Source organism: Nomascus leucogenys, chromosome 8 (genome assembly GCF_006542625.1).
Source record: "Nomascus leucogenys isolate Asia chromosome 8, Asia_NLE_v1, whole genome shotgun sequence".
Taxonomy (NCBI): Eukaryota; Metazoa; Chordata; class Mammalia; order Primates; family Hylobatidae; genus Nomascus; species Nomascus leucogenys.
The window spans coordinates 4,271,927-4,344,015 of record NC_044388.1 but is presented as its reverse complement, the minus strand read 5'-3'; the positions used below and the strand labels follow the sequence as shown (position 1 = coordinate 4,344,015).

Here is a 72,089-nt window from a genome sequence, read left to right as displayed (position 1 = left end):
TCAAAACCACAATGAGTTACCATCTCATACCAGTCAGAACGCTATTAATAAAAAGCTATTAATACAAGTAAAAATATCAAATGTCATCAAGGCTGCAGAGAAAAGGGAATGCTTATACAGTGTTGGTGGGAATGTAAATTAGTTCAGCCCCTGTTTGGAGATTTCTCAAAGAACTAAAGACAGAACTATCATCTGACCCAGCAATCCTATTACTAGGCATATATCCAAAAGAAAATAAATTGTTCTGCCAAAAAGACACATGCACTTGTATGTTCATCCCAGCACTATTCACAATAGCAAAGACATGGAATGAACCTAGGTGCCCAGCAATGGTGCACTGGATAAAGAAAATGTGGTATATATACATCATAGAATACTATGCAGCCATAAAAAGAAGGAAATAATATCTTTTGCAGCAACATGGATGCAGCTGGAGGCCATTACCCTAAGCAAATTTACTCAGGAACTGGAAACTAAAAGCCACATTTTCTTATTTATAAGTGAGAGCTAAACATTGGGTAATCATGGACATAAAAGTGGCAAAAATAGACACTGGGGACTATTAGAGTGGGGAGGAAGGGAGACGGGCAAGGGTTAATAGACTATTGGGTACTATGCTCACTACCTGGGTGACAGGATCAATCATACCCCAAACCTCAGCATCAGGCAATATTTCCAGGTACCAAATCTGCACATGTACCCCCTGAATCTAAAATAGAAGTCAAAATTATAAAAATAAAAGAAAAAAGAAATATTATTCCCTCCACTTTGGTCCCCTGAACCTTCTGAGAATAAGAAAATTAGTTTCTTTGTGGAGGAACGGCATGGTTCCTCAGTTCCTTCCCATTTTGGTAGTTAATTGTGATTCCCCACTACTATAAAGGATTCTGGAAGGCTGCCACCTTATGTAGACTTACAGAAAAAGTGGCAGATGGGGTCTGACTGGCTGGCCCAGGACTCATGTTCACAAGCGGACTGAGCAGCCCTTGTGCTTTGTGATCATTCTGGCCATCAACCTCCATGGCCCCATGTCTGCGTCACTTGCCCATGGTCCTTCCATCCAAATGGCCAAACCCACTTGATGTTGACATGATATACAGTTTGCAAAATGTTTCCCATAGTATTTTGTTTGCACCCCATCCTTGTAAGGGATTATTAACTGTGCCATTTACAGCTGGAAAAAAATCAATAATCTTTGAAATCTGACATTGAAGAAACCCTAGAAGTTAGCCCAATTCAATCCCTTATTTTCTCACGTGATGACATTGAGACCCTGAAAAGTTAAGTGGCTTGTTCAAAATCAGTGACAGTAATGACAACAAGGGTGTCTTGATCAGATGTGGTACTGAGCACTCAGAGTATGTCATCTTATTTTGTTCTCACAACCATTTTACAAAGTAGGACATGTTGAAAACAAGATGAGGAAACTGAGAGGGCTGAGTCAAGGCCAGGTTTTCTGATGCATGTTCAGTGCAGCTTCATTCCTCACAGCTACGCCAGAGTGGCCCCTCTCCACTCTTGACGTCAGGGCCGTCCTAGGGCAGGACATGGCTGTCAGCTGGGAAGAGTGAAATGGGCAAGGACTGCGTCAAGGCTGGAAGGGATCATGGCAAGGGCACAGGCAGCAGAAAAGCTGGTGAGTCACCAGAAAGTCTGGCTAAGGATGAGACTGAGATCAGTTCAACAAAACAGCCAAAACGATCACAGCAGCATCTCTCTCTGACCACCCAGATTACTTTTAGCAGCAGTACAGTATGAGCAAGGCTGAGCTCCAGGGAGAGCCAGGGAACAAACCAGAAATTTTCATCAGGATTTCTTTTTCAAACGAACTCCTCAGACCCTAAATCCAGTCCTGTAAACTGGTGAAGAAAAGGTCCAAGAGAAAAATTGCTGATTATATGAATTTTCACCAGCAGTAAATCAGTGGTTTTCTACTAGGATAACTGTGCCCCCAGGGGACATTTGACGATGTCTAGAGACAATTTTGGTTGGAGGGTTGGGAGAGTGCTACTGGTAAACAATTGAGAAAGGCCAGGCATGTGGCTAAATATCCTTCAATGCATGGGACAGCCCCTTTCAACAAAGAATTATCCAACCCAAAATGTTCATAGTGTTGAGGCTGAGAAACCTTGGTGCAAATGAAGTTGAGCTGCATATAAACATAACTCTAGTTGTACAATAAACACCCCAGCTTTCAGAGAAATAGTCAACTAGGTCAAAGGGCACTGGAGTGGGGATTGCAAGGCCTGATTTCCAGTTCTAACTTGATGACACATTTGGAACTTTGGGTGTCTTTTTCTTCCTAGTACTAGAGCAGCCATGTGATGGGGCCAGAGCCTTCCTGGGGTTGGCTAGTGGCATACAGGAAACAACAGAGCTACTCTACCCTTGCAAAACATTCTTATGTTATGATTAACCCAAGAATCTCAGTGTTGATGGACCACCTTTGTTTTAGTAGGGCCTCAGCACTTTTTTCCTCCAATTAAAAAGGTAATCCATATCATTACAGAAACTTAAGAAAATACAGAATAACACAAACAGAAGAAAAAGAGTATCTTATAATCCCATCTCTTAGAAAGGAGTCTTATTCTGAAGGTCTCCAGATACTGACCTTCATTTTCACTATTTTGAAGAGGAAAGAGAGAAGAGTCACTGTCCTCCTTTTGTTGTTGTTTTTGTTTTCTTTTTCACTTCTTTATAGTACAAGGGAGCTTTACCAATTAGTCAAAAGTGGAGTTCAAAGAGTTTTAACTGTAGCTACTTGTGTTTGTACTAATGTTTTAACTTTTTTAAAAAGTTAAAGTTGCTGATTGTGGTAAAATACAAATAACACAAAACTTACCACCTTAACCATTTTTGACCGTACAGCTCAGTAGTGTTGTGAGTCAATCTCCAGAACCTTTTCATCTTCCAAAACAAATACTCTGAACTCATTAAACAATAACTCCTCAATTTCCTCCTCCTCTAGCCCCTGGCAGACACCATTCTACTTCCTGTTTTATGAACTTGACTACTCCAGATTCCTCATATAAGAGAAATTATACAGCCTTTGTCTTTTTGTGACTATTTCACTTAGTATAATGTCTTCAAGGTTGATCTATGTTGTAGCACATGTCTGAATTTGCTTGCTTTTTAATGCTGAACAGTATTCCATTGTGTATCCCATTTTGTTGATCCATTTATCTATTGATGGGCATGTGGGTTGCTTCCACATTTGGCTATTAGGAATAATGCTGCTGTAAACACGGGTGTACGAATTTCCCTTAGAAACTCTGTGTTGTGTCTTAACTTTTTGGTTCCTCCTTTGTTTTTGTTATAAAAATGGGGGAAAAAGGAACACCTACCTTGCAACCCCCCAGATAGAGTGCTGGATAAACAGTGAAGAGCCAACGTTTCCACAGGAGGGAAGATTAGATAGGGAGAGCTGGTTCACATTGAAAATGCTGCATGGGACTAATGAGACATAGGGGGTCAGAGAAAGACTGAGGCCTGCAGCTGCTCTTCCATGAGTACCCATCCTCATCCCCCCGTCAAGTCCCGTGACCTGGCCCTCCCATCATTGTGGCTTTCCTTCTTGTCTGTGGTTTGGTTGTCTGGATTCTCTGTAAAACTCTTCTTCCCTTCCATTGCCTGAAAAATGCCTATCGCATTTCAAGACCCCCTTGAGTGAGAGTCCTGTCTGTAGAGCACCTATATAAAAACTCAGGCATATTTTGTTTCACACTGTGTGAAGTAAAGCAATTCCTGAGTAACATAAAAGCAGATTATCTTGGTGTTTAATAATTCCTCTACTGTAAATGACGAAGCTTTGGAAAATAATTCTTTCAGAATGATAGAGCTATAAACTTCTCCTTCGGGAGGCGAAGTCCAATCCTGGTGGTCCCAAAGAGACGTATCTTCCTTTAAGTTACCCTACATTCTTGCGAAACTCAATTCGCTCTTAGAAAACAAGGGGATGGTCCTCTGGAAGACACCAAGGCCAGGCCCAGGAGGAGCTGCCAACTCAAACAGTTCAAGGGGATTGGAAGGCTCCATGTTTTTAGTTACTTTCAGTTCTAACTCATGACAAAGCAAAAGCACTGAGACCGAAGAGGCTGACAAATCCATTTCTCAGAAAGAAACATTCAATAGGGATTTACAGAAGTGATGTCTTGGGCAGCCACGAGATGGTGGATCCCTGCACCCACCCTCCAGAAAGTATTCTTTACATAGCAAGCTTTTAGGGTAAAGCATGTGCTGCTGCTTGTCACGCCTTCAGATTTTCTTGTGGAGACTTATGACCACTTCTTTATGAAGGGTAATTTATACTACAGGCATTGTTTAAAGACCTTGCTGCAGAACACCCTGGCCTATGGGGGTCAAACATCAGTTATCATGGTGCTATTGCTTCAAGACGGCCTCACTCTTACCATGCAACAGCTGTTTTCCTACATATACAAATGTGTACATGAAGAGAGGAGGAAGCAAAAACACTTAAAATATGAGAAAAATAAGAACAAGTAAAGCCTGATGGATTATGAGCTAGTACTGTCAGGTAAATCTTGGAGAGAACGGAATTATTAGGTGGCTCTATTAAAGGATTTCTTACATATTTATAATTATTTATAATATAGACTTTGTAAACATGCTGAAACTATTAGTGAAAGATAAAGAGTTTCCTGTTGTTTAAAATGATGCATTGACCTATTAGGAAAAATTCATCACCTGAATGCGGCTTACAGCATTGCCATCAGGAAGAGTTCATGCTGTGAGAAAAATAAAATTATGGAAAACGTGACCTTTTAGAATCCCTCTGGAATTAAAGGATGTGAAAAGGATTTAGCTATATCACTAATATGGCTGTGGTTGTTTCCACTCACTACAACTACCTTCCTGCATGTAAATAAATGGTAACATAATAAAGCCTTTGTGATAGTTTATTAAAATATTGCCTCTCAACTGAATATGTCCTTAGATCCTTCTTCCACAGCTTTTACATGGAAGCAGTGAACTGCTTGTGTTTTCATATAGCACAGAAACATTATTTTCCTTCTGTAATTGCTCCTGTAGAAGGGTAAGACTAGCATCTTTGCAAAAGGGTGACATTTACAAATTGTTTTTGTCTTCAGAGTAAGCCACTGTTTAGATTTAAGAAAAATAAAGTCCCACTAGTTTTCCTTGGGTATGACTGAGGGATTTCCCATCATAGAAGAGGAAAAATTTTTTTGTCTCTGCCCTCTTAGTTTCATTGCCTGGGGCCCTGCACATTAGACGGACAAAAGACAAATTAACCAGAGAAAGGCATATAATCTTTATGTTAATTTTTTTTTCTTTTTCTTTTTTTTTTTTTTTGAGATGGAGTCTTGCTTTGTTGCCCAGGCTGTAGGGCAGTGGCACGATCTCAGCTCACTGCAAGCTCCGCCTCCCAGGTTCACGCCATTCTCCTGCCTCAGCCTCCTTTGTAGCTAGGACTACAGGTGCCTGCCACCAGGCACCCGGCTAATTTTTTTTGTATTTTTAGTAGAGATGAGTTTTCACCATCTTAGCCAGGATGGTCTCGATCTCCTGGCCTCAGCCTCCCAAAGTGCTGGGATTACAGGTGTAAGCCACCACGCCCAGTCTATTTTATGTTAATTTTATGTGATATCTTCCCAGAAAAGAAGCAAAGACCCAAAGAAGCAGACAGCCTGAAAGTTTATATACCATTTTTAAAAAAGAATGATATATTGTGGCAATGTCACAAGACAAAAGGGTTTTGGGCTTCCAGGCGTGGTAAACTGGGTTGGTAAACAGATGGGGGACACAAGTGGGAGAAAAGGGCTACTTAGTAAGTTTGTTTGTGCAGGTTCATCGCAGTGCCAACTTTTTGTCTCTTTCACGGCTATAAAACTTCCCTGGGAGACAGCATTTATTGCAGCCCTTATTTCTCAGGAGTTTCTGCTTGCAGTTAGATAAAGGAAGCTCCAAGAAGCTACTTTTCTACATTTGTTGACTCTCAAATGTCTTCAGCTCAAAATAATTCTTATGCCAAAGTAATATATTTTGGGGTGGCATATTACGATCCCCTTCACTGTCTTATGTAGATCTATAGTTGAATAGAATTTGTTTCCATTATATCCATGATGTATAAGAGGTCCCTGTTCAGATGGAGTTAAATGTTTCAAGTTATGTGTATTGCTCTGCTTGGGACATCAGGCCCTGGAGAGTGCTGTACAATTGGCAATGGATCTAATGGCTGAGATTAACAACTGTGTCCAGGCCAGACAGTCTAGTCTGGTTGCCCCAGAGGGTTTGCAGATGTGTGGAGACATTTTGAGTTGTCAAAACTGGGCACAGGAGGATGCTGCCCCATCTAGTGGGCAGGGCCCGGGGTGTTGCTATCCGACAATGCACAGGACAGCCTCCACCACATATAGTTAACCAGATTGTATTAATTTGTTAAGGCTGCCATAACAATGTACCACAGAATGGGTGGTTTAAGTAACACAAATTTATTGTCTCAGAGTTCTAAAGGCTAGCAGTCCAAAAACAAGGTTCCCTCTGCAGGCTCTGTTTTAGGGAAGGCTTTGTTCTAGACCTTTCTTCTAGGCTTGTAGGTGGCTGTTTTCTCCCTGCGTCTCTTCACATCGTCTTCCCTCTATGTTTATTTCTCTGTCCAAATTTCCCCTTTTTATGAGGACACCAATCATTTTTGAGTGGGGCCCACCCTGGTGATCTCATTTTAACCCAGTTACCTCTATAAAGACCTTATCAAACCATATTCAAACCATACCACAACCTAAAATATCAATAGTGCCAAGGTGGAGATGCTCTGGTTTAAATGGTTGCTTGGCTTCTATGCCTTCTTGCCTTCTTTCTGTCTTTAATTTACTTTAATCTTTGGACAGTATTTGCCTAGAAAAATGATGGGAGTTTTTATTTATCTTCAGGACTTAATCACCAGGGCTGGCATTTAGGGGTGGATACCTAGAAACATTACAATGATAAGGTAAAAATTTAGCTTTCATTCCCCATCCAGCACCAAATAGATCATCCCTTTATTTTCCTGTCTATTTCCCTTTGTTTCTGGTTTCCTATACATGCTTCCCTACTTAGACTGGCTTTGTTTTAAGCCCACTTGTGAGATATGCTCATGGGATGTAGCCATCCATGTCCTATATACAAAGAATACTAGTAGAGGAAGTCTTTTGTTCTTTCCTTTCTTTTTTTTTCTTTTTTTTTTTTTTTGACACAGAGTCTTGCTCTGTCGCCCAGGCTGGAGTGTAATGGCACGATCTGGGCTCACTGCAACATCTGCCTCCCGGGTTCAAGCGATTCCTGTGCCTCAGTCTCCAGAGTAGCAGGGATTACAGGTGTGTGCCACCACACCTGGCTAATTTTTGTATTTTTAGTAGAGACGGGGTTTCGCCATGTTGGCCAGGCTGGTCTTGAACTCCTGACCTCAGGGCATCCACCTGCCTCAGCCTCCCAAAGTGCTGGGATTACAGGTGTGAGCCACTGCGCCTGGCCTGAGGAAGTCTTTTTAAATCATTTTAAGTTATGGTGAACTGAAATGCCTTAATGATATAGAGTAATATAAAAATATGGACTCCCAGCTTAGTTAGATGCGGGTTTCCATCCCACTCTGTCATGATTGCTTTTAACCTTGGGAAAGCTAACTTACCCCTCTCTAAATCTCCAATCATTTTCTTACTGGTAAAAGGAGAGATAGTAAGGTTATTTGCACTACAGACAGAGATGAAGAGAGGATTATGAAATAGTGCATGTAGTGAGATTAGCTTAATGCCTGGTCCAAAGAATGTAGACACCAAACATTAGCTGTTGGCATTATTACTAACAGAGAGATGAAAATGACCCCTTGTAATCATTCCTTGACCTCAGCGACATTGATGTTACATCTACAGTGCACTAAGCACTGGGAATGCAAACATGGTAAGATCCTTGAAGTCTAGTGAAGAAGGAAAGCAAGGAGAGAGTAACAGCTGTGTGTGAAGTGCTGTAACAGAACTATGCACAACGCTCTACAGGAACAGGAAGGAAGGATTTCTAGAAAAGGCCTTTCGGAAAATGTCCAGGAAATATTTATAGAAACCTGGAGTCATCACATTGATTTACCTAAATGTGACTCAGGTTGTACATCAGCAGCTTTTTCAGATTCTATTATGACAAAATTATGCCCCCTTCATCACTGCAAGAACCAGTACAGGGTTTTCAAATATTAAATGAAAAATGCAAAAGGGAAGAGAGAAAACAGAATGTAAAATGTTAATACACAATTTGTTTCTGTGGAAATAGAAATGAGAAAAGAGGTGAAGCAATGATAAATTATGCCTGAATATTCATGGATAAAGTAAACGACATTTTAAAAAATGTGTTTATTTTGGCAATGAAGAATAGTCAGGAAATCTCATTTATGTTACAAATACAGTAGGAGTGAAAAATATAGGAACAGTTATGGCCAATAATGTTATTTTTAGAAGGAAAATAGAAATGAAAGAAATTGCTGAAATATAATGCCTATGAATAGAGTTTGTCTGCTTTTTTGACAAAGTGGAGTTTGTCCTGTTGCTTAGGACAGTGACACCACGTAGGTTCCAAAGAAACTGTTGAATACAGTGGCTGCCCATCAGCCAAAAGATAATAAATAATAAGCTAAGATGAATAGAAATAAGTCACCTTTGAAGATCTTTACATAAAAAAGGAGTTTGAAATGTCACATTAGAAGGACCAGGTATCAGAATGGAGTCTGATCTTCAGGGGCTCATTTGAGATACTAAAAAATTAGTTCAACCACCATGTGTTGAGGTCCCGCTACTGCTGGGGCTGGTCTGGGGCCATAAAGCAGCGCTGCCCTGCTTGAGTGAGGTGGAGCAGAACAAGGAAACAGGTGTGATCTTTGCCATTGTGAAAGAAAAATAAAATCTCAGGACCCCAAACTCACTATGCCGAATGGAAAAGTTAAGCTTAGAAACTGAGTCTCACACACACACACACAACTGCCTTTCCTTTTGGTTCCTAAAGAGGTATCTCCCCAGGTGGCCCCCAGCACCCTGTGAATGTATATTAACAGCTTATCTTCATGGGCGCAGGACAAGGGAAGACTAGAAATCATCCCCCTGCCCACGCCTAGAGGAATGCATCTTTGACTTCTGCCTCTCCTTCATGTTTACTTATCTTCTGTAAAAGGCAGATTCACTGAGCACCAGATGAATACATCATTGACTGTTCTTCTACCCCCTTCTTTTCATGTGCAAAAGAATGTAATCACTTGTCTCATTTATCTACCCTCCCTTTTTTTTTATCTTCCCTCCCTTCCCTCCTGCTCCTTTAAATATTGAAGCACTCAAAATTCGCTTTGGAAAAAGTGCACAGATTTTACTGTGGCTTGTGTCTCTATTTCCTGAGCACATCCTCATCCTTGGCAAAATAAACCTCTAAATAGATTGAGACCTGTCCCACTCATCAGAGAGGGAAGCATAGGGGCACTGGACCCACAAGGAAGGGGTCAGAAACAAACTCCTGGAAAAACAACACATTTTTTAAAAAGTCCTTCCCACATTCATCCGTTTATTAAACAGTCATCCTTCACTCACGTATAATGTGCCAGGCACCAGGTTTGGGTCTGGAAAGAGAAAGATAAGGCATAGCCGCTGCCCAAGAGCCTGAAGGTTTGGTTGAAAACATATAAACCACAAATGCACAGACTGTTAGAGATATGCTAGAAGCATGCCTCAGATGGGAGAGGACCCTGGAGTGAGAAGTTTTATTGTAGGAAAACACCAGATCCCCAGTGAGACAGTCTCCAGGCAACTTGAATTCACCAGCAACAGGGCCCAGGCAGCGAGAAGAGAGAAACAATTGGTTTTGCCTCCTCTTCTAGTGCCACTGGGTAGCCTGGCATCTTCACTATAAACCCCACTCACCAGGAGAAGCAGGGCAGCTTACCCAAGCACAAGCAACTGATAAGACCAGTTTACCAAAAAACAATTTGTCATCAATTCATCAAATTTAACATGTTATTAAAAAAAAACTTTGCTTATCTTATTTATAAACATATAGTGACTTGTCTCCAATGGAACGGTTTTAGTAGTTTAGGAGAATTTCTACAGTTTTCATTGACAAGATTTTATTTTGTCTTTGTAGCAGCATTTAAAGAAGTCTTTAAGTGTTTTCAAAACGTATGCAAAATTCAAAAATCATCCCATAACCAAAAAATTAGTGTTTGTTTCCTATAAGAAATTTTCAGTTTATACTGATTTCTTTCATGTCTTTTTGGTTTTGCCAACATTTTAGCATACCTGTTATTATTCTGCCAATTTCTCAAATTGGGGCACTATATTCTAGGAATTTCCTTTATCAATCTAAGTTTTCTAACAATTTAATAATTCATATTTACTTGTGATGTGGTTGATCCTGTAGCTTCCAGTTTATCAGTTTACCAGTCTTTTCAGTATTTTTAGGATTTTTTTAAGCCATTAAAACAAAACTCTTTTATGACAGTTTTGGATTTACACTTGGTGAATATCAAAATTGAGGCACTGGTCATGAAAATAATTATAATATAATCTTCTGGGCACCCTCACTTCCTTTTTGCTTCCTTGTCTCAAATTCGTTCTTGTGAGGAATTTTAAATGTCCATAATTCCTTACAGAATAGTTTGGAGATATAATTAATTTTTTCAGGTGCTTTTGAGTTCAAATTTTAAACTTTAATTTAAAAACAATCTCATTTGCTGTTGCTTACCTGAAAATATCCAGTTGAAATTTCATCCTTTTATCTTAAGCCTTTACTATTTTAATCTGATTTGACTTAGTACAATTTAATTTAAAGTTTTAATTGCTAGAAGCTTAAAATTAAGACTGATAAACCATTTAAGAAATTTGTAAAATGATACTAAGGATTGAAAAATAGGAAAATGACATTTGAATCATTAAATGAAACAAGTTGAATATTATTTAATAAAAATTTAAAGTTAGAGAAATTGATCATTAAGAAACTGAAATGCAGGCTGGGCACAGTGGCTCACGCTGGTAATCCCAGCATTTTGGGAGAACAAAGTGGGCAGATCTCCTGAGGTCGGGAGTTTGAGACCAGCCTGACCAACATGGAGAAACCCTGTCTCTACTAAAAACACAAAATTAGCCAGGTGTGGTGGCACATGCCTGTAATCCCAGCTATTCAGGAGGCTGAAGCAGGAGAATCACTTGAACTGGGGGGTGGAGATTGTGCCACTGCACTCCAGTCTGGGCAACAACAGTGAAACTCTGTCTCAAAAAAAAAAAAAAAAGAAACGAAAAGAAAAAAAAAGAAACTGAAATGCAGTTAATTGATCTCAAATCATCTGTATGTTTTGGAGATGCCATTTTGTTCTTAATCTATAGTCAGCTCTTTCTCTTGCTCTTCTGCTAGTGATTAAAGGGTATGTTGTTTTTAGAAATAATTTTGTAAAATTCAATTAAATCCTTATATTCTATTAAAAAAATTCAGAAGGGAGTGGAGCCAAGATGGCCGAATAGGAACAGCTCCAGTCTACAGCTCCCAGCATGAGTGATGCAGAAGACAGGTGATTCCTGCATTTCCATCTGAGGTACTGGGTTCATCTCACTAGGAAGTGCCAAACAGTGGGTGCAGGACAGTCGGTGCAGCGCACCCTGCGCGAGCCGAAGCAGGGCAAGGCATTACCTCACTCGGGAAGCGCAAGGGGTCAGGGAGTTCCCTCTCCGAGTCAAAGAAAGGGGTGACAGACGGCACCTGGAAAATCGGGTCACTCCAACCCTAATACTGCGCTTTTCCAACGGGTTTGGAAAACGGCACAGCAGGAGATTGTGTCCCGCACCTGGCTCAGAGGGTCCTACGCCCACGGAGTCGCGCTGATTGCTAGCACAGCAGTCTGAGATCAAACTGCAAGGCAGCAGCGAACCTGGGGGAGGGGCACCTGCCATTGCCCAGGCTTGCTTAGGTAAACAAAGCAGCCAGGAAGCTCGAACTGGGTGGAGCCCACCACAGCTCAAGGAGGCCTGCCTGCCTCTGTAGGCTCCACCTCTGGGGGCAGGGCACAGACAAACAAAAAGTCAGCAGTAACCTCTGCGGACTTAAATGTCTCTGTCTGACAGCTTTGAAGAGAGTAGTGGTTCTCCCAGCATGCAGCTGGAGATCTGAGAACAGGCAGACTGCCTTCTAAAGTGGGTCCCTGACCCCCGAGCAGCCTAACTGGGAGGTACCCCCCAGTAGGGACAGACAGACACCTCACTCAGCCAGGTACTCCTCTGAGACAAAACTTCCAGAGGAATGATCAGACAGCTGAATTTGTGGTTCACGAAAACCTGCTGTTCTGCAGCCACTGCTGCTGACACCCAGCCAAACAAGGTCTGGAGTGGACCTCTAGCAAACTCCAACAGACCTGCAGCTGAGGGTCCTATCTGTTAGAAAGAAAACTAACAAACAGAAAGGACACCCACACCAAAAACCCATCTGTACATCACCATCATCAAAGACCAAAAGTGGAAAAAACTACAAAGATGGGGAGAAAACAGAGCACAGAAACTGGAAACTCTAAAAAGCAGAGCACCTCTCCTCCTCCAAAGGAACGCAGTTCCTCACCAGCAAGGGAACAAAGCTGGATGGAGAATGACTTTGACGAGTTGAGAGAAGAAGGCTTCAGACGATCAAACTACTCCAAGCTACAGGAGGAAATTCAAATGAATGGCAAAGAAGTTAAAAACTTTGAAAAAAAATTAGACGAATGTTTAACTAAAATAACCAATGCAGAGAAGTGCTTAAAGGAGCTGATGGAGATGAAAGCCAAGTTTTGAGAACTACATGAAGACTGCAGAAGCCTCAGTAGCCGATGCGATCAACTGGAAGAAAGGGTATCAGTGATGGAAGATGAAATTAATGAAATGAAGCGAGAAGGGAAGTTTGGAGAAAAAAGAATGAAAAGAAATGAACAAAGCCTCCAAGAAATATGGGGCTATGTGAAAACAGCAAACCTACGTCTGATTGGTGTACCTGAAAGTGATGGGGAGAATGGAACCAACTTGGAAAACACACTGCAAGATATTATCCAGGAGAACTTCCCCAGTCTAGCAAGGCAGACCAACATTCAGATTCAGGAAATACAGAGAACGCCACAAAGATACTCCTCGAGAAGAGCAACTCCAAGACACATAATTGCCAGATTCACCAAAGTTGAAATGAAGGAAAAAATGTTAAGGGCGGCCAGAGAGAAAGTTCGGGTTACCCACAAAGGGAAGCCCAACAGACTAACAGCTGATCTCTTGGCAGAAACTCTACAAGCCAGAAGAGAGTGGGGGCCGATATTCAACATTCTTAAAGAAAAGAATTTTCAACCCAGAATTTCATATCCAACCAAACTAAGCTTCATAAGTGAAGGAGAAATAAAATACTTTACAGACAAGCAAATGCTGAGTGATTTTGTCACCACCAGGCCTGCTCTAAAGGAGCTCCTGAAGGAAGCACTAAACATGGAAAGGAACAACCGGTACCAGCCACTGCAAAAACATGCCAAATTGTAAAGACCATCGAGGCTAGGAAGAAACTGCATCAACTAACGAGCAAAATAGCCAACTAACATCATAATGGCAGGATCATATTCACACATAACATATTAACTTTAAATGTAAATGGGCTAAATGCTCCAATTAAAAGACACAGACTGGCAAACTGGATAAGGAGTCGAGACCCATCAGTGTGCTGTATTCAGGAAACCCATCTCACGTGCAGAGACACACAAAGACTCAAAATAAAGGGATGGAGGAAGATCTATCAAGCAAATGGAAAACAAAAAAAGGCAGGGGTTGCAATCCTAGTCTCTGATAAAATAGACTTTAAACCAACAAAGATCAAAAGAGACAAAGAAGGCCATTACATAATGGTAAAGGGATCAATTCAACAAGAAGAGCTAACTATCCTAAATATATATGCACCCAACACAGGAGCACCCAGATTCATAAAGCAAGTCCTGAGTGACCTACAAAGAGACTTAGACTCCCACACAATAATAATGGGAGATTTTAACACCCAAATGTCAACATTAGACAGATCAACGAGACAGAAAGTTAACAAGGATATCCAGGAATTGAACTCAGCTCTGCACAAAGTGGACCTAATAGACAGCTACAGAACTCTCCACCCCAAATCAACAGAATATACATTTTTTTCAGCACCACACCACACCTATTCCAAAATTGACCACATAGTTGGAAGTAAAGCTCTCCTCAGCAAATGTAAAAGAACAGAAATTATAACAAACTGTCTCTCAGACCACAGTGCAATCAAACTAGAACTCAGGATTAAGAAACTCACTCAAAACTGCTCAACTACATGGAAACTGAACAACCTGCTGCTGAATGACTACTGGGTACATAATGACATGAAGGCAGAAATAAACATGTTCTTTGAAACCAACGAGAACGAAGACACAACATACCAGAATCTCTGGGACACATTCAAAGCAGTGTGTAGAGGGAAATTTATAGCACTAAATGCCCACAAGAGAAAGCAGGAAAGATCCAAAATTGACACCCTAACATCACAATTAAAAGAACTAGAAAAGCAAGAGCAAACACATTCAAAAGCTAGCAGAAGGCAAGAAATAACTAAAATCAGAGCAGAACTGAAGGAAATAGAGACACAAAAAACCCTTCAAAAAATTAATGAATCCAGGAGCTGGTTTTCTGAAAAGATCAACAAAATTGATAGACCACTAGCAAGACTAATAAAGAAGAAAAGAGAGAAGAATCAAATAGATGCAATAAAAAATGAAAAAGGGGATATCACCACCGATCCCAAAGAAATACAATCTACCATCAGAGAATACTACAAACACCTCTATGCAAATAAACTAGAAAATCTAGAAGAAATGGATAAATTCCTCGACAAATACACCCTCCCAAGACTAAACCAGGAAGAAGTTGAATCTCTGAATAGACCAATAACAGGCTCTGAAATTGTGGCAATAATCAATAGCTTACCAACCAAAAAGAGTCCAGGACCTGATGGATTCACAGCAGAATTCTACCAGAGGTACAAGGAGGAACTGGTACCATTCCTTCTGAAACTATTCCAATCGATAGAAAAAGAGGGAATCCTCCCTAACACATTTTATGAGGCCAGTATCGTCCTGATACCAAAGCCTGGCAGAGACACAACCAAAAAAGAGAATTTCGCACCAATATCCTTGATGAACATTGATGCAAAAATCCTCAATAAAATACTGGCAAACCGAATCCAGCAGCACATCAAAAAGCTTATCCACCATGATCAAGTGGGCTTCATCCCTGGGATGCAAGGCTGGTTCAACATATGCAAATCAATAAATGTAATCCAGCGTATAAACAGAACCAAAGACAAAAACCACATGATTATCTCAATAGATGCAGAAAAGGCCTTTGACAAAATTCAACAACGCTTCATGCTAAAAACTCTCAATAAATTAGGTATTGATGGGACGTACCTCAAAATCATAAGAGCTATCTATGACAAACCCACAGCCAATATCATACTGAATGGGCAAAAACTGGAAGCATTCCTTTTGAAAACTGGCATAAGACAGTGATGCCCTCTCTCACCACTCCTATTCAACATAGTGCTGGAAGTTCTGGCCAGGGCAATCAGGCAGGAGAAGGAAATAAAGGGTATTCAATTAGGAAAAGAGGAAGTCAAATTGTCCCTGTTTGCAGATGACATGATTGTATATCTAGAAAACCCCATCGTCTCAGCCCAAAATCTCCTTAAGCTGATTAGCAACTTCAGCAAAGTCTCAGGATACAAAATCAATGTACAAAAATCACAAGCATTCTTGTATACCAATCACAGACAGAGAGCCAAATCATGAGGGAACTCCCATTCACAATTGCTTCAAAGAGAATAAAATACCTAGGAATCCAACTTACAAGGGATGTGAAGGACCTCTTCAAGGAGAACTACAAACCACTGCTCAATGAAATAAAAGAGGACACAAACAAATGGAAGACCATTCTATGCTCCTGGGTTGGAAGAATCAATATCGTGAAAATGGCCATACTGCCCAAGGTAATTTATAGATTCAATGCCATCCCCATCAAGCTACCAATGACTTTCTTCACAGAATTGGAAAAAACTACTTTAAAGTTCATATGGAACCAAAAAAGAGCCCGCATCACCAAGTCAATCCTAAGCCAAAAGAACAATGCTGGAGGCATCATGCTACCTGACTTCAAACTATACTACAAGGCTACGGTAACCAAAACAGCATGGTACTGGTACCACAACAGAGACATAGATCAATGGAACAGAACAGGGCCCTCAGAAATAATGCCGCATATCTACAACTATCTGATCTTTGACAAACCTGACAAAAACAAGAAAGGGGAAAGGATTCCCTATTTAATAAATGGTGCTGGGAAAACTGGCTAGCCATATGTAGAAAGCTGAAACTGGATCCCTTCCTTACACCTTATACAAAAATTAATTCAAGATGGATTAAAGACTTAAATGTTGGACCTAAAACCATTAAAATCCTACAAGAAAACCTAGGCAATACCATTCAGGACACAGGCGTGGGCAAGGACTTCATGTCTAAAACACCAAAAGCAATGGCAACAAAAGCCAAAATTGACAAATGGGATCTAATTAAAGAGCTTCTGCACAGCAAAAGAAACTACCATCAAAGTGAACAGGCAACCTACAGAATGGGAGAAAATTTTTGCAACCTACTCATCTGACAAAGGGCTAATATCCAGAATCTACAATGAACTCAAACAAATTTACTAGAAAAAAACAAACAACCCCATCAAAAAGTGGGTGAAGGACATGAACAGACACTTCTCAAAAGAAGACATTTATGCAGCCAAAAAACACATGAAAAAATGCTCATCATCACTGGCCATCAGAGAAATGCAAATAAAAACCACAATGAGATACCATCTCACACCAGTTAGAATGGCCATCATTAAAAAGTCAGGAAACAACAGGTGCTGGAGAGGATGTAGAGAAATAGGAACACTTTCACACTGTTGGTGGGACTGTAAACTAGTTCAACCATTGTGGAAGTCAGTGTGGTGATTCCTCAGGGATCTAGAACTAGAAATACCATTTGACCCAGCCATCCCATTACTGGGTATATACCCAAAGGACTATAAATCATGCTGCTATAAAGATACATGCACACGTATGTTTATTGCGGCACTATTCACAATAGTAAAGACTTGGAACCAACCCAAATGTCCAACAAGGACAGACTGGATTAAGAAAATGTGGCACATATACACCATGGAATACTATGCAGCCATAAAAAATGATGAGTTCATGTCCTTTGTAGGGACATGGATGAAACGGGAAAACATCATTCTCAGTAAACTATTGCAAGGACAAAAAACCAAACACCGCATGTTCTCACTCATAGGTGGGAATTGAACAATGAGAACTCATGGACACAGGAAGGGGAACATCACACTGCGGGGACTGTTGTGGGGTGGAGGGATGGGGGAGGGACAGCATTAGGAGATATACCTAATGCTAAATGACGAGTTAATGGGTGCAGCAAACCAACATGGCACATGGATACATATGTAACAAACCTGCACATTGTGCACATGTACCCTAAAACCTGAAGTATAATAATAAAAAAAAAAAGATAAATTGAAAATGTCAAGAAGGGTCAGGCATGGTGGCTCATGCCTGAAATCTCAGCACTTTGGGAGGCTGAGGCAGGCAGATCACCTGAGGTCAGAAGTTTGAGACCAGCCTGGCCAACATGGTAAAACCCCGTCTCCACTAAGAATACAAAAATTAGTCGGGCGTGGTGGCGCACGCCTGTAATCCCAGCTACTCAGGAGGCTGAGGCAGAATTGCTTGAACCCAGGAGTCGGAGGTTGCAGTGAGCTGAGATTGTGCCACTGCACTCCAGGCCTAGCAATAGAGCAAGACTCCATCTCAAAAAAAAAAAAAAAAAGTCAAGAAAACTATACAGCTCAGAGCACTGTTATGATAAAAGCTCATCTTCTATTGCTCTTACTGGGACAGAGTTCCAGAAGTATTCTAAATGGTATTGCAAATTCTGTTCTAGTACAGCATCGATGGAATGACTGAGTCATCTATTTTCATGTATTTCCACTACTCTGGCTACAGAATGATTTTAGTTTTCCTTTTAAAATATCAAATTAATTTACAATCGAATTAATTTACAACTTTTGGCTGGCGTTCATGGACAATGCATGGCAACAACAGTCTCCAGCTTTACTTGCTTTTCACTCAGTGAACATTTAGCAAGTGCCTCCTCAGTGCTCTGCCCGGTGCACACTGGTCTCCATCCCGAGGTGGCAGAAACTAACTGCAGCAACTAGTTACTCAAAGAGAACCAGCCAAGGATCAGAAGAACGTTTGATGTATTTCAGTAACTTGTTAGTAGCAGAGACTATTTTATCATTGATGACAGTTTTATATGTTTTTTAATATTTCTTACAGCCTATGCTCAACCCTTATTAATCTGCTCGTTTCATCCTGATTTCATCTGTTTCATCACCCAAAGGATGCCCCTAGTTTTATAAAACATTTTCCCCCATGATCAGCTTCAGGATCATCACGAATGTGTTCACTGGCTTGGGTGATCTGAAATGTCAATAAAGCAGGCTATAAGTGGTAGGTTAAAATAGACCCCAGGACTCAGGCATATCTTCCTCATTTACACTATTCCCTGAAGAGATAGTAAACCAATAGAAAGATTCTAGTGAGGCCCAAATATTTAGTTTTACCCATGTCAACTGCCTGAGTGCCTGCACTCTTTATCTTCTTTTCCTCTGACCTCTCAGGTTGGTATTTTGACAGCATGAAGTTTAAGTGCTGAAGTGTCACATAAAATTTAAGAATCTTTAAGAGACAAACCAAATAACAATTCTACCACTGTTCTCCGTCCCAAGATCTCTCCTGAGTGAACAGGTCTGGGCTTTGATGTGCCATTCAAGAAAGGTGCCACAGCAATTCCCATCCTACCATTCTGCTATCCATCTGTATCTCTCAGAAGTTAAGATGGATCCTGTTAAGAGAAGCCATCAACCCTCCTCCACCTAAACCAGATCTGACCCATCCTTCTAGGCCTCCTCAGACCCCACCTCTTCCATGCCACCTTCCCTGTCTATTCCCCAGATCGCCACCTCCAGAATCATCAAATCCCTGATTGAGCCTTTCATCACTCATAGTCTTACTTCTTTGCAGTTATCAGCACAGCACCAGTCACTGCAAAAACACAGTACTGATTCCATAAGCCACAAGGGGAATGTCTCCTACCTCCCATTTGACTGGCTGCTTGTGATCACAGAAGTCAAACACACTGAAGGAGGGTCTTCTGCTTAGGTACACTGCCCACATAACCTGGACCCTGGGATAGGCATCCAGGATTGCAGATTCCAGGTGAACTCAAGGCCAAGCCCTCTGGAAGCCCCTGCAGTGTTAACCACAGACTCCTCCAGAGCTGCATTCAGCAGGACACCAGAGCAGGGCTTCATTCACACATAAACCTTGGGTCTGTTATTGTTGTTTGGTGTTTTGCCTATTATAAAATATAAATGGATATTCTAAATTTGTTTTAGTCTATTTGGGCTACAGTAACAAATTACCATAAACTGGGTAGCTTATAAAAAACAGAAATTTATTTCTCACCATTCTAGAGAATGGGAAGTCAAAGATCATGGCAGATTTGATGTCTGGTGAGGGTTAATAATCTTCTTGCTATAACCTCCCATGGGAGAAGGGACAAGGCAGCTCTCTGGGGTTTCTTTTTTTTTTAAATAAGGTCACTAATTCCATTCATGAGAGCTCTGACTTCATGACTTAATCACCTCCCAAAGGTCCCACCTCCTAATACCATCGAACTGGGGATTAGTTTTCAACTAATGTCTAGGGAGACACAGACATTAAGACCATAGCAAAAAAATATAGTAGGTGAACAGCATTTATTAAATAAAATTACCCAGAGGCCTTTTTTGCTTAATTCAAACTCTAATTGAGGCTCCCAGATCCCTGAGGTGTTCCTACTTTAGGAGTGGTCATTTTCAGAGACGGAACGTAAGGAATTTTGTCTCCTTGCTGCTACTAGGTTAAAATTACTGCTATATAAAATTCAAAGATGTCACAAATCTTAAAAGCCTTATCACTAGACAGGCTGCCATTAAGACTAAATTGAAGTGAAGCTATTCATCCTCACGTTTGATGGGAAATAAGTTTTAAACTTATATAAGCTCAACAAAACAATCATGTTAAAAACGTTTTAATCAAGTCTTTTTGTTGCCCCAGATTATTATTTGACAAAGTAGAATCAAACTGATTGGGATAGCTTATATCATGTGTGGCTTCATTTTTCTTCTCTTTAAGTGATTACAATGAAAAAGTCATGAAGAGTATAATTCTCTCATGAATTAGATTTGACAGTCCTACATTAAATAACCACAGTAAGAGGAGACACTAATTCTAGCCTAATGTCGTAATAATCTAGACTGATCACTCAATAAACAGCTGAGCATCTGCCATAGACAAGGCCAATGTTAGCACTAATGACATCTAAGATGATGTCACGACCCTCCAGGAACTTAAAATCTAGTTATGTGCACACATGAAAAATTAACAAATAAAAAACGAAGGGAAAATGTACCAGTCAACTCAAACTCTATCCCCCATGTCACCTTCCATAGTATACAGAATTGCCTACACCCCCAAGGTCAAGTCAAGGTGCTCATGACTATGCTATTAACACATGGCCTTCACCTATGCTGATCCCGCTACCTGGACATCTCCTTCCCACTGTGCACCTGGACCATCCTTCTCAAGTCTCATATCAAATGCTGCCTCTTCCTTCCCTGTCCCACCCAGTCTGATTCAGAGCTGCCCTCTGTGCTCTTTCCAAACCTTCATTAGGACACTCATGACACTGTGCTGTAATTGCAGATTTATCTGACTCCCCAGTTACCCTGTGTGTTACTGAAGGGCAGAAGTTATGTCTGTTTTCTGATGCTTAATCCCCTACCGGGTACATTATAGACACTTAAGAAATGTTTGAATGAATGAATGCCCAGAAGTCCTGTGGATTCTCCCTCCTACATATATTTTTTAAATCCATCTTGACGGCTGGGCGTGCCTATAATCCCAGCACTTTGGGAGGCCAAGACGGGGTGGATCACTTGAGGTCAGGAGTTCGAGACCAGCCTGGCCAACATTGTGAAACCCCGTCTCTACTAAAAATATAAAAATTAGCTGGGCGTGGTGGTGCATCCCTGTAATCCCAACTACTTGGGAGGCTGAGGCTGGAGAATTGCTTGAACCCAATAGGCTGAGGCTGCACTGAGCCAAGATTGCACCATTGCACTCCAGGCTGGGTGACAGGAAGACTCTGTCTCAAAAACAAAAAATAAAAATCCATCCTGTCTTCTCTGTACATCCAAAATAACATATAGAATGGTAGTTGGGCATGTGGCTTCTGGAATCAGACTATTTGGTACAGTATCTCTGCTCCACCACCTGTTAATCAGATGTCTATGGGCAAATTATATAACCTATATATGCCTCAGTTTCCTTATCTCTAAAATGAAATCCTTGAGTGATTCTTGATCACTTTCAGAAAACTGGCCTTTTTGTCACGGCAAAGGCCTTTCATAATCTGGCTCCTACTTCTTCACCATCTCCCCACAGCCAAGCCCCAAGTACCTTCACTGCCTGCAAATCCCTAAATGTTTCCTGTTTTCATACTGCTCTGTTCCAAGCTGTTCTACCTAAACCATGCTTTCCCTGCATTTGCCTGGATTCTTCTTTCTAATCCTTCATGCCTGAGACTAGATGGCTCCTCTGCAGAGATGCCTTTCTCAATCCTACCAGTTGAGCTTTGAGTCCTGCCTCTTAGACTTCTATCATTATATTTGCCACCTTTTATTATAGTTCATGTTTCTTGTCCAATTCCCTTAATAGACTGAGATACTTCAGGGTAGAGGCTGTGGCTTAGCATAGCAGCTGGCATATAATATGTGTTGCTGAATTAAGAATTAAATCCACAAATCAGAAAGCCCTCGGTCAAACAAGTTGTCCCAATATTTAACTCAGAAGATGGCCATCACAAGAAGTCTCATGAGTAGTGAGGTGTCCTGCAGGCTGTGTGCACAGGTGACATAATGAGAGCAATGCTAAAGGAAGATTTAGCTGGCAGAGGCACACAGGTGGATTATACAGGAATACAGCCAGAGAGACTCATTAGGGGTTACTGCCATCTTCAGGATATGAGGTGACACATGGCAGACACTGCAAGGGGAAAGCCCACTGGACTTCATGAAGTTAGTGATTGGATGCAGGCAAAGAGAAGTAGTGGTCAAAAATATTGCTAAGGTTGAAATTTGTGTCTGAACCAACAATGGCCACATTAAAAGTGGGGCAGTCAGGAGAGACGGCTAGAATGGGGCTGCTGGATTACAAGGGCAATGAGCTGCTCTTTACAATGTTGGGTTCTGGTCAGTAATAGCACACCAAGGAATAACAGTTAGTACAGAACCAGGGAAAAAGACTAACCCTTGGGAAAAAGGAGAGCAATTAAGAAACAAATTTGGGAGTTGTTAGTAGAGGTTCTGAGTAGTCAAGCTGTCAGGGGAGAGAAGAGGGCCAAGGACTAGACTAGACACGCAAAGATGAAAAGGAGACAGAGACAGAGCTATGAGGAGGAGGCGAGGAACCAACAGGGTGAAATGTCACCAAGGCCAAGATAGCCAACCAGGTCAAATGCTACAGGGGGTCAAGGACAGTAAGAACTAAGGGGAAAATGACTAATTTTACCATCACAGAACTACTGAGGATAGCCAGAAGAGAGAGAGGACATGGACAGGGTCAAAGGACCATTCCTCTAAGCAGGGAAATCCAGACTTGCTTGTGGTCAGGGGAGGAGCCTCAGAAAATAGAGGACATCAGGATACAAGATAATAGAAAAGATAGAAGGGCATGGGCTTAAGGCTCACACTCTAAAAAAAGGAGATACACATGGAAGAGAAAGCAAATAACCTCTTACGTGCTAGCTCTTGTAACTCATACCTAAAATGAAAAATCAATACCAGACAGATCAAGCCCAAAAAAGGCATAAGCCTTCAGTTGTTCACAAATGTCATAGTTGAGATGTATAGACTGTGCATGCAAAACCTCTGGTGTTGCAAAAGAAGAGATGCTTTTTGCTAAACACTCACAGGCCTCAGGGTTACGGACTGAGAAAACAGCTGATTTACCCTGAAGTTAACAAAGGCTTAGGCCCCAGGAACTCTCACTTGTACAGGCCACTTCCACCCTGAGAGGGGCTACAGGGAAGTGTTTACATGACTGTGTTTTTGCAAACTACATTTTCAAACTAAATTTCAAAACTAATATATTTTAACCACAATCAATCTAGACTGCTGTCCCTTTCCACTCTAACTTCCCTGCACCAAGTATTTTGAGATCTAGACTATGAAGCAGCTGAGTGTTACAGAATATATTTACATGGTTTGCAGTCATTTTTGCACCAGGTTGAACTACTGCTCACCATCTCAGTATAGGAAGATTTTAGGGATACTCTTACTGTCCATACCATCAACTTTCCCAGTTTTAGGCCAGAAGTTGAACCATGATATAAATGCATTAGACAGTAACCAGCCCCAGAAGTACATGTGCAGTGGTGGACAAGATTTGTAATGTATGGATCCCGAAGTTAATCTGTGGAGATACTTCTCAGTCTTCAGACATGTATTGTAACAGGATGCTTCATGGATGCCTGGTCAAAATGCGAGTTCTGCCTTACCAGAAATATATACTCATATAAACCCCAGAATCATATGGCTCAAATACAAAAGAAACATGGTAGAGATTTTCTCAAACTTGGCAACAATCCTAAAAACTTACATGACAGAACCAATAATTAGTTACGAAGACAAAGCTTTTAAATTATCAATAACAAAAAACTTAATTCCATCACATGCTTTTTGCCAACGTCACCCTCTCTGTGCCCACTCTCCCTAGTCTGCTTTATGTGCTCCTTTTCCAATCTGTTGAATGTGGATGTTAGTTCTGTTCCACTTACCCAGTCACCCTTTTCTCCTGATTCTATACTTCCAAGTAATCTCATCTAATCCTGAGACTTCACCTAAATGTTTTTTAATGTCCAAACCCAAATCACCATCCCTAATCTATTTCAATGACCAGAGGGATCACAAATCCAACAGATCCCAAATTGAACCTTTCTCTCAGCCACTCAACCAAACTTTCCAGTTCCACATATGGTATCACCTGCTGTGGTTTATATTTTAGTGAATGAAAGCACTGCCCTAGGGGAAAAAAATCTGAGCACGACCATTAATGCTTCCTTCTGCTTCTCAACTTGCTTCCCAGTCCACACAGGATCACCAAATTGTACAAGTTAGGAAGCATTCACATTATGTTCCAGGGAAGCCATTCACGCAGACCGCAATGTAAAGGGTGCTCCTTGGAGTTAAGCCTTGAATGTGGGGGCCCTGAATCTACTGCCAAATCTTGCCCATTCTACTTCCCAAATATTTCTCCATTCTGGTCACTTCTCTCCATCCTCACAGCTAGTACTCTTGTTCAGGATACCATAATCTCTTGCCTTAGGTACCCCAAGTCCTCTGACAAGTTCCCCTGTCTCTAATGTCCCCAGGCAACTGTTCTTCCCATAGTAGCCAAAGTAAACTTTATAAAATACAAATTTGAGAATCACCCTCCTATATAAACTATCACTAGTTCCACGGTACCCTCAGGATGAAGTTCAAATGTCCTCTAGAATCGCAACCCTTCTTTCTTCACCAGCCTCATTTCTTACCACAATCCAGTTCCCACTCTATGCTGAAAATTAAACTTAAGTTTTCTCAAACTTGTCTTGTCTTTTGCATCTGCTATTCCTGGTATTTCCCATGATCCCTTAGTATTACCGCATTTATTACACTGTACCTCTTTATTTGTATCCCCACCATCCCATCCCACCTCCCACTTCATTGTAAGCTTTGTGAGGAAAGAATCTGTGTTTACTTTGTTCATTTTTGTATTTCCAGTGCCTAGCAGTGCCTGGCATTATATGTAGACTCAACAAATATTTGTTAAATTAATTAAATGAATGAATCAAACAGAAGTTTCATTAACATTAAATTTTTCATGTTTCTTTAAACATAACTCTGATAAAGGTCAAACATTAAGAAAGAATTGTAAAAAGGTAAAATGAGCCTTGGTACTGTGTTCAGAAATGCCTTCTGTTAACAGAGATAATGGATTTATAGGTTGGAAGTAAAATTTTTTTCAAATGCATTAGCACAAATTGTTAAAATGGTGAGGACTTGGGTATACCCCATCAATTTATTGAATTGAGTGTAACTAAAACAAGAGTGGGAGGCAGCCAATAAACGACGGGCATGGTGCTTCCGCCAACAATACAAGAATAATTATGATGTAAATGTTGCTATCAAGTCAAAAGATACAATTAACAGTAAATAACTACATTTCCAGAAAGAAACCACTTGGGAAAGTACTGCTTTTGTACCCTTAAGGCAATACTATTACTATTATTAATAAAAATGACTGAGCACTATGTGACAGGCACTAATGTGCTAATACTTATACATAATAGCCTTTCTAAAAATCTTTGAGGTAGGCATTTACTAATACTCTATTTTATATGAGAGGAAACTGAAGCTTAGAGAGGCTAAGCAGTATGTCCAAATTCACAAGCTAGTTGAGTGCAATAGGTTGTATACGCACGTTATTTGACCCAAAAATGACTTTATTAACCACTATGCTATTTTGCAATAAGGCAACAATATGACAGCCCCTAAAGACTGTTCTTTATTCTAATCACTTTTAGGAAATGATGGTAACTGTAATAATAATAGTAACAACTGTAGCTTACTATACATCCAGCCCTGCTCCAAAAACAAAATGTGTGCATTCGTTCAATCTCACTTATACCCATTCTACAGATTTCAAAAACAAAGAATAGAAAAGTAATTTGTCCAAGGCCCTAAAGCCAGATGGAGCCAGAATTCAAACTCAAGAAGTCTGAATCCAGAGCCTCTGATCTTAAATCACTACACGAAAATGTCTCTGGGGAGAAATCAGGCTAACATCAGAAATTTTTTAAAATTCAAATTCTATAGTAAAGTCTTGTGATCTGTACTTCTTCAATTAACAGTCTCTACACAGGTAACACAACATAAAAGCTGCAGCTGGGAGTAGTTCAAATAGCTCTACATTAAGAGAAGACAGCACGTTCTGAACTGGTTTGGCCAATTTTTAGCTCTATAATCATGCAGAGAACATTAACCCTCTGAGCCTCCTTTTCTTATGTTAAGAATGACAATAACATTACCTGCCCTGACTACCTTATAAGTTTCTTCAAAGGATCATACCTTAGTCCATTCAGGTTGCTATAATAAAATATCAAACTGGGTAGCTTACATTAATAAAAACAGAAATTTATTTCTTACAGTTCTGGAGGCTGGGGAGTCCAAGATGAAGATGCCAGTAGATTCTGGTCTCTGGTGTCTGGTGAAGGCCCACCTTCTTGTTCGTAGATGGTGCCTTCTTATGTGTCCTTACGTGGTGGAACTGGTGAACAAGCTCTCTGGGGCCTCTTTTACAAGGGCCTGCCCTCCTGACCTAATCACTTCCCAAAGGCCCCACCTCCGAAGACCATCGCCTTCAGGGTTAGGATTTCAACATATGAATTTGTGGGGGATATAAACATTCAGATCATAGCAGATAAAAAGCTAAATTCCATTGCCTGTTTATATATCATAATACATTTAGCAATAAACAAAGTTAATAAACTCTATCTTAAGTGTATTGTAAAGCATTCAAACTATCCAAATAACAAACATATCTCAATAATTTATACCACAACCTGAAGAAATTATCTCTGTAAATAAATTATGGTTACTTCTCAAACAATTCATAAGAATAGTAATATGTCTAATGGCAATAAAAATTAACCACAATATTGTATAAAATTGTAAACTGAACTGTCTTATTGATGCTGATAACAATTATAGGATGGTATTCTAATATTTTTTTACAACTTGATAGTCTCTAAAATTAACTGGTTTTACCAGTGTTTACACCATGCCCCAAATTTGCTGCTGCTACTTTAAACATTTACTTAATATGATTCTTGCGTCAAATTCAATTAAATTTTGTATCAGTTGAGCACCTAACTATGTGCAAAGGTTTGTACTAGGTACTATGCAGAGTACAGGGATGGGCAGAGTTCTAGCCCTACTTTCAAAAGCTTACAAACGCTACACTCACATCCAACACAAACATATGGGCTATATGCTAATTAGTACTTTAAACATTACTAATTTTTACATTGTTACACCTTGCATTAGATTATCTGTCCTTAACTGCTATGTAACATGGATATCATAAGGGAAAAAACCCTATGGCATTAAAATGTAAGAATACTGTGCTACTTCAATTAACCTAGTTTGAAAGTCTAGTTAAAAGTCTTCTTTCTTTCAACATAAATACTAAAAATACATACCCTGCAACTAAATAACTTCATGTTAGTGAACTGGCACAATAACATTTAAAAGTTTGATAAAGAAAGGATCTCACTATCTAACTTCCTCTTTACAAAGGTAATTATTCATATGCTAATGAAGCAGCTTTGGCAAGTGGTTAGTTACAAAAACTCATGAAAATATAAAACTAATGTTACATTTATGGGTCACTGAAGAATGTATCTAAATTTAACATTTAAAATGACTCATAAAATAAAATGCTGATCCTTACAAACATATCTCATTGTTTATATTTTTATTTTCAGAAAAACACTTAAGAATTCACTTGAATACCATTCTCACTAGTTAAATCACAATTCACCTTATAGTTAATTAACTTACGTTCAAAGATAGTCCTTTCCTGCTATATAATTTCATTTTCTTAAGAAGCAAAACACTTTCAGTAGAAAAAATTTACATATGAAAGTCGAAAACAATTATTTCAGCAAAAATGGAAATTAACCACCGTATCTTTTCTTGAGTTCTTCAACAGAATTATCCTTCAATCCTGACTTGTCTATGTGATTAAATAATGCATGTGCAACTGAAAAAGAAAAAAAAATTCTCCATTTTAATCTCATTTTTTAAAAACCAAGCAAAATGTAAATTAAAAGGAGCAATCTGATTTGTCAAAAACATTTTACATTTTAAAGCAATAAATAGGTTTATAAATTCTAATTCAGATATTTAAAAAGCCAATCTGAGAACACAAAATTATATAGCAATCCAACAATGGTTCTTTCCAGAATATTTTGCTTTAGCAATATAAAATTTCCCCTGCATTCTCGATGATATTAATCTTGCAGATTAAACTTAATTCATTCTGTACTACCTTAAAAATGTTTACCCTATCTGTGTAACAAGTGTACTTTTATTTACTTAATATTTTTATTTCAACTAAACTGTTTTTCAAACCTAAATCATTTTATTTTAAAAGAAAACTTTACATCACTACTGGAAATGAAAAACAGCAATGACACTGATGAAATCACACTTGATGAGACAGTTAAATATTTTTATATTACAAAATTAAAACTACTACATGTTAAAAATTAAGACTATGAATCACAAAAAATCATATTTACTACCACTGATCGGTCGACACTCAACATTAGGAAAACACTGTTCTAGTTCATGCTTCTCAACATTAAAACTGGAGAACTAGCTAACAGTTATTAATGATAATGGCAATAATAAAAGATAACAACAGCTAAGTATTTACTGAATACTTAGTTGCATGCCAGAACCATTCTAAGCGCTTTCCATGTTTAACTTAGCAGACAGTGGAAACCCCATCAAGACACTACTATTGGGCAGCCAGTCTGAAGAACCCACTTGCATTCTCGGATACCTTGAACTTATCACATTAGAGTAACAATAAATTCATTCATTCAACACACTGACACTGAGGGGTTATTATGTACTAGCACTGAGGCCCAGTGAACGAGGTAGACAAAGTTCCTGCTGTCATGGAGCTTTCATTCTATTAGAGAGGGAGATATAATAAACATACACATGAACCACTGTCAGCTAGTAATGTATTACGAAGAGAAATAAAGCAGGGTAAGAAGAGAGAGGTTCACGGGGGGTCAGTGAAGAAAGACGTCTTTGAAGTGGTGATAGGTGAAAACCAAATGAAGAAGCACACAAGTGAAGATATGTAGGAAGATATTTTAGGTTAAGAGAATAGCCAAACACAAAGTCCTTGAGGCCAAAATAAGTTTGGCAGTTTGGTAATTTTTTTTTTTTTCTCAGGCAGAGTTTCACTCTTGTTGCCCAGGCTGGAGTGCAATGGTGCGATCTCGGCTCACTGCAACCTATGCCTCCCAGGTTCAAGCGATTGATTCTCCTGCCTGAGCCTCCCAAGTAGGTGGGATTACAGGTGCTTGCCACCATGCCCAGCTAATTTTTTTCTTTTTTTTTTTTTTGTTGTATTTTTAGTAGAGACAGGGTTGCACCATGTTGGCCAGGCTGGTCTTGAGCTCCTGACTTCAGGTGATCCACCTCGGCCTCCCAAAGTGCTGCAATTACAGGCATGAGCCACTGCGCCCGGCTGACAGTTTGGTATATTAAAAGCTATATAAAACCACTATAATGGGGCACAGTGGTTGAAAACAAGAGTGGTAAAAGATGAGGTCAAAACAGTAATAAGAAACAGTAACATTTTTCAGGGATTTCAAGGAACATTTCTGGTTAACTAAAGTTAAAACCAAAACTTTTGGTTTAAACCCTCACTATTAAAATATACATATATATATTTTAATATATATATATTTTTTATTTTTATTTAACTATTTATTTGAGACAGAGTCTCACTCTGTTGCCTATGCTGGAATGCAGTGGCACAATCATGGTTCACTGCATCCTCAACCTTCCGTGCTGAAACGATTCTCCCAGCTCAGCCCCCCGAGTAGCTGGGACTACAGATGCACGCCACCACAACCAACTAATTTTTGTATTTTTTGTAAAGACGGGGTTTTGCCATGTTGGCCAGCCTGGTCTCAAGCGATCCTCCTGCCTTAACCTCCCAAAGTGCTGGGATTATAGGCATGAGCCACCATGCCTGGCCTAAAAAAAATATATATCTAAATTACATGTCCACTTCCCTAAGTATCATTTCAAAAGTATCTTTCTTATTGTTTTAAAATCATTCAACATCACTGCTAAAAAGATAAAGAAGAAATAAAAGAAGCCCATGTATGTTTAGTACAGGAGGTATCTGAAAATGGTACACTGAGTTTTGCTAATTTTTAAAAATAAAAAAAAGATACACTGGTATGTTAATGACTTTTCTCTTTTTTCCTGAAATGAGTATAGCCCAAAACTCTGAGCAACTGAAGTTTCTGCATAGTGCAATTTTACTTTAATTAGGATTTCTCAAAATGGACTCTTTATGCCAAAAATTGTGATGTGGAAATAAAAAAGAAATACAATTCTTCAGGTTCATCACCTGCCACTTATTACTCCCTATTCTACAATCCAGCCATACCATTTTAAATTCTCTGGACTCAATTTGCTCTTTCCTGCCTCAGAACCACTGCATGTATCATCCTTTCAGTCTAAAACTCTCTTGCTCAGCCTTTCCTCTGACTCTTGCACTTCGACAATTCAGCTAAAATCAAACTCAAGGAAATTACCTCTCTCAGAATGGATTAGGCCTTTCCTGTACCTCGCCCAGTTACATGGTCCTGTGGCTTTGATCCTTTACATACTCAGTAACAGTAGGAACTCGACCATTATACCATTTACTGCGTTTTCAAGCAGAAGACCTCAGACTATGGAGTTAGACTGCCTGGGTTCAAATCCTGGGTCTGGCTTCCTAGCTATGTGACCTTAGCAAGTTTCTTAGCCTCTCTATACCTGTTTCCTCCTCTGTAAAAGGAGAGTGAAAACAGTACCTACACTTCATAATATTGTCAGGACTAACAATACAATTTTAACTGTTCTTGTTATCCAATTTAATTAACTTAAATATAATTTCATATAATTAACACAATTTAAATATAAATAATTAAATATAACCTTATACACAATAAGTAGTCAATAAATGTCAGCTATTATTTATTGAATGAATAAAGCAATGTACAAAAATAAACATGGGAAAACTTTCATAGAACTTACTCTTTTTCTCTGTTTCTGACATAAACATCACTGCCATATCAAACCTTTTTAGTTCAGAAAGTCTTTGTAAGATTTCAAAGATGAGTGATGGCTTTTCTTTCCTGAAATAATCCAAATATAAAAACAAATGATCAGTTAAAAGCAGCTCATTTATTAATAATTCTGTTTACTAACACAATACTTCTAATTACACATAAATGACATCATTTTTTCCCCTGGATACTACCTATATTTTAAATGCCCAAATCAAGAGATTTATCAAGTCAACTGAAGAAATTACAATATTCTCAAATAAGAGCTTAGCATAGAAACTATTATTCTGTTAAAACACTGGTCACTTCCATACCCTACTTTTCTCTACAAAAAAATTATAGTCCTTTTTCCTCCCTTTTAAACTTTTCCCTTTTTATTGTCTTTACTTGTCATTTCCTTGCAACTTCTGTTAACAATGAAACTTACAAGAAAGCTAACTTTGCTATATGCTGCTAATTTGCTATATACATTCAAAGAGAATGAACTTCCCAAATCATTGGAAATAGCATAGCATCGTAAGAGTACAGTAAATTCTCACTTAACATCATCAATAGGTTCGTGAAAACTGCAACTTTATGTAAAACAGCATGCTGTATAAACAAACCAATTTTACCATAGGCCAATTGATATAAACAAGACTTACGTTCCTATGTCTTAATCATTTTAATTAAAATTGCAGTTTCCAAAAACCTATCAATGACATTAAGTGAGGACTTACTGTATAACTAAAAAAAACTTGACTTACTCAATGTAAAAGTCATGGAGAATTTTAACGATCTGGTTGAATACATCTGGATCCAGATTTTTCTGAAACAACTTAGGATACAAAGATGGTTCAATTTGCTTGAAAAAAAAATAAAAAGACAATTACTTGATGGCAACACTTAAATATCACAAATTACACAACAACTGCTTGGGTAAAAATAGTAAAGAATAACTACTTTGGGAGGCCAAGGTGGGAGGATCACCTGAGGTTGGCAGTTCGAGACCAGTCTGACCAACATGGAGAAACCCCATCTCTACTAAAAATACAAAAAATTAGCCGGGCATGGTGGCACATCCCTGTAATCTCAGCTACTCGGGAGGCTGAGGCAGGAGAATTGCTTGAACATGGGAGGCAGAGGTTGCGGTGAGCTGAGATTGCGTCATTGCACTCCACCCTGGGCAACAAGAGCAAAACTCCATCCAAAACAAAAAGAAAATAATAACTACTATGCATTAGCACTTATGAATAATAATGGAGTCACATTAAAATGCAATTATGATAGAAGAATGAAAGTTACAGGAACTGCATGATAATCACTCTGTTCTAGTCACAGAAAAATCTTATGAGCAGAAGAGATATACACCATCCTAAGAGAGACAGGAAACTTTAAAGGCTCTCAAAGAGCAATAAACACAACTGGAGATATTTAAAAGTAGAATTACACGAGAAAACGTATTTGGAAGTAATTTTATATTGCACAATTATAAGGAAATGTTACTCTCATTACACTTGAAAAAGACCATGCTAATCCATTATTTGCTAAATTTCATAAAATTTGATTTTTTTCTTAAAGCAAATATTACAAGAATGATTGCCTACATATTGCAAGCGCTGCTTGGCACACAGAAGACACTCAATATATTTTAGGATTTTTTTTGAAGGATTAAGCTTAAGCTAATATATATGAAATTAGATTAAGTTATTTGAGACAATAGAATTTGACACAGAATCTATTGCCAAAGGAGAACATCAAGGTTCCCTGGTTGTAAATATTTTTAAATGGTCTGACCAGGGTGATGTATTCTACAATAATTTCTACAATAATATCCTACAAAAAGCAAATATGGCACCATTATTATAAAGTGACAAAAGAAGTTCTCTGACCTTTTACTTACAACAGAAGTACTACCTTCCTCTCTCTTACCTTTAAATACTGATACAACATATCTGGAGAACTTTTTAATTGTCTGAAATCAGATTCGAGCTGGAATGAGTTTGCAGGAATTGGAGGAAGAACAGTTGTGGCAAACTGAGCAGGTTTTTGTTCTATCTCTATAGGCATTTTCTCACTGTAAGACTGACATACATCCTGCTTCAAACTGGCTTGAGGTCTGAAATATTTCAGAGGTATCAAACAGAAAACAACCATAAATAATCAAAGCTCAATCAAGGAGATATCAATAAAAATTTTTAAATTTTTGACTTTATTAATATATTATCTACTTGTATTATACAAGCATTCAATTATTGCAGCTAATAATATATAAACATTTTTTGGCAAAATAGATTATGCTCTTACAAATTTTCACATGCTGGCTATGTAATGACTATTCTCCTCTGCTGGGCAGCTAACCTATCCACCTTTTGAGTACACCATTTCTATATATTTCAATTACCATGTCACATACACTAATGATTTAGCCCTTCAAAAATCTAAATGATCATTTTCAAGATATTCCAAAAAGGAAGAAATGCTTCCTCCAAAAAAATTGCCTATATAGTATTGTCCCATGATCTATACTATCACTTTAAATAAAAGTACTACTAAAGTTCAAAGTTTAAAAGAAAAAACAACTTTTAGCAGGTTTGTTGAGTGGCAATGTAAAAATATATGAGTAAGGTTTCCATACCTCAAAATGAACCTAATTAGTCTGTATCTTCTATATTCTCATTATTAAGAAAAAAACACAAACTATTTTTTAAATGCCAAACAAAAGTTAGAGTCCACAGCAGTCTTAAATACTAATGGATGAAATAATGGCAATCCATAAATTCTACATTTTTATGAAGCTTCCTTTGAAAAAACTAAAATTTTGCTGAACTAAATAATAAAACTGAAATCCTAGAAATGAACATTTTTAAACAAAATCAATTTTCAAGATACCTTCTTATCATCTCTAAATTTCACACTGTGGTTAAGAAAAAAAAAATAGTAATCATTCCTTAAGCAAAATCACCCTTACAATAAGTACAAATAAAAAAGAAAAGCTAGAACCTTAAGTTAGGCAGTTCAAAAAATTAGCACGATGAGTACAAATCAGAAGTCTCAGTAATATCAATTCTCCATTGGAATTATCCCATTCTGGATGATCATCAAATAACAGTATTTCTACTCACTGCAGGGATGAAGTATCACTGACTTCTTCTATTTTCAATACTTTTGCTCTTGGAGTATCACTTGTGGGAAAAAGGTCATCTTGGCTTGAATTCTTCTTACTTGTGGTGCCTGTGGCAGCTATTACATTTGCTAGATTAATAGGATTATTCTCTGGAGCAGCAGCAGTAGTGCTATCTGGCACATCAATAGTCTGGATCAAATTACCAGTTTCTTCAATAATAACCTTCTTGAGTGGTTTCTAAAACAATTAAAATCAATTCCTTAAATCAAAATATTAAAGGTTTCCTATTTTAGGGTCACAAGTTAAAAGGCTGCAATGTTCTTACAGCTAATATCCCAGTGATTAGTAAATTCAATTTGGTGGCTAGACAGACTTAGGAGTCTGAGAATACAAAAATAAAAAGCTATACAAAGCACTTATCCCAGGTAGGTCGAAACAAGGGAGAGAGAGATGTATACGTAAATATATAAGGCCATGGGTATGTTTAAGAGATGAAAGCACAAAATGCTAAGAGAACACAGGAAGGAAGGTAAACACTGGCATGAGGGAAGCCTTCACAGAAAAAGCACACAGGAATGGCAAAGTTGAAGGATACAGCACAGTCAGTGGAAAGGTGAGAAGTCCAGTGGGGCTGGTGCAAGGCAAGGCATGGTGGAGATGAAGCCTGAAAGGCTGTTTGAAGACAGCTTATGAAGGGACTTGGATGTCATGAAAGGATTTTGGACTCTATTCTAGGGGCAATACAGCAAAGAAATTACCAAACCAACAGCAGTACTGTGGACTAACTGAAGGCAAGTGGAATAAGGGCAGACAATAACCAGCATTATGTATGGGATAGACTATCATTAAAACCTAAACACATTGTCTAAATATATAGCAGCTGGATAAAACTAGCCCAGGATTAAAAATCTGCCAAGTAATATTCACAAAGTTGGTAAAAGTAAACCCTTTTTTCCAATTTAATAAAATAAATGGCTTTCACTGTTTATCTCGATCACTACACACGTGACATTTTCAACTTATGCTGATATTTAATAATATATGTATATGTAATAAAATATAACAATATTCTTCACTATATCATCATACCAAACACACAGAAATACACTGAGGAGCTATTGTTCCACCAATAGTATTGAAAAATGAAACAAGAAAAGCTTCTTCTAAAATTTGCAAATATTGATTAACAGTTGCAGCTATATACTTTTGTATATGTTTGAAATTTGTTTTATCTTTAGAAAAGAGAAAAAAACTTTCCTCAATGTACTCTAAGTATACATTCCAACTACATAGTTGAATTATAAATTGAAAAGTTGTAAATATAAGCACTTCTCCTTCTGCAATAGATAACAAACTCAATGTTAAAACCAGAAATCCCATTAATGCAGCTAAGATATGACCCAATGGTAATAAATGAGTGTTACTAAATGAAGGTACAAAAATGAAAAAGCTGTAAGAAAATTTATAACAGAATTCTTCAAGCAGTTCTATTTTAAAGAATAATCATATTAAGGCCTATGCTTTGCTAAGAACTATATCAGCAAAAGTTTTTATCAAGATACTGATCAAGAATGGATATGTGTATTAAACCCTTTCCTTGACAACAGATATGTAAATAATGATTTGAATTTATGAATTTCCTAATCATTGGTCTCTGTTAAGTGTAGACCCGGGGTACTGAGAGCCACTGAGAGTCACTGATGACAGCTTGGAAGGACTGTGGGGAAGAACAGTACGCTAGTAACAGGAGTAAACCATAAAAGAAACCACTATAGAAAGAAAGAACTTAAGGAAATATGAAAGGTTCAATTCACTCCTTTTTTAAAATCATGACTCAGAAGCGTAACATTTTATTTAGTTGTATATTGTGACCATTTAAAGAGAGAGAGAGAGAAGAACAAAGGAATAAAGAGAAAAAGGGACCAAATAGGTGAAGTGTTGACATCGGGAAACAGAAAAATGAAAAAAAAAAAAAAAGGAAATAAAGCAAAATAAGATATTTTAGCAGAGACTAAAGGATCAGGAAAACTTTCACTTATTACCACTCTCAGGGGAAACCCCAGGCCCAAGTTCACCTACATCTCTGCTCTCCTACACTCTGTCTAGAGGTTTGCTAAAAATACCTCCAAGCTGCCAGCCCTTCAAGCACAGACTACCCTGCCCTAGCCTTTCATTTCAATAATCCTGAGACTCATTCTCTTCTCTCTCTACTTTCCGTAGTCTTCCTTTCTTTCCTGACCACTTTCTCTGGTTACCAGGTAGTGTCACAAACACGTGACTAAAAAGGAAACTAAAATTTGTTTCACCTGAAATTGCCTCAGCATTTATGCACATTATTTCCTTTGATATAAACTAATCTGTGAGTTATTCTCAATTTAAGGAGAAAAAGTAAGGATAACGCAGGGATTAACTAACTTGCTCAAGATTGCAAAGTTTATCAAGTGGGGCTCAAATCCAGTCTCAAAGGCATTATACCAAACTGCTATCCTCTGCTTTTTAAAAATAATGCCCACATTTTTTTACCATGAAGATCCATTATAAAAATCAACAGCAATTTTTTTCCCTTCCCACTAGGATACCAACTTTGTTGATTTCGGATCATTTACAGAACAGTTTACCCCGAGATTTCTCATTTCCTAGAGGTGTTTTGTTTTGTCATATTGCCAAAGAGATTTAAATTTACATTGTAATTTTCACAACTATTAACATAAATTCATTTTTGACAAGAAGGTGGACCCAACAAATTTGTAAAAGCTACTTATGGTGTATTAGTCATGGGATATTACACATATCACATGGCAATGTTTTCATAATTATGGACAGTGACATCTAACAAAGGCCTTCTGTAAACTTGTGAATTAATTTTTGTAAAGAAGTGTTACAAAGATGTAAAAGTTTAAACTACATTTAATTAAATAATCACTTTTACTGAAAAGAACAGTAAATAAATACATGAAAATGACCATAATGTGGGAAAACAACCAGATTTATGCCTGGCACACACAACACACACAACCAGTATTACCAAGAATACAGTCATAATAGGCCAGGCATGGTGGCTCATGCCTGTAATCCTAGCACTTTGGGAGGCCAAGGTGGGCAGATCACTTGAGGTCAGGAGTTTAAGACCAGTCTGGCCAACATGGTGAAACCCCGTCTCTACTAAAAATACAAAAATTAGCCAGGCGTGATGGCAGGTGCCTGTAATCCCAGCTACAAGGGAGGCTGAGGCAGAAGAATCGCTTGAACCCAGGAGTCGGAGGTTGCAGTGAGCTGAGATCGTGTCACTGCACTGCAGCCTGGGGGACAAGAGTGAAACTCCGTCTCAAAAAAAAAAAAAAAAAAAAATACAGTCATATTAAATGCACTGGAAAAGTATTAAACTAAGAAATCTATTTGCTACTACTAACTAGTACAAATGTAGCAAAACAAACTTTCTCTCCTTTTTTGCCTTTATAAAAAGAGGATAAAAATACCTCCTCTGACTTCCTTATGAAATTGTTATTTCTAATAGAGAAAACTGACTGCTATGCAAAGGATCGTCTATGCATAACAGTTTAAGAGGGCAAGAAGAGGATCTTGATCAGTCAGGGGTACATAGAGAGGTTTTTTAGGGGTGATGTCTTTTAATTTTCTGACTCGGTGGTTTCATGGGTGTTCACTTTGTAATTTTCTCTAAATCATAATTTGTCTTGTGTACTTTTCTGTATGTATATTTCATAATTTACTTGATGCAAGGGTGTTTATCCCAACTTCAGAAAAGAACAGTAATAAAAATACAAAGATTTAATTTCTATAAAATGTAAAACTGCTTGAAATTCCTTTAATATAAGAGAAATAGGTAGAAATATTTAAATTGATAGTGTTAAATTAAAATAGTCACTTCAAAAGTTATCCCAAAACTCTAAACACTGCTAAATTTCCCTTATATGTCAGTAATCCTAGGAAGTATTTTTTAAAGATTCTAAAAAAAAAAAAAAAAAGGTGGGGGGGGGGGTGCCCCAGTAAGGCATCTCAACATTTTGATCTTCAGTCACTGATACCCTTTCTTCCACATTTCCTTTAAGAGTTAGGGGGCGTTCTAAGATGGCCGAATAGGCACAGCTCCAATCTGCAGCTCCCAGTGTGATCAACATAGAAGAAGGGTGATTTCTACATTTCCAACTCAGGTCACCAACATCAAAGACCAAAGGTAGGTTAAACCACAAAGATGGAAGAAAGGGTATCAGTGACTGAAGATCAAATTAATGAAATAAAGCGACAAGACAAGGTTAGAGAAAAAAGAGTAAAAGAAACAAACAAAGCCTCCAAGAAATATGGGACTATGTGAAAAGAGCAAATCTACGACTGACTGGTGTACCTGAAAGTGATGGGGAGAATGGAACCATGTTGGAAAACACACTTCAGGATATTATCCAGGAGAACTTCCCCAACATAGTAAGGCAGGCCAACATTCAAATTCAGGAAATATAGAGAACATCACAAAGATACTCCTCGAGAAGAGCAACCCCAAGATACAAAATTGTCAGATTTACCAAGGCTGAAATGAAGGAAAAAGTGTTAAGGGCAGTCAGAGAGAAAGGTCGAGTTATCCACAGAGGGAAGCCCATCAGACTAACAGCTGATCTCTCAGCAGAAACCCTACAAGCCAGAAGACAGTAGGGGCCAATGTTCAACATTCTTAATGAAAAGAATTTTCAACCCAGAATTTCATATCCAGCCAAACTAAGCTTCATAAGTGAAGGAGAAATAAAATCCTTTACAGACAAGCAAATGCTGACAGATTTTGTCACCACCAGGCTTGCCTTACAAGAGCTTCTGAAGGAAGCACTAAACATGGAAAGAAGCAACCGGTACCAGCCACTGCAAAAACAGGCCAAATTGTAAAGACCACTGAGGCTAGGAAGAAACTGCATCAATTAACGGGCAAAATAACCAGCGAACATCATAATGACAGGATCAAATTCACACATAACAATATTACCCTTAAATGTAAATGGGCTAGATGCCCCAATTAAAAGACAAAGACTGCAAATTGGATAGAGTCAAGACCCATCAGTGTGCTGCATTCAGGAGACCCATCTCACATGCAAAGACGCACACAGGCTCAAAATAAAGGGATGGAGGAAGATCTAACAAGCAAATGGAAAGCAAAAAAAAGCCGGGGTTGCAATCCCAGTCTATGATAAAACAGATTTTTAAACCAACAAAGATCAAAAGAGACAAAGAAAGCCACTACATAATGGTAAAGGGATCAACTCAACAAGAAGAGCTAACTATCCTAAATATATATGCACCCAATACAGGAGCACTCAGATTCATAAAGCAAGTCCTTAGAGACTTACAAAGAGACTTAGACTCCCACACAATAATAATGGGAGACTTTAACACCCCACTGTCAATACTGGACAGATCAACGAGACAGAAGGTTAACAAGGATATCCAGGACCTAAACTCAGCTCTGCAACAAGCAGACCTAATAGACATCTACAGAACTCTCCACCCCAAATCAACAGAATATACATTCTTCTCAGCACCACATCACACTTATTCCAAAATTGACCACATAATTGGAAGTAAAGCACTCCTCAGCAAATGTGAAAGAACAGAAATAACAACAAACTGTCTCTCAGACCACAGTGCAATCAAATTAGAACTCAGGATTAAGAAACTCATTCAAAACTGCACAACTACATGGAAACTGAACAACTTGCTCCTGAATGACTACTGCGTAAATAATGAAATGAAGGCAGAAATAAAGATGTTCTTTGAAACCAATGAGAACAAAGACACAACGTACCAGAATCTCTGGGACACATTTAAAGCAGTGTGTAGAGGGAAATTTATTAACACTAAATGCCCACAAGAGAAACCAGGAAAAGATCTAAAATCGACACCCTAACATCACAATTAAAAGAACTAGAGAAGCAAGAGCAAACAAATTCAAAAGCTAGCAGAAGGCAAGAAGTAACTATGATCAGAGCAGAACTGAAAGTGATAGAGACAAAAAAACCCTTCAAAACATCAATGAATCCAGGAGCTGGTTTTTTGAAAAGATCATAAAAATTGATAGACCGCTAGCAAGACTAATAAAGAAGAAAAGAAAGAAGAATCAAATATACACAATAAAAAATGATAAAGGGGATATCACCACTGATCGAACAGAAATACAAACTACCATCAGAGAATACTATAAACACCTCTACACAAATAAACTAGAAAATCTAGGAGGAATGGATAAATTCCTGGACACATACACCCTCCCAAGACAACCAGGAGGAAGTTCAATCTCTGTATAGACCAATAACAGGCTCTGAAATTCAGGCAATAATTAATAGCCTACCAACCAAAACAAGTCCAGGACCAGATGGATTCACAGCCGAACTCTACCAGAGGTACAAAGAGGAGGTGGTATCACTCCTCCTGAAACTATTCTAATCAATAGAAAAGGAGGGAATCCTCCCTAACTCATTTTATGAGGCCAGCAACATCCTGATACCAAAGCCTGGCAGAGACACAACAAAAAAAAGAGAATTTTAGAGCAATATCCCTGATGAACATCAATGTGAAAATCCTCAATAAAATACTGGCAAACCGAATCCAGCAGCACATCAAAAACCTTATCCACTACAATCAAGCTGGCTTCATCCCAGGGATGCAAGGCTGGTTCAATATACACAAATCAATAAACATAATCAATCACATAAACAGAACCAACGACAAAAACCACATGATTATCTCAATAGATGCAGAAAAGGCCTTCGACAAAATTCAACAGTGCTTTATGCTAAAAACTCTCAATAAACTAGGTATTGACAGAATGTTTCTCAAAATAATAAGAGCTATTTATGACAAACCCACAGCCAATATCGTACTGAATGGGCAAAAACTGGAAGCATTCCCTTTGAAAACCAGCACAAGACAAGGATGCCCTCTCTCACCACTCCTATTCAACATAGTGTTGGAAGTTCTGGCCAAGGCAATCAGGCAAGAGAAAGAAATAAAGGGTATTCAATTAGGAAATCAGGAAGTCAAATTGTCGTGTTTGCAGATGACATGCTTGTATATTTAGAAAACCCCATCGTCTCAGCCCAAAATCTCCTTAAGCTGATAGGCAACTTCAGCAGTCTCAGGATACAAAATCAGTGTGCAAAAATCACAAGCATTCCTATACACCATTAACAGACAAGCAGAGAGCCAAATCATGAGTGAACTCCCATTTGCAGTTGCTACAAAGAGAATAAAATACCTAGGAATCAAACTTAAAAGGGATGTGAAGGACCTCTTCAAGGACAACTACAAACCACTGCTCAACAAAATAAAAGAGGACACAAACAAATGGAAGAATATTCCATGCTCATGGATAGGAAGAATCAATATTGTGAAAATGGCCATACTGCCCAAGGTAATTTATAAATTCAATGCCATCCCCATCAAGCTACCAATGACTTTCTTCACAGAATTGGAAGAAACTACTTTAAAGTTCATATGGAACCAAAAAAGAGCCCGCATTGCCAAGACAATCCTAAGCAAAAAGAACAAAGCTGGAGGCATCAGGCTACTTGACTTCAAACTATACTAGAAGACTACAGTAACCAAAACAGCATGGTACTGGTACCAAAACAGAACGGGGGAAAATTTTTGCAATCTACCCTCTGACAAAGGGCTAATATCCAAAATCTACAAAGAACTCAAACAAATTTACAAGAAAAAAACAAACAACCCCATCAAAAAGTGGGCAAAGGATATGAACAGACACTTCTCAAAAGAAGACATTTATGCAGCCAACAGACACATGTAAAGATGCTCATCATCACTGGGCATCAGAGAAATGCAAATCAAAACCACAATGAGATACCATCTCATGCCAGTTAGAATGGCAATCATTAAAAAGTCAGGAAACAACAGATGCTGGAGAGGATGTGGAGAAATAGGAATGCTTTTACGCTGTTCCTGGGAGTGTAAATTGGTTCAACCATTGTGGAAGACAGTGTGGCAATTCCTCAAGGATCTAGAACTAGAATTACCATTTGACCCAGCAATCCCATTACTGGGTATATATCCAAAGGATTATAAATCATGCTACTATAAAGACACATGCACACGTATGTTTACTGAGGCACTATTCACAATAGCAAAGACTTGGAACCAACCCAAATGTCCATCAATGATGGACTAGATTAAGAAAATGTGGCACATATACACCACGGAATACTATGCAGCCATAAAAAAACGATGAGTTCATGCCCTTTGCAGGGACATGGGTGAAGCTGGAAACCATCATTCTCAGCAAACTATCACAAGACAGAAAACCAAACACCCCATTTTCTCACTCATAGGTGGGAATGGAACAATGCGATCACTTGGACACAGGGCAGGGAACATCACACACTGGGGCCTGTTGTGGGTGGCGGGTTGGGGGAGGGATAGCATTAGGAGAAATACCTAATTTAAATGATGAGTTGATGGGTGCAGCAAACCAACATGGCACATGCATACCTATGTATCAAATCTGCACGTTGTGCACATGTACCCTAGAACTTAAAGTATAATTTAAAAAAAAAAGTTTATTAATACAATGGTTGGTTTCCAATTCTCCTATTACAACATATTTAAATGGCAAGGAAAAAATGAAAGTACTTTACTTACAGTTGATCCAGGATGCGGTGGGTTATCAATGGGTTTTACCACATTTTGTCTTTGTGTGGAATCAAGAAAGACATCATCCCAGTGTCCTTTCTCAATTAATTCCTTGAAAGTAAATTTATAATCATAACTATCAAAATATTTATTAAACAACAAATAAAATATATTTATGTTTCAGAAAATATGACCATGTTTGGGTGAAAAGAATACATTACCTTTTTAATTTTGGAGAGTTCAGTTACTGCTTGCTTATTTCCAGGTTCCAGAAGTAAAACAGTTTCAAAATCTAAAGTGAATTTTTTAAAAACATTACAACATAATTAAAATGTGGAGTTTTCATATTCACATGTATATTCATGATACATTCAGTTAGTAATCACATTTTTAGCTCAAGAAGTTTTACTCAGATTATTAGGAAACAGGTGAGCTATAGTAAGAACGTTTACTGAACACTGTTGTAGTTGTTGTATATGAATTTTCACGTAAGCCTCACTACAACCCCACTTTAAAGGTGATAAAACTGAGGCCCCTAGAGGTCATCTAACTTAGCAAAGTTCACCACGTAAACAAATGACAGAGTAACTCACTAAATGTAAAATATTAATAGAATAAGAGAATTACATACAACAAAGTATTACTCAGCCTTAAAAAGGAATGAAATTCTGATACGTGCTCCAACATGGACATTATGCTAAGTTAAATAAGCAGAGGCAAAAGGACAAATACTGCATGATTCCACTCACATAGGATATCTAGAACAGTCAAATTCAGAGACAGAAAGTAGAATGGAGGTTACTAGGGCTGGGGGGAGAGTAGAATGGAGAGCTATTGTCTCATGTATATAGAGTTTTAGAATGGGATGATGACAAAGTTCTGGTGATGGACAGTGGTGATGGCTGCACAATGTAAATGTATTTAATGCCACTGAGCTATATATTGAAAAATGGTTAAAATAATAAATTTAATGTTACATATTTTTTTAACCACAATTAAAAAAAACACTGCTGTAGCTAACAGGCTTATAGAGAAACTGCCAGATTTTAAATGCACATACCAGAAAAGAACAGAGGCTGAAAATCAATGATCTAAGTACTGATCTCAAGAAGCTGGAAAAACAGCAAATTAAACCAAAAGAAAGTTGAAGGAATAAAATAAAAAGCAGAAGGAAATTAAACAGAAAACACACACAGGAGAACCAAGTTGGTTCTCTGAAAAGACTAATTCAATGAATACCCTAAAAGAGAAGGCCATAAAAACAAAGAAAAAAAAATAGTATCAAGAATTAAAATGGCATCAGATCTCCATTATCCTCCATTCCCTACCTGCTGATAAAACCACAGCCCAAAGAGTTTAAAAAAAAAAATCAATCACTAACAGAAATTCTTCAGTTTGCAGGATGGCAGATAGGAAAAGATACAACTTGCTAAACAAAGAAACGTCCTCTGCTTATTGGGATTTAAAAAAAAAAAAAAACGGCTGAAATCGGTTGGAACCAAGATGGCCAAGTGGAGTTTGCACAAAAACGAGCTTGCTGATGTCACAGCCTGAATTTCCACCAAGTTCTACCTACTATTCCAAATTTGCACCTGCAATCCATTAGTTAGCATGAAGAGATAGCTACATATGCCCAATAACTTTTCCCTTTCCTTCCACTAATTACCTGCTAATTCCAGTATCCACCTCCCTAAATCCTTTCTAATGAAACTACTGCCTTAAGGCCAGGACAAGGAGACAGATTTGGGTTTGATTCCTGTCTCTTTGGGAGTCAACTTTCAATATAAATAAAGCCTTTTCTCAAAAACCTGATGTCACAGTATTGGCTTCAAGCATATCACACAGTGAGTCGCTTTTGCTCAACAACACTGATTCCCCTTCCTTTTCATTCTTGTCTTTTTATCGCTTTTTCCATTCTCATCTATAATTAAAATTTTTCACTAATGTTGACTGGCAACTAGCCAGAATGTACTGTATGCTACTAAACAAAAGGATGATCTGGTACACTGCGGAAGCTGCATTCCTCCAAATCTATTCATGATCTAAACTGTGGAAAGAAAACATAATTCCCTAAGTTCAGTATCTTTGAACCATGAGTAAGCTACATGAATCTCTGCTTCTATAACTTGGGCACTCATCAGGATGACTGAGTGCCAGCTGTTATAAAGTCTTACCTTGTTTTGCCTCATTTAGCTTTCCCAAAAATGTTCTTGCAGTTCCTCTTCTGGCAAAAGCTTTAGAATATGAGCCATCTAATAAAATGGCTTGTGTGCAGTCTTTTTCAGCTTCTTCATATCTATTGAACATGATAAAATTACTGACTGGAAAAAAGGCAGCTCATGGAAAAATGTCATATAAACTAAGTTTCTAATTTAAAAAGCTTATATATAATTTCAATCACTAACTCCTAAATCTGTGTTTGAAGTGGAGAACTATTTTATAAATTTTTTATTCTCACCAAATCTCGGAATCATTTGGTGAGGAGGGAGAAGGTACCAGATTGAGGGAATGTTAGGAGAGTCTGCTGGAGCGATGAAATAATAATGCAAAAATATGACTAGGCAGACAAACGAACACCACTGCTGGCAGCCTACCTCTTCTCCAAGTCTCAATATGCACAGGTACTACATTAGAATTTTTTTTTTTTTTTTTTTTTTTTTTTTTTTTTTAAGTATTACATTTTATTTTAACCGGCATTATTTTAATTCACACCGGTCATTACTTTTCCAATAAAACTTTATTAACATTTACCCACAGTAAACCTTCCATACTCATAGGAAAACAAAAAAATGAGAACTTGCTATGAATGTGATAGCATATCATCTAATACTTTGCATAAATTCTACTCAGCCATGCAACCAGCAATCAATTCAGACTTACAGACTTACTCATTACTGCTCTACAAGAACAAGGTGCTTAAGAAGAGCTCAAACCCCCCCACCAAAAAAACCCAACAACAAAAAAACTTCAGACATTCTCATATATTAATGACATTAATGAATTATTGTTAATTTCTTAGGAGTGCTAATGGTTATGGTTATGTATAAAATATCCTTTCTTTCGCGATAAAACGTCATAATGCTTATGATTTGCTTTACAATAATTCAGGGGGAAAATGCTGAAACAAATATGACCAAAAGAAGTATGGCTTGTTAGAACTAGATGATGGACACATGGAGTTTATTATACTACTTTTGTATAAGTCTGAAAAGTTTCATAAGAATATTAAAAAAAAAAAACACTCCTGTAATTGCATTCTCCCCAAGGCCTAGATGGATGTCATCTTCCCCTCAAAACAAGATCTCATATGAAAAAAAATCAGAATTTCGAATGAACTTAAACATCTCTGATTTATTTAACTCACTTGCCAGCAAAAGATAAAGAACGTATCTGTGTTCATGCCCTTATCAATGTTATTTTCTACTTGCCTGATTATATCATTCAAGATACCTGCATGGCCCCCATACTTTTCAGGATAAAGTCAAATTCCTTTGGAGCGCAAAGTCGGGGGCCTGCCTGAGTATCTGGCCTTCTCTCTGCCACTGTCCCCTGCAATAACAGCCATAATATGAACCACTCACCCTTTCCAGGTTAAAGTACCATCAACCTGCCTACTCCCATGTCTTTGAACCTGCACTAGACTTGACCTGTTTCCTGTTTTTTCACCTAACTCATACTACTCCTTTAGATCTCAGTTTGGTTTGAACAATTTCAAGATGCTTTCCATGAATTCCTCTGCCTGGACTCAGTCTACGCCAGTATTCTTCCCACTCTGAACTCCTATAGCACGTGTCCTTCATGGTGCTACCTTAGCGTATTTTACAAATATTGGTCTCCTTTTCTGTCGCTCCCTGCAACTTTCGGGTTTCTTAAAAACAACTACACTGGCCGGGCGCAGTGGCTCACGCCTGTAATCCCAGCACTTTGGGAGGCCAAAGTGGGCGGATCACGAGGTCAGGAGATCGAGACCATCCTGGCTAACATGGTGAAACCCCATCTCTACTAAAAAAAAATACAAAAAAAATTGGCCGGGCATGTTGGCGGGTGCCTGTAGTCCCAGCTACTCGGGAGGCTAAGGCAGGAGAATGGCATGAACCCGAGAGGCGGAGCCTACAGTGAGCCAAAATCGCACCACTGCACTCCAGGCTGGGTGACAGAGCAAGACTCCATCTCAAAAAAAAAAAAAACAACTGCACATTTAATATTTGTATACTTAATACCTTCCACAGTGCCTCACAGAACACCTGATACATTTTAGCACAATAAATGTTTGCTGAATAAGTAAATCAAAAAATTTCCAACACCCAAATTCAAAGAAAATTTAGAAGATAAACGTTTAGGAAATCATTTCAATTGCATATTTAATTGCATGTTCCATTGTACAGGTGAAGACAACCCAACAATTTTTCTAGAAGTCTGAAGTTGCCACAGAGGTAGATGATTATTCTTTGAAAATGGACTCACGTAAGTCCTTTAAAATTATTAAATGTCTCCTGTGCACTCCATTTGTAAACTAAATTTAGAAAAATCCAATCAACAAATATCTTTTAGGTGGTTGGAGAAAAAGACAGACTAATCAAAAATAGAAAAATGGTGAGTGCGAAAAACTATCATCTCTGCCTAGCTCCTTAGCCCTGATTCCTTCTGATTTTCAGTTAGGTCCATCTGCCCTAGTGTGTCCGGAATTAGTGGGTTCTTGGTCTCACTGACTTCAAGAATGAAGCCACGGACCCTCACGGTGAGTGTTACAGCTCTTAAGGTGGCGCGTCTGGAGTTGTTCGTTCCTTCCGATGTTCGGATGTGTTCGGAGTTTCTTCCTTCTGGTGGATTCATGGTCTCGCTGGCTCAGGAGTGAAGCTGCAGACCTTCGCGGTGAGTGTTACCTCTCTTAAGGCGGCGTGTCTGGAGTTGTTCGCTCCTCCCAGTGGGCTCGTGGTCTCGCTGGCTTCAGGAGTGAAGCTGCAGACCTTCGCGGTGTTACAGCTCATAAAAGCAGCATGGACCCAAAGAGTGAGCAGTAGCAAGATTTATTGCAAAGAGCGAAAGAACAAAGCTTCCAGTGTGGAAGGGGACCCGAGCGGGTTGCCACTGCTGGCTCAGGCAGCCTGCTTTTATTCTCTTATCTGGCCTCACCCACGTCCTGCTGATTGGTAGAGCCGAGTGGTCTGTTTTGACAGGGTGCTGATTGGTGCATTTACAATCCCTGAGCTAGGCATAAAGGTTCTCCACGTCCCCATCAGATCAGTTAGATACAGAGTATCGACATACAGGTTCTCCAAAGCTCCACCAGAGCAGCTAGATACAGAGTGTCGATTGGTGCATTCACAGACCCTGAGCTAGACACAGGGTGCTGACTGGTGTGTTTACAAACCTTGAGCTAGATACAGAGTGCTGATTGGTGTAGTTACAATCCCTGAGCTAGACATAAAGGTTCTCCACATCTCCACCAGACTCAGGAGCCCAGGTGGCCTCACCCAGTGGATCCTGCACCGGGGCTGCAGGTGGAGCTGCCTGCCAGTCCCGTGCTGTGTGCCCGCACTCCTCAGCCCTTGGGTGGTTGATGGGACTGGGCGCCGTGGAGCAGGGGGTGGCGCTCGTCAGAGAGGCTCGGGATGCACAGGAGCCCACGGAGGCGGGGGAAGGCTCAGGCATGGCGGGCTGCAGTCCCAAGGCCTGCCCCCCCGGGAAGGCAGCTAAGGCCTGGCGAGAAATCGAGCACAGTGCCAGTGGGCCGGCACTGCTGGGGGACCCAGTACACCCTCCACAGCCGCTGGCCCGGGTGCTAAGCCCCTCATTGCCCAGGGCCGCCGGCCGGCTGCTCCCAGCGCGGGTCCCGCCAAGCCCACGCCCACCTGGAACTCCAGCTGGCCCACAAGCGGTGCGCGCAGCCCTGGTTCCCGCTTGCGCCTCTCCCTCCACACCTCCCTGCAAGCTGAAGGAGCCGGCTCCCGCCTTGGCCAGCCCAGAAAGGGGCTTCCACAGTGCAGCGGTGGGCTGAAGGGCTCCTCAAGTGCCACCAAAGTGGGAGCCCAGACAGAGGAAGCACCGAGAGCGCGCGAGGGCTGTGAGGACTGCCAGCACACTGTCACCTCTCACTAGGTCTACTCCGGCTCTAGTGTAAATGCAGCCCCTAATCACCATTAAGTGAACCACCCTCTACTAAATCAAGTCTTAGTCTGATTCCAGTTCCAGCAACCAAAATTCTACCTTATTTTTGTGACCAACTCTCAACCCTGTTTCCCAAATCTAATATCTAATACTACTGGGTTATTTTCTTCTTATCCTATCTCTAAATCTATGCTTTACTCCCTCTAAGAATAGGACTCAGATTTGTTCTTGGTCAGTCCTCTTCAAGGGCTACAATGTTGGCCCAAACTTCTGTCCTTATTTATGATTATCTTCTTATTTCTTCAGCCTTTCTGAAGCTAACCATCTACCACCCTACATTCCACAATTTGCCAGCTCACAGGCACTCCATTACTGTAACTCAAGGATGTCTTGCTCATCTCCCAATGCAAACTACTAATTTAGACTATCACCTCCAGAAAGCACATTCTCCAGGAATCCTGGTTGGCCTAACTAGGTGAATTTCTTCTTACTCCCTACTGCTACTCCGCACACTGGTAGGTAAGACTGACTATACTGCTGGTTCTAATTAGCTCTAATTTGACACAGTTTGTAGAACCTCAAGCTATAGGATGGTTACCTAAACTAGGAGTAGTTCAAGCTTGAAATGTTGCTTTTTTATGTTCCTCACATAGTCCATAATACGTAACAACAGTCTCCACATACAGAAAAAAATTCTGATATTAACTGTGAATCTAAAAGATACACTAGAAAAAGATACAAATAAGAGTCTTAAGTTATTTTAATTTAAAATATACTCTGCTAACTTGGTATAATATATTCCACTAATATGATTATAAACTAAAGAAATAAAACTAATACAATAAATTAGATATCTTATAAATGCATATATAATCTCTCACCTGTAAGAAGGCATTACTCTTAGCATTAGTCAAACCAACAAACTCAGGCTTTACAATTTTTAAACCAATGCACAATTCTTTGATAGCAAAAATCAAAATTTTCATAAGTGAGCAAGAGATGCAATGATCTTTACTCTGACTAGTCAACAAAAGAATCTATCTCTAGTGATATCTCTTACTTTAAATGAGGTTAAAGATATAATCAAAATTTATTTCTATGACAGGAGCTCCTAACCTGAGATTCTCTGAGGGATGTAGAAACTTGTTTAGGAAAAAAACTGTATCACTATTTTCACTAAACTTCAAAGAAAATTTAGCTTTCTTTCAAATACAAATGCAGACAACAGTATCTATCACTGTGTCACCAATAGAAATCAGATATTTCGGCCAGGTGCGGTGGCTCATGCCTGTAATCCCAGCACTCTGGGAGGGCGAGGCGGGCAGATCACCTGAGGTCAGGAGTTTTGAGACCAGCTTGGCCAACATGGCAAAACCCCATCTCTACTAAAAATACAAAAATTAGCTAGGTGTCATGGTGCATGCCTGTAGACCCAGCTACTTAGGAGGTTGAGGCAGGAGAATCGCTTGAACCTGGGACGTGGACGTTGCAGTGAGCCAAAATTACACCACTGCACTCCAGCCTGGGTGACAGAGGGGGACAATGTCTCAAAAAAAAAAAAAAAAAAAAAATCAGATATTTCCATATCACATTACAACTGTTACTGGTATCTCAAAATATTGCTTATGCTCACCACTATTCAGAATTACAGTAAAAATTTAACCTGTTGCTTATTTGCATGTGATTGCAGTGTCTGGTTTATAGATACTCTTGTGACAAGGCTGGCAACTGTTGGGCAACTCTGCCCTAGTAGTTATTCAGAAGACAAAGAGCTAAGGCATGTGTTATCACATTGGAAATCTAATATTGCTTCAGGTATTCCCTATCCACACTTGCTTGTTCATCAGTACGTGGAAGATGTGTCAAGGACCATCCCAAAATTTAGTGTCCTTATTGAAACCTTACAATCATGTCTTTAAAATTTTTTTAACATTAACTTGTCTGTATTTTAAATGTATTTTCAAATACAGTACAATCACCTGCAAATAAGCAGCAGGTTAAATTTGCACTGTAATTCTGAATATCGGTGAGCATAAAATACAGCACTCGCCTGTATTTTAAATGTAATTTCTCATTTTGAGGTGTGTTAATAAAAAAGCAAATATACTACTATATCACAATTTTTAATATTTTCAAAACTATATTTTGATATAATTGGTTTCCTTTGTAATCCTAGTTGTACAGTTAAGCATTTAAAAATATTCTGAGAAGCGTTCAACATACAGCTAAAGGGGAATTCATGGCACTGAAGAAGTTTTGAATTCCTATTTATACTATTTACAGGCTTTTTAAAACTCTGGCATTAGTGTGTAAAGTATAACAAGAGAAACAAAGTCTAAGTCTAAGTTTCTGCCATCGGATATAATTCTACTGACTGTCCAACTTGGGCACATCCAGAAAAAGCTGGTTAATGTAGGATCAAATGTTTGTTACATATGTTATTAATCAGCAGTTTCAATGACAGCAGTTCCCTTTTGTTATACATGTATGTATATAAAACATTTCCAGATAAGACTTTGCCCAAAGGGCTCTGAAGTGAAAAATAATATTTAATCAAGATCCAGAATACTATACGTAAAGCAACTAGAGAAAAACTGGTAAACTCTGTAATGCCAGACTTAAAAGTGGGAAAATATTAACAAGAACATCTACTGAATACACACCTTGTGCCTGGAACTATGTATACCACAGGTACATAAACACACACATACACACACACACACACACACACACACTATTTTTCCTCTCTCATTTCACTTTAATTTAAATGCTCAAAAATATATAAATTAAATTTTAATTTACTTAAATTTACCATAAATTGGCATGTTAGCTAACCTAACACGCCATAATTGGCATGTTGGGTAACTTATGGTAAAAATTTACCAATTTATTGTAAATTTGTATCCTGAAAAGCACTAAAATGTAACCAATACTTACTTCTGAATCTTCAGATAGGCCATAGCTCTGTTAGCTGGAAGAAGGGCATTAGCACCATCTGCTGCTATCCCTCGAGTATAGCATTCAATTGCTCTTTCATATTTCCCCTCTTTGAAAAATCCATTCCCCTGTTATTTTGTAGAGAAATATGGAGAATAAAAAAAAAAAAATTGAAAAAAAATAAATGAATTCAAATCTTATGAAACACTGCAAGGATATTCACCAACAGTATTTCAGGAAAGAATACTGTTAAAAATCTGGCCCATGAGACACGTTTTAAACTCTGTTGGTTTGGGTTGTTTCTTTTTTAATGGCATTATTCTCTTTTCAGTACTAAAAAGGAAAAACATGTATACTACTATATTACTTTGCAGCATTCACTATTACTCCATTAATTACATATTACACAAAGCTTAAATTTAAAAACCTATTTTAACAAAGGTCCAAATAATATACTGTCTTAAGTTACATTAGAAGCTGTACAAAAGGATTTCATAACTCAAATAAATTTTGTGAAAGCATACAGTACCAGAATTATAAAGCCCACTCTTCAATAACTTTAATATGCCCAAATATAAGATAAATTCAACTGTATTGGAATTTGTATACCTGATTTCACTATAACATTTACTTACAGTCAGTCAAATATCACAATCAATAATCATTTCATAACTATTGATTAGGAATCCTCTGTGGGTCCAGGAAAGGCTATAAATAAACTAAACCTCCTCAACTCATGATTAGTAGAGGAATTTCAATCAGAAACAGTCCAGAGTGAATTAATGAAAAAACTACATTATAAGAATGGATTGTAATTAACTTCTATGTTAAATTTATAACTATATATATGTAAATATATAATAAAACATTCAAAAGTAGTTTCCTAAACTTAAGTGTTTCTATAGTTATTTAATTTATATATAAAGTCATCAATTACCCAAATTTTGAATTAGTAGGTCCCAGAGGCTTTAGTGCATTTAATTTCCAATTCCTACTCAAGCAAAACTTTAATATTAGAGAAGAAAGAAATTAACTGATATACAAGAAATAAATCAACACTCAGCAAAAGATATACATTGTATGTTGGGATAGCTTTGGATTACCCGATCTTTCTCTGAAATGGCCTGCTGCTTATTCTGTTGTGCTTCAATTAGATTTCGCTCTCCTTCTGTTGACTTAATCACTATGTCAGCTTCCTTTGGATATGAGTTTCCTTTGGATGCTAAAGCCTAGGAGACATAGCAGTCAGCTAAAATAAAACAAAGTAATGCAAGATGCATATATATTTGACCTTAAAACATAAATACCTCAAATACAGTAGAATTTCTGCCACATTTTAAACAATCAAAATAACATTTTCTACTCTAATTCAAAATCTTTCTACTTATTAAAGTAAAATGTAAAATAAGTATATAATAAATTTAATGTGCTCCTCATTTCAATTAAAATTAGTATCAAACGCCACATACTGCATGTTTTGACTTAAAAGTGGGAGGTAAACATTGGGTACACATGGACATAAACAGAAACAACAGACACTATAGACTACCTGTTGGGGAGAGAAACACTGGGGGTGGGGAGTGGAGGGGATGAAAAACTACCTATTGGGTACTATGCTCACTATCTAGGTGACGGAATCATTCATACCCCAAACCTCAGTATCATACAATATGCCCATGTAAAAAGCCTGCACATGTACCCTTTGAATCTAAAATACAAGTTGAAATTATTTTAAATAAATAAATAGGTAGCATCCATTAAAAATAGTTGCTCATTTATTCAACAAATATTTATTGAATTTCTATACGGGCCAGGTACTGTTTTAGGAGCTGTTTTCAGACATAACAGTTCATTACAACTACACATCACCAAACTTCTCAAATTCAATATTCACAGTCATTATTTGACCTAAGGCAAAATTTTAAAAATATATAATACAGTTCACAACTATAACCAAGTTAACGTATTTACCAGATCTTATGTGCAATAGTAATGGTAATATTTAAAAGCACACTTTCCCCAATCACTGTCACTTTTCTCTCAATGTTTCAATCAGTGCATAAGCCAAAAAAGAAGAAAATCAGTGGGATAAAAAAATAATAATTCTGTCATCTGGGAAAGAGTAAAGCAGTAGTAGTTCTAAAGATCTCAGGCAACTTTTAGAACAATCAAGGGTCTTTAAATACCATTACACTCCCTCTAGCTTGCAAATTCATGTAGTAAAACTCTATAGTACAAAGAATTAAAATTAGAAAATCTCAATATTAAGAAATCTATAGTACAAAATCTATGCAAAAAGCTTTACTTCTTCAAATAAAGGTCATAAGTAACACACTTAATTTAAATAACTACAGTTTACCTGACTGATTTTCCTGAGTTCATTTGTTGCTTCAAAGTTATTTGGTTCCAGTTCTAATACTCTTTCATAATCTAAGTAAAAGAGAAGATAAAAAAATTTTTAAAGATAGGTAATATTTTAAAACCTGTACAAAACAATCTTTTGTTGCCTGTGACAATTAGGCAACTGTCCTACAGCAAAATAAAGGAGAAACAAAGAAATGCCATCATGAGGCCACTGAACTTTCTTTTTTTGAGACAGATTCTCACTCTGTTGACCAGGCTGAGTGCTGTGGCCCCATCTTGGCTCACTGCAACCTCCAGTTCCCAGGTTCTAGTGATTCTGTACCTCAGCCTCCTGAGTAGCTGGGACTACAGGCACACACCACCAAGTTCAGCTAATTTTTGTATTTTTAGGAGAGACAGGTTTTCTCCTCGTTGCCCAGGTTAGTCTCAAACTCCTGGCCTCAAGTAGTCTTCCCACTTTGGCCTCCCAGAGTGCTAGGATTACAGGCGTAAGCCACTGTGCCGAGCCAAGCCACTGTACTTTCTTCTTCTCCCCCAGGGCAGAAAAAATCCTATGACAAACCATCTTCCACCAGCCTCAGGAAGGATACGTGCTATCATAAGTTGTACATCATAAAACCAAGAAGCAGGCCGGGCGCAGTGGCTCACTCCTGTAATCCCAGCACTTTGGGGGGCCGAGGTGGGCAGATCACCTGAAGTCAGGAGTCAAGACCGGCCTGGCCAACATGGCGAAACCCTGTTTCTACTAATATTACAAAAATTAGCCAGGCGTGGTGGTGGGCACCTGTAATCCCAGATACTTGGGAGGCTGAGGCAGGGAGAATCACTTGAACCCGGGAGGCAGAGGTGGCAGTGAGCCGAGATCACACCACTGCACTCCAGCCTGGGTGAAAAGGCAACACTCTGTCTCAAAAAAAAAAAAAACCTAAGCAGCAGCAAAATCCAATTAAATATCAGCTTTATTCAGATTTTGTGATTTATAATATACAAACCTATTTTATGAAATAACAGAAGGCTTAGAATTTACAAGTGAACAAAAATGTGTTATGAGCTTTAAACACACTACCTCTTGCCTCACTAAAGCCAACAAGACATTTTAATGCCTATTTTACAGATGAGAAACTGAAAATCAGGGGAGATACTGGTCACATAGCTAGTACTTAGTAACATGAGAATTTGAACCAAATTCTGATTGGTGGCAAATAATGCATTCTTTCTTAAAAACATCAAGATACCATTTCAGTGGCAAAAATGACCTTTGTTCAAATACAGAAAGCTCTCTGAAGGTAGTAACTGTGATTACTCAGTATTCTCTATATAGCATCTGTTAGGTAACACTGTTAAAGACTTTTTTAAATAGTGACTAGAAAATACCTTTTTTGGCCTCCTCTAATTTTTGCAAAGCAAATCGAGCAGCACCTCGTCTGGAATAAGCCTTTGCATAACTTCTATTCAAGGCAATTGCTAAATTACAATCAGACTCAGCAACAGCAAATCTGCAATTTAAAAACATTAAAATAAATAAAGTTAATAAAACGAATTTACTAACCCAAAACTTCAAACTTTGTTTCTGAAATCCTTGAAAATCGAATTTACTTACCCAGTGAAGGCATTTTTCCCACCTCCTTTTAGTTAATTAAGCATAATAAAAGCAATACTGCCATTCCTCAAAGATATTGTGGATTTGATTCTAGACCACCACAAGAAAGTAAATGTCACAAAAAACCTAGTCACACAAATTTTTTGGTTTTCCAGTGCATACAAAAGTTTTATTTACACTATACTGTAATCTAGTAAGTGTGCAAAAGCTTTATGTCTAAATAACAATGTATATACCTTAATTAAAAAATACTTTATTGCTAAAAAATGCTAATAATTATCTGAGTCTTCAGTGAATATTTATCTTTGTGCTTTTGGAGGATCTTGCCTTGATGTTGATGGCTACTGAACAATCAGGGTGGTGGTGGTAGCATGTGATGCTGTTTGATAGCATTTACATAATAGAACTTCTTTCAATATTGGAGTCAATCCTCTCAAACTCTGCCACTTTATCAAATAAGTTTATATAATGTTCTAAATCTTCGGTTGTCATTTCAAAAATGTTCACGACGCCTTCACCAGGAATAAATTCTATCTCAAGAAACCACTTTATTTGCTCATCCATAAGAAGCAACTGATCATTCAAGTTTGAATACAAGAGTGCAGCAATTCGGTCACATCTTCCTCCACTAAAATCTTGAACCCCTCAAAGTCATCCATAAGAGCTGAAATCAACTTCTTCCAAACTCCTGTTAACGCTGATATTTTGACCTCCTCCCATGAATTATGGACATTCTTAATGGCATCTAAAATAGTCAATCCTTTCCAGGTTTCAATCTACTTTGTCCAGATCCACTAAAGGAATCACGATCTATGACCCCTATAGCCTATGAAATCTATTTCTTAAATAACAAGAATTGAAATTGAAAATGACTCTTTGATCCATGGGCTGCAGAACAGATATTGTGTTAGGAGGCATGAAAACAACATTCATGTCCTTGTACATCTCCATCAGAGATCTTGGGTGAGTAGGTCCACTGTCAGTACACTACTTTGAAATAAATCTTTTTTTTTTTTTTTGAGACAGAGTCTCGCTCTGTTGCCCAGGCTGTAGAGCAGTGGCGCGATCTGGCTCACTGCAAGCTCCGCCTCCTGGGTTCACGCCATTCTCCTGCCTCAGCCTCCTGAGTAGCTGGGACTACAGGCGCCCGCCACCACGCCTGGCTAATTTTTTGTATTTTTAGTAGAGACGGGGTTTCACCGTGTTTGCCAAGATGGTCTCGATCTCCTGACCTCATGATCTGCCTGCCTCGGCTTCCCACGAATCTCTTTTTCTAAGCAGTAGGTCTCAACAGTTGGCTTAAAATGTTCAGTAAAACAGTTCATAAATAGATGTGCTGTCATCCAGACTTTGTTGCTTTACTCGTAGAGCACAGGCAGAGTAGATTTAGCATAATTCCTAAGGGCCCTAGGACTTTTGGAATGGTAAATGAGCACTGTCTTCAACTTAAAAGTCACCAGCTGCATTAGCCCCTAACAAGATAATCAGACTGTCCTTTGAAGCCAGGCATTCTCTCTAGCTGTGAAAGCCCTAGATGGCACTGTCTTCTAACAGAAGGCTGTTTAGTCAACACTGAAAATGTGTTGTTTAACACAGACACCTTCATCAATTACCTCCGCTAGATCTTCTGGATAACTTTCTGCAGGTTCTCCATCAGCACCTGCTGCTTCACCTTCCACTTTTTAGACAGCTTCTTTCCTTAAACCTCATGAACCAACTTCTGCTAGCTTTCAACTTTTCTTCTGCAGCTTTCTCACCTCTCTCAACCTTCACTAAATTGAAGAGCATTAGAGCCTTGCACTGGATTAGACTTTGGCTCAGGGGAATGTTGTGGCTGGTTTAATCTTCTATACAGACCAATAAAACTTTCTCCCTATTAACAATAAGCTTCTTTTGCTTTTAATTATTTGTGTTCATTGGAGTGGCCCTTTTAATTTCCTCAAGAACTTTTCCTTTGCATTCACGTCTTGGCTAACTGGCACAAGAGGCCTAGCTTTCAGTCAGTCTTGGCTTTCCACATGTCGTCCTCACTAAGTTTAATCATTTCCAGCTTCCAATTTAAAGTGAGAGATCTGTGAGTCTTCCTTTCACTTGAATACTTACATGCCACTGTAGGGTTTCGTTTGTTTGTTTGTTTGCTTTGAGACGGAGCCTCACTCTCTCGCCCAGGCTGGAGTGCAGTGGCCTGATCTCAACTCACTGCAACCTCTGCCTCCTGGGCTCAAGCAATTTTCCTGCCTCACCGTCCCGAGTAGCTGGGATTATAGGCGTGCGCCACCACACCTGGCTAATTTTTTGTATTTTTAGTGGAGACAGGGTTTCACCATGTTGGCCAGGCTGGTCTCCAACTCCTGACCTCAAGTGATCTGCCCGCCTCGGCCTCCCAAAGTGCTGGGATTACAGGTGTGAGCCGCCATGCCTGGCCTCACTGTACGGTTATTAACTGGCCTAATTTCAATACTGTTGTGTCTCAGGGAATAGGGAAGCCCAAGGAGAAGGAGAGAGATGGGGCGGCGGCAGCTGGTCAATGAAGCAGACAGAATGCACAAGAACATATGGGTGTGCTTGATGGCTCCCCAAAACAATTACAATAGAAACATCAAAGATCCCTGATCAGAGATCACCATAACAGATACAATTATAATAAAAGAAATCTGAAATACTGCAACAATTACCAAAATGTGACATAGAGACACAAAATAAACACATGCTGTTGGACAAATGGCACCAATAGAGTTGCTTGACTTGCCTGATATAAGGTTGCCACAAACTTTCATTTTGTAAAAACAGTATCTGTGGACGCAATAAAGCGACACACAATAAAACAAGGTATGCCTATAATTCCTAATGGTGAAACATTAGTAGCATTCCCTTTAATGCAAGAAACAAGAATGCCCATTATCACTGCTTTTTCTTGGTATTACATAGAGGTCTTCACCAATGCAGTTCCACAAGAAAGAAACATAAGGACTAGAAACAAAGCAAAAGCCTGAAATTATTCTCAGATGATAAGATGGTCCAAAAAGAAAACTCAAAACAATCTAGAGACATTGCTGGAAGTATTACAAGTTTAGTAAGGTGACTACGAGAGACCAACAAGAAACAAACAAACAAAACATCTAACAAAGACCTACCAAACACAGATACAAAAAATTGTAAGACTGTTTTCAAAGACATTAATGAAAATATTAAGTGGAGATATTTCACATTCATCTATAATAAAGTACAAAAACATATAATATGATTCTCTCCAGACTGATTTATAAATCTAATGCAATTCTAATCAAAATCCCAACAGGATATTTTAAGGAATTTGGGAAGATGATTCTAAAAGTTATATTGATGAGTAAAAGTCCAAGAATACCCAAGACATTCCTGAATAATAAAAGGTAGGAGAATATGCAGTACACTAAATACTAAGACTTACAATTACAATGCTATAATAATTAAAGATAGTGTGGAATGGATGTAAGGACAGGCAATAGACCAGTGTAAAGAACACAGAGATGAGAAAGTGATCTCGGCAAACATGACATATGACAATAGTAGCATGGCAGATCCACAGGGGAAAGTAGGGCTATTCCAAAAATAGAGCTGGAAAAACCTTCAGCACATGTGAAAATGCCTAAATGTGAAAATTAAGTCTTAAAAATGTTTAGAAGAAATTAGAGGAGACTATTATGAACTCAACCAGCAAACTATTTTTTTGAACAAATTATTTTATAAAGTCCTAATCCTTTTAAAAAATCAAGAAGTTGAAATATATTAAAATTGAATGTTGATATTCATTAAAATTCCATAAAGAAGATAAGCTACAAATTGAGAGAAGACAGTTATTATGAAAAAGACCAAAAGATTAGTTATCCAGAATAAAGAACTCTCAAAATAAATCAATAGGAAAAGCCCTAAAAAAAAAAAAAAATGGCCAAACACCAAATAGGCATTTCACAGGGAAAAAAAAGAAAAAAAAAAAAGTGGAAAATATATAAGATGCTTAACCTTACAAATAGTTGAGAAATGAAAACCTTACTAATAGTTGAGAAGTGCAAAATTTCATTTCAAAGACACAATGAAATGCCATTTTACACCCACTAGATTGAAAACAATTAAGAAGCCCAATTATATCAATGTTGGTAAGGGTAGGAAATAGGTATTATTATACACTGCTAATGAGAATGTAAACTCATCCATTTACCTTTGTAACAACTGTGTAACAACAAACTACCTTTGCCATCATCCTGTGAAGCTGAACATCTACACATTTTATGACCCAACACCAAGAAACATGTACAAAAATGTTCATAGCATTGCTGAAATAAGGAAAGAAAGGACAGAAGGTGGGCAATAGAAAGAAAGAGGGACAGAAGGAGGGAAGAAAGAGTGGGAGAGAGAGAGAAAAAAAAAGGAAGAAGGGAATGAACCAACAATCCAGCAACACAAGAACAGACACACAACGGTATATTTCTAAAAAGAAATTATCCTATATAACAGCTACAATGAGAGCTCTAGAGCTATAAGCATCAAAACAAGAATGAATGATAAAAATATAATAGAGAAATAGGTGAGCCACAGAAAACTACACACAGTATGATATACTTTTAAGCTCAAAAATAAGCAAGATTATACAATATATTATTTAGGAATATATACATATATAATAAACCTTTTTTAAATCAAAAGGATGACAAATATATAATTCAAGATAGAGCTTAACTGGGAGGGAGGCAAGGGACAGGATACAGAAAGGAGCATCAAGGTAACTTCAAAAATAATGGTAATGTTCTGGTTCTTAAGTTGAGAGGGGTGCTTATATAGGCTTATTTTAAACTATTCTCTGCAATGTATGTATATGCTACATACATTGCAGATATCGAATATTATAAAATGTAAATATTCCCCTAATTTTTAGAAGATTAATATCATGAGTTTCAAAGACATAAAAATGTTATTTAAATAGTAAAAACTCAGACACCAATAAAATTTGTGTTTCCAAATAATTAAAACAATAAGAATGTCTTCCTTGATGGTGTTTATCTTTTTAAAAAACCCCTATGATAGGTTGGTTATCTGCATGTGATAAGACAATACCACATTTATATTCTTCCACATTATTTACTTTAAAAGTCAGTATGACTTAAAGACAAACAAATGTTGAAACATATTTTAAGTTTTCCATAATAAATGTTCTCTAGATTAAATAGTGGATAAATGGTTTTTCAAAATGACGGGATATTAATTTCTAAAAATATCCAACTAACTTTTTTAGTTTTGTGAATTAGAAAAGAACACTATTAATGAATTTTTAGAGGAATACCTCAGTAAAGTGAGCTATGGGAACAAGGTTTTAGCACCAGATGTTTAAAATGGCTTAAACAAAATAATTCAATAAAAAGGAGTGAGCTATAAGAATTTACAGTCGAAAAGAAAATGCAATACATTTTCAATCTGTCCTCCACACTTTATTCCAAACTTTTTTAAATAAGTCTCCATATATATATAAGACATTCACATTCACACACATTAGAGAAAGTTCTTACTTTTTCAGTCTAAAATACGCTGACGCTCTGTTCGTTGGCAACACGGGATTATATGGATCAGCATCCATGCCTTTCGTGTAGCAGTCGATTGCTTCATCATATTTTCCTTGTTTGAAGTATTTATTGCCCTGAAAGAAAAGAAAATTATATAAAATGATCTTTTTTACAAATTCTGAAATTCACTACAGTTGACCCTTGAACAACCCAGGTTTGAAGTGCATGGGTCCACTTAAATGTGGATTTTTTTCAATAAAAGTCTACACCAAGTGTGCCTGCCTCCCCTTCCACCTTTTCCACCTGTTCTGCCACTGCCACCCCTGAGAGAGCAAGACCAACTCCTCCCCTTCCCCCTCCTCAGCCTACTCAATGTGAAGATGACAAGGATGAAGACTTTTATATGATCCACTTCTAAACAGTGAAATATATTTATATAAATAAATATACATTCTCTTCCTTAAAATGTTCTAATAACGGCCGGGCGCGGTGGCTCACGCTCGTAATCCCAGCATTTTGGGAGGCCAAGGTGGGTGGATCACGAGGTCAGGAGATCGAGACCACGGTGAAACCCCGTCTCTACTAAAAAATACAAATAATTAGCCGGGCGTGGTGGCGGGCGCCTGTAGTCCCAGCTACTTGGAGAGGCTGAGGCAGGAGAATGGCGTGAACCCGGGAGGCGGAGCTTGCAGTGAGCCGAGATTGCACCACTGCACTCCAGCCCGGGCGACAGAGCGAGACTCTGTCTCAAAAAAAAAAAAAGTTCTAATAACATTTTCTATTCTCTAGCTTACTTTTTTGTAAGAATACAGTATATAATACATATAATGCATAAAATTTGTGCTAATCAACTATTTGCGTTATCCATACTGCTTCCGGTCAACAGTAAGCTATTAGTAGTTTTTGGGGAGTCAAAAGTTAATGCAGATTTTTTACTGCATGAGGCACTGACCCCACACTGTTCAAGGGTAACTGTACATGGTCACTGTATGGGCACAACCCAAGAGCCCAGGCAGAAAAATGAGTAAAACACCCAGCATTATACTCCTTACTGACAAGCCAACCTACAGAAATGTAACCCAAAAAAAGCATAGAATTTAATCTGAAAAGAGTTCCACCTTTGTGAAAGTAATATAGCTGGTTTTATAATAATGAGGCATCCCTCAGGGAGATACTGAACATTCCAAACAGTAACCAAAGATAGCCTTTGATACCCAGGAGTGGAATATAATATTTATGCCAAGAATCACACACTAATTTCAAGTTACTTCAATCTACTACTAAAAACACTGGACAACTCCAGGTATGGTCCAAGCATTTTACATAAAATAGTTCACTTACTACTCATAAGAACCCATTGAGGTTGGTAATATTATTATTATCATTTTGCAGATGAGAAAACTGAAGTTCAGAAGTTTAAAGAACTTATCGGAGATCTGAACCCAGGTAATTTGGCTCCAGAGCATGTACTCCTAGCCACTATGTGACAATGCCTCCAGAGAGGGATGTAGCCAATAACAACATAAAGTTTAAACACCTACTACAACTATGCTCAAGAAACTTCAGGATCCACATGATTTTCAACATCTCCTGCTTACCTGAAAAAAAACAAAACCTAACTAATTAGTACCTTTTCTTTTAAAACAAGAGCCTTTTGTGAATCTACATGAATCCCATCTTCTTCCGACTCTGATTCTTGAGACAGAGACTCATGGGTACTATCGTCTTTGTCAAGCTCATCAAGGATACTGTCCTAAAATCAAAAGAAGGAAAACAGGGGTCATAATTATACAATTAGGAGAAAAAACAAAAGACATACTGAAAAAATACACTCAAATGAATGTAAATTGTTACAATCTAAGGACCTACAGGCTTACAAAGCAACCCAAATCTCTCATTGTTAAGATTATATCCAGAGAAAAAGATGCCTTTGTTTAGAAAACCAAGATCCAAACCAAGAATCTGACTTTGAACTCATAAAGCTAAGTCAATAGACTGTACAAATCACCCCTAAATCACAAACTATTAGCAGTTAGGTCTTATGGCTTAAAGGAAGTTTGCAAATAGCCCTAAACTAATATAATTAGCACCCAGTAGCAGAAAAGTTTAAAAAAAAATTTTCTTCCTTATTTTAAAACAAAAAACTGCTATTTTAAACAAAAAAAGAGCACATTAACTCCTAATCTTCACAATAACCTATGAGGAAGGTATAATTACCCATGTTTTTCACTTGAGGGAACTGAAATGCAAAAGTTAGTTAACTCATTCAAGGTCACTCAGCTAGTAAGTGACCAAGTCTACTTCCTCCAAGAGCCCTCAATTGATATGTTATACTGTCTCTCAATGTATTCCAAAATACAGCTGCCTCTACTAAAGGAAAAATAAAAAATGTGCTAGTCCCACGATTCTCAATCTCTTTTGACTCACACTACTTTCATGGTAATAAATAATCTCATAGACCACCACCAGAATTTTCCTCTTATTTTTTATATGATAAAACAATGATTTTTAGTAGGATTTTATTTTTATTTTATTTTTGAGACAGCATCTGGCTTTGCTGCCTAGGCTGGAGTGCAGTAGTATAATGTCAGCTTACTGCAACCTCCATCTCCCGGGCTCAAGCCATCTTCCCACCTCGCTCTCCCACGTAACTGGGACTATAGGCATGCACCACCATGCGCAGCTAATTTTTTTATTTTTTGTAGAGACGGGCTTTTGCCATGTTGCCCAGGCTGGTCTGGATCCTAAGCCCAAGCAATCTGCCCGCCTCAGCCTCCCAAAGTGTTGGGATTACAGGCGTGAGCCACCGTGATGACCATTAGAGTTCATTAACGCACATTTAAACACAAACTTTATTTTGTTTTGTAAACAAAATTCTTTTTGCATTCAAACACTAAAGTTATTTACGTAAGAAAAAAATTGCTTATAAAAATAAAAAAACTATGCATAGTTTCATTAAATGAACATTGAAACATGGACTAAAATTTAGCTATGTGTTTTAGCATGAAGATTCTAGAAATACCACCAGCCTACCAACATTGTAGCCAGGATTATCCAACCCTGCTATGCTGACATGTATAGAAAACTAACAGCAGCAGAACACTAAAAGCAGCTGCTCAGATCTGAACTAGAATGAAATGGGAATTAAACAACTATATCTTGTATACAGACACTAAAATGACAACTGCAAGCTATGCAGTACAATCTTGATGGCATTGTCCACATACAGCAGGAGCTCAATCAATATCTGTTGAATGAGTAAATGCCTGTGTAGAAAACATCTCTATAAGAAATCATCTGAGATGATGCCTTTCAGGAAAGGGCATTATAAAAAGACACCAACTGATGAAAAGGAACAGGCTATATAACAAAAAGTCACACACACACAAAAAATGAAGACAGGCTACATGAACTTGAGAATAAATTCTATTTTCAGAAAGTAGTTCCAACAGTGATAAATTCAAGACCCGAAATTTTACTTCTCTTATATTGGGACAATCCTGAAGCAGATGGCAAACTACATAAAAGTCCCAGCGCTCTCTTAATTAGCCTTAGTTTTATTAAGAAAAATACCACACAAATAATTTGAAAAACTGTTTGACAGTATTTTCTAAAACTAAATGTATTTATCAACTATGACCCAGCAAATCCCCTCTAGGGTGCTTATATCTACCAAAAGACAAATACAAGAATGTTCACAGCAGGTTTATTCGTCATAGCCCCAAACCGCCAACAATACAAAAGTATTATCAATAAGAGAATGGATACACAAATTGACACATCCACACAATGGAATTCTGGTCAGCAATGAAAAAGAACTGCTGCTACTCACAATATGGATCTCAAATAACGACAGCAAAAGAAGCCAAACTTAAATAATGCATACTGTATAATACATTTATATGAAATTCCAAAACTATCTACAGTATGAGAGGTCAGAACAGTGGCTACTTTTCAGAGGTCATCTACTGAAAGGAAGGCCTCTGAGAGGCTGGAAATGTTTTTTGTTTTTGTTTTTTTTTTTTGAGACAGAGTCTCCCTCTGTGGCCCAGGCTGTAGTGCAGTGGTGTGATCTTGGCTCACTGCAACCTCCGCCTCCTGGGTTCAAGCCATTCTCGTGCCTCAGCCTCCCAGAATGTTCTATATCTTGATACGAACAGTGGTTTCACAAGTGTACACTTGAGTAAAAATTCAGGAAGATGCACCCTTAAGATTTTTGGACTTGATGCACATTATACCTCAGTAAAAATGTTAAACAGAAAAATGCAAAGAAAATAATAAACAGAAATCAGACAGCGGTTACTTCTGGGAGTAGAGGGGAGAAAAGAACATAGGATTAGAAAGGAGAATACCAGTAGCTTCAATGATATTGGAAAAATTCTCTTTAAGTTAGAAGGAAGGCTCATGTATTCATTTTATTACTATGCTTTAGAACATATAACTCTACATATTCTTTGGTATGAATCAAATATTATATAATAAACACTTGTTTAAAAACTAAAGAGGAATATATATTCCAAATTCATCAGTTGGTTATCACATCCCCCAACATACATACCCCTAACCAAATCAACCCTTAAAGTAGATCAGAGTGCAGAATAGGGCTGGGCAACAGGTTCTCTTTCGCAGGCTGACATGACAGTGGCTGCATGAAACACTGGTAAAGGGTTGTAAGACAGAGCACTGGTGGTGATTCTCCAAGTATGTTGTGTATCACATCTGGGAGATGGGAGGACACACATCTGCTATCCCAGTCTAGAAGGGTAAAGAAGCCCAACTTCCTAGGATCAAGACAGGCCTATGTTTATCGTCACACAGCCCCAGTCCTAAGACTAGACACAAAGGCATTCTCTTTTAGCAGATTTCTACAGGTCCTTCAGTTTACGACAAAGACATCTGCACAGTCATTCTTTTCTGGGAGTACCTTAGAATTCTGACTGTTTATGGGTTAGAGAAGGTGGCGAAGAGAGGAGCAGTATAACTATAAAGGGATGGCAAAAAGGGAATCTTTGTGGAGGTGCCATATATCTGTATCTTAATTGCGGTTGGGTTATCCAAGCCTACACATGGGATAAAATAACATAGAACCATACACCCACTGTACCAACGTCAATTTCCTAGTTTTAATACTGTATACTACAGCTAAGAAAGATGTAACCACCAGAGGAAACTGGATGAAGAGGACACTGGATAAATAAATAGTAATAAGTAAATAGTAATTTTTGTAAAAAGACAGAAAAAATAAAATCCTGGCTGTTTTAGCCACCATTCGCTGAAAGAGGATGTCAGAAAAAAAAAAATTATCTCATTAACTAAAGAGCTATGTAATTGTTTATTCCACATAAAATCATATATAAGAGAAAGACACAGGCCATAATTCTACATTATTTTTCACTTAACCCACAATTATCAGCTAACTCCCAGAAAATTTTACTCAAATATTAAGAGGCAAATGACTAGATTAACTTACCACATCAAGTTTTGCCCATGCCTCATAATCATAAGATTTTATCCTGTTTTTTGTGTTTTCCTCTTTGGTTTTTTTGGAAGACTGTTTAGCTTTGCCTTTCTTCTTTTTCCTAAAATTCCCATTTCGAATAGGAGGTAAATTCTAACGAGGGAAAAAAAAACACAAAGTTGTAAGTATTATGCTCTGTTACTCTTTGTATAACTAGCTATGTTTAAAATTCTCACTATATTTTCTTCTAAGAATTTTTTAAAGTGTTTAAAAAGACCAATTTACCACCTTCACTTATAATAATTATACTTGAAAAGTTTAATTCATACTTTGATGAGTGTTGAACATTGTTCAATCACAAGAAAAAAGTATTACCTAGAAATTCTAATTATACCTTTAATTTGCAATCCTAAATTCAAACTTCAAAAACGACCTATCTTCAACCTTAGTACAATGAACCAGCAGTAGTGCAAAGACAAACTGAACTGCCTCCATATTATGTACAGTATGAAAAACCCAGCCATATTTAAATGCACTGTCTTAAGAAAAACTTTTGGTTGAACCTAGGTACTATCTGCATTTTTATGCCAATATGGTATGTTAATATATCATTAGTATATAACTACACATATTATTTTTATACACACACACCTCTACATATTTTATGATGCTAGTCATTTATTTACCTCTTAAGTATTATCACATGATCATCCCTTCAGTAACTATTCACTAAGCCTTAAAATATGGTAATATATTTAATTATTACAAAGACCTTTTGAAAAGTAGAATTTCTAAAAACACTGACAGTGGGCCGGGCATGGTGGCTCATGCCTGTAATCCCAGCACTTCGGGAGGCCGAGGTGGGTGGATCACTTGAGGTCAAGAGATCGAGACCATCCTGGCCAACATGATGAAACCCCGTCTCTACTAAAAAAAAAAAATACAGAAAGTAGCTGGGCATGGTGGTGCACGACTGTAGTCCCAGTTACTCAGGAGGCTGAGGCAGGAGAATTGCTTGAACCCAGGAGGCGGAGGTTGCAGTGAGCCGAGATTGCGCCACTGCACTCCAGCCTGGTGACAGAGCGAGACTCCATCGCAAAAAAAAAAAAAAAAAAAAAAAAAAAAAAAAATTGACAGTGAAGCAAATCACTTCAATTTCAGTATTTTCACAAAACATTTTTAAAAGTTATGCTTTATTTTTATAAAAATAGTTTTGGTGGATCTTAATTACGAATTCTTAATTTACCTCTTCAGGAACACCATTCTGTCTTCTTAGTTCCATATCCTTTTGTTTAATGTCTTTTTCCCAGTTTTCTAAATCCCTCATAAAGTCTTGTAATTCTTCTGCATTTTGTTTCACTTGTAGTTGTAATTCGATTGCTTTATTTGCTGAAGTCATCATGGCCTGCAGAATTTTGAACAACCAACCTCTGATAAGAATAGGCCTATTTGGTTTATTTTTCTGAAAGCTAGCTAATTATCTTTTACCACTTCATAGGTGGCCAAGATACATGGACAGAAGACAGCCAACTGATGCTGAATAAAGAAAAATCAATATAATATTTTTAAAATAAATCGGTTGCTGAACAAACAAATGAAAAATAGACAAGTTTGAGCATCCATGAAAGGCAACATTAAAGAAAGGTAATGGGGAGAAAAATCACTGAAATTATCAAGTAGCCTGTGGTAGCAGACAGGCTGCTCATCTCTGGAGTTGAGCAATTACCTCCTTTATTTCTTTTTCTTCCAACATTTAACTTCTACTATAGAAGAAAGGCCCTGAATCAAGATTTAGGGATGCAAAAACAAGACAAGGTCCCTTGTGTAGTGGAGAAGAAAAAAATATATAAAGCACTAGTAACAAAATATGTTAGGCAGGGTTTCTCAGCCTTGGGACTACTGACATTTTGGGCCAAAAAATGTAAGAGTGCTGTCCTGTGCATTGTAGGATGGTTGGCAACATTTCTGTCCTCTACCAACTAGGTGCCAGGATTATCCCTTCCCCTCATGGATTGTGACAACGAAGAATCCCAGACACTGCCAAATGTTCCCTGAGAGGTAAAATAACCCCTGGTTGAGAACCCTGTGTGAGAGGTACATACAGATGCTATGGAACTGACCGCAAAAAAATCGGCATGGATCAGATGGTAGGGTGGTGGAGTCAAGGAAGGAGTCCCCAGAGGTGTTGGAACTTTAGCTGGATTTCAAAGGGGCCCGCCAAGTGACTAACAGGGAGGAGTGGGCAGGCAGAGTGAGGAATTATGAGGGAGAATGAAGGAAAAGAAGATTAAAGAGGTGGACACGGGACAGACTTGAAATGGCAGGCCATGAGGTCTAATCTATATTCTGAAAGTTATGTGAAAATATCAAGGTAGCAAAATAAAAAGAACTTGACGACTGACTAGACTGAGGTGTTGGAGAACAGAGAAAGACTCAAACAGTGGCCTAGATTTCTGGCTTGGGACCCTGGTAAGATTACTGATGCCATTTTGAGTCAAGAAATACAATGTTAAAAGGAAAAGAGGCATCAAAGTTGGAGGGCAAACGGAAAGTCAGATTATTTGTTTGGGATATGCTGAATTTGAGTGCTAATGGGGCGAGGAGATATCCCGTAGGTAGCTATATAGGCATAGAGATAAATTCCAGTGTCACTAGCATAAAAGTAGAAGCTAGAATCAAGGATGTGGCCATGTTTAACCATTGTGACAACTGGGGAATGGGGTGAACCTGGAGAACACTAAACGGAGAAAGATATGCCAACGAAGAAAAAAGTAGGCAGTAGCACCTAGACAGCTGGAAGGAAAACCTAGAGTGTACTGTTACAGATGACAAAAAAATGAGTTGAAGAAAGTGAGAGAGGTTAGCAGTGCCAAATGCCACAGAGGGAAAGAAAGTGCATTATATTTAGTCATATAAAGACTATTCAGAGTTGTTGTTTTTTTCTTTTTTTCTTTTTTTTTTTTGAGACAGAGTCTCGCTCTGTCGCCCAAGCTAGAGTGCAGTGGCCCAAACTCAGCTCACTGCAACCTCCATCTCCTAGGTTCAAGTGATTCTCCTGCCTCAGCCTCCCGAATAGCTGGGACTACAGGTGCAGGCCACCACGCCCGGCTAATTTTTGTATTTCTTTTTTTTTTTAGTAGAGACGGGGTTTCACCACGTTGGCCAGGCTGGTCTCGAACTCCTGACCTCAAGTGATCCGCCCGCCTCGGCCTCCCAAAGTGCTAGGATTACAGGCGTGAGCCACCGCGCCTGACCTCTTTTCAGAGCTTCAATGAGATTTTTTTTAAAGGGTGGAAAGCCAACCGTGGTGGCTCATGCCTGTAATCCCAGCACTTTGGGAGGCACAGGTTGGGGGGCAGGGGGAAGAGCTTGGGCTCAGGAGTTCCGAGATCAGCCTGGGCAACACTTCGAGATCCCCATTTCTACCAAAAACACAAAAATTAGCCAGGCGTGGTGGCTGAGGTGGGAGGATCGGGAGATCGAGCCTACAGTGGGCGGTGATAGGCCCACTGCACTCCAGCCTGGGGCAAAAAAAAAGGAGAGGGGGAATGAAATGAGTTAAGGAAATGAGATTATATGGAGATTAGAGTACATTTGCCTTTGATAATATAAGACTTGTTCTTGAGCATAGTCTGGGGGAAGAGGAACAAAGTAAAAGATACAGGAAAAAGGATGAGTGATGGGGCAAAATCTCCAAAAAGGTGGGAGAAGATTCAAAGCTTGAGGGGGAGGAGAGAGAAGTAAGGAGGGAGGGAGAGAGACGGAATTAGAAAAACATTTGTTTAGGACAATGAAAAATACCTCGCTAAGAAGGGACAGTTGCAGATGCAGATAGGTCTTCTGACTCGTAGCCTCAACAACTAAATTAGGTTTAAGCTTCTTTCAGGCAGTGTCCATGTTTGATCACATATGTACATCTCATTCAAAAACAAAACTAGTACAACGCTTTGTTGGGAACTCAAATAAATGAATAAAAGTGCAACAAGTCAGTGAGATGCTGACGGGGGTTAGATGCTTTTCCATTTCACCCATCACCGCGGCTGCTCGAGCAGGCCCAAAAACTCTCCCAGGGACCCTGCGATGGGGCAGGGGCGCGAGCCAGCAATCAGAAACTTCAGCGCTTGGGGTATCACTTTCACACCCGCTGTCCCGGCGAACACCGCACACCCACGCCGCAAGGGGGCGGGCCCCACCGCGGCCTTTGCTGGAGGGCGGCTCTGCCTTCCCGAGCACTGCAAATCGCAGCAGGGTGGAGGGTCCGTCCCGCAAAGCAGAGCGCGCAGGCCCGGGTTGCGGGGGCGAGCCCCTCCGGGAACGCGCGCCCCGAGATGCCGCTACCCTGGCCACCGACGCGCCGCCTCAACGCGTGCCTCCACCGCCAGCCCTAGCCCGCCCCGCCTCACCGGTACCCATAACTGCTACCCCTCCTCCCACCGGCCACCCCAAGGATCTCCTACGCTGCTCCGGGCAGCGAGAACCTCAACAACCGCTCACCTGACCAGGCCGTAACCCGCCCCACTGCCGCCCCGTCAGCCCCGCAGCGACTCACGCCGAGCCCGGCAGTGACTCACGCAAAGCCCCGCCTCCTGCGCTTCCCCACAAGCCCCCGCGGCCTCGCCCCGCCCCCTTTAGCCTGGGCTGGCGCGCGCGCAGGAAGTCAGCTTCGTGACTTCCTTCTCAGGATGGAACCAGTTTGGTGGCTTGAGGGTATGTAAAAGCAATATCTGAGCCTTCTGTCTGCTTCCAATATGACTAAACTTAATAGGAGATAACCCAAAAACTGCAGGATCATCCTGATTTTCTGATCTCCAAAACAATAAAGCCTTGAATATTTCCTTGGACTCCAAACAGTTTAATCCCTAGTATTTACCTTGCTAATGTCTGACCTTTGTGACATTAATTTGTCTGACCTTTGTGAGTATAATAACCATGTGAGAAAGTTACTGTTTTTCCACCATGAACAGACTACTGTCAACTGGTAATCCTGGCAATTTTAGGGGATTTTTTTTTTCCCCTTTAAGTACTGGTATTTGGCAGACTAGTCCTTCCATCTAATTCCTTGCATCTTTTGCAAGTAAACTCCTTTTCTAAGTGAATCTATCTCTGAGTCTTTCTTTGACATGTGCCAGTGTTACAGTCTGTCTTTAGATATGCTCTGG

The 72,089-nt window shown here is 38.6% G+C and overlaps 1 protein-coding gene across 1 annotated transcript; it reads right to left on the bottom strand.

Annotated features, from left to right (window-relative positions):
• Positions 1 to 26,426: 26,426 nt before the first annotated feature.
• On the bottom strand, positions 26,427 to 71,534 carry RPAP3 (RNA polymerase II associated protein 3). Its single transcript, XM_003252248.3, has 17 exons — positions 71,425 to 71,534; positions 68,177 to 68,335; positions 66,943 to 67,083; positions 63,103 to 63,225; positions 61,479 to 61,606; positions 55,716 to 55,837; positions 54,337 to 54,407; positions 53,081 to 53,206; positions 51,978 to 52,105; positions 45,107 to 45,228; positions 43,154 to 43,224; positions 42,942 to 43,043; positions 34,291 to 34,529; positions 33,098 to 33,284; positions 31,933 to 32,030; positions 31,155 to 31,255; positions 26,427 to 28,077 (listed from the first exon to the last, which is right to left on the bottom strand). The coding sequence occupies exons 2-17, from the start codon at positions 68,330 to 68,332 to the stop codon at positions 27,992 to 27,994; spliced, it is 2,001 nt and encodes a 666-aa protein (XP_003252296.2). The 5' UTR covers positions 68,333 to 68,335; positions 71,425 to 71,534; the 3' UTR covers positions 26,427 to 27,991.
• Between the last annotated feature and the right edge of the window lie 555 nt (positions 71,535 to 72,089).

Coding starts and splice junctions, on each gene's coding strand:
- RPAP3 (XM_003252248.3), bottom strand. CDS start 68,332: ATGATGACTTCAGCAAATAAAGCAATCGAATTACAACTACAAGTGAAA. Junction 67,084..68,176: donor AGAATGGTGTTCCTGAAGAG/GTAAATTAAGAA, acceptor TTCCCTCGTTAG/AATTTACCTCCTATTCGAAA. Junction 31,256..31,932: donor CTCCATGACTTTTACATTGA/GTAAGTCAAGTT, acceptor GGATTATTTCAG/GAAAGAAAAGCCATCACTCA.